Raw genomic sequence first — 72,089 nt, forward strand, 5'->3', positions numbered from 1 at the left:
GGAAGTTGGCATTTCAGAATGTGTTTTTTTTTTTTTTTCTGCTATGGCTGAATCAGGAGATCCTCTCTTAAAGGAGCCATGGAGTTAAGCCGTGCTTAGCTCTTTTTTTTTATGCCTAGACTTTCTTTCCAAACTCTCTTAAGTTTTAAGTGGATTTTAGCTGGCCATGTTGGTACCAATTTATAATTGGAGGCCACTTGTTTGTTCCAGGCTGCTCAGACCTGAAATAACCACACAAAACTGCATTAATTAAATCATTGCTTGGCCCATTAGCTCTAGCTTCTTATTGACTAACTCTTACATGTTACTTTAATCTGTGTATTGCCATGAGACTGTGGCTTACCCGGTAAAGTTTCAGTGTCTGTCTCCAGCAGGGCTTACATAGCTTCTCTCTGACTCTGCCTTCTTTCTCCTAACATTCAAGTTAATTTCCCTGCCTAGCTCTCCTCTGCCCTATCAACAGGCCAAGGCAGTTTCTTTATTCATTAACCAATAAAAGCAACACATAGACAGAAGGACCTCCCATACCATTTCCCCTTGTCTGTTTACTGAGAAGGCCTAAGACAATTTCATTAACCAGTGATATTCACAGCATACAGAGGGGAATCCCACATCAGATGATATCCATTTTTATTGAAGTGAAATAGATCTCAAATCATTTAATTTACAAATCTCTGATGGGTAAGGATTTGTGCACTTTTAAAATATTTATTATCCATTGAGTTTTGTTTCTATTTTCATTCCTTCTCTCTTTTCCTCTCTCCCTCCCTCTTTCTTCTTTCTTTCTTTCTTTCTTTCTTCTTTCTTTCTTTCTTTCTTTTTTTCTTTCTTTCTTCCTTTCTATGTACTTCTTCTATGAGAACTCTCTGTTCATTTTCATAGCCTATTATATCATTTGCTTTCTGGATATTTTCAGGTTTTCCTATATTCTGGCTATTATTCCCTGTCAAGGGTGTAGCCGGTAAGGATTTCTCCCACACATGTATCCAAAGGACTCTGTCTCCTATTACAGAGATACTTGCCCATCTGTGTTCATTGCTGTCCTAGCCATAGTAGAGCAAATGGAAATAGCCCCATGTCAGTGTTAGATGGTGTTGGTGATGAATGTAATGACAATAACTCACTATAATAAATCCATTTCAGGAAGATAGAGGCCAGCACACGAATATAGACAAATAAGCTTATAAAAGTTCTTTAGTTTTGGCTGTTGACCAAGAGTGGGCTCATGCCTCAAAGTCTCCTGGTGCAGAAGGTCAGAGGAACAGCATTTTAAAGGCAAAAAATACAATTTCATTGAAGCTGAATGAGGAACAGTTTAACCATGTATTATTTGTTTTGACAGAACATATTTATTTCAGAAACAACATGGCAACTAATTTTGACTTACACCTAATTCAGTTATTTTAGTTAAGTTCATATATTGATAATTATTTTGGTTAATACATTTGGACTGCTGAAGTCATAAGAATTTGACCTGTGTTTTCAGAGCAGACATCACCGTTGAGTGTGGTGTAGAGGGCTGAGAAGTGTCTGAGCTGACTGAAAGAAACCGTTGCCTTTGTTACTTTAGAACATGTATATGATAGAATTTTATTCAGTTGTAAAGAAAATGAAATTTGTTGGAAAATGGATGGAAGTGGAAGACATTAAGTTGAGTGAGGTAACCCAGACCCGAGAAAACAAATTTCACTCATAAATGTTGGTCCTACCTTGAAATTTTTAGATTCTGCGCTTAACTTGGATTCCTGTAGAGGCCAGAAAGTGTGAAAAGGGCCACTGCTAGGGCGGGTACTAAAATGTGTGTTATATGCAAAGAGAGAGTGAACTCTGGGCTAAGAAGGATGATGGGATAAGGGAGGAGAAAGGAGGTGAGAGGTGGATAGAAGTGCATATGAAACTAGATAGGTGTGAAAAAGCCATTTGGAAACCTACAATTTTGTAAACAAAATCACCAAAATAATGTAAAAAATGAGTTTGAAGGGCAGTTCTCTGTGGGAGTGGATAACGCTGCTCCCAGAGTCTGGGTTCTTCAATAAAATTCTGACATGGATGTGGGACACCTCCTTGTGAGTTGTTGGTCGAAGTCCTGTGGTTCTGCCTTTCCTCTGTGTCTCACTGCATCTCTCTCCTTCCCCTTCTTTCCCCCACCTCTGTCCTTTCCCATTCTTCCCCTCTCTTCTCTTTACTTTCTGCTCTTTTTTTTCAAGGTAGAGAGCAGAGACAGTTTCACTTTGTAGCTCAGGCTATCCAGCAACCTTGGGCCTCAGACTGAGTCCTGAGATTATAGGTGTGTGCTCCTATTCCTCTTTCTGCAGTACTGTAAATGTTCAGAAAAAATGAGTTTCACGAATACAAATGTGTCACATTGTAAATATACATCAAACTGCCTGGTCAGATTTTCTATAATTTTGCATGTATGTACATGTATGGCTGTACATGGGTGTGCATACCTGTGGCGGTCAACACTAGTGTTATCCGCACTCTCACACTGAACCTGAGGAATGAACCAGGACCTTCTGATTATCTAGAATAGCTGGTCCACAAGCCCCAGGGATCCCCTGCCTCCCCCTCCCACTATCAGCTTTTTACCTGGTGCTGGATCTGAACTCAAGTCCTCATGCTTACAGACACAGGCCACTGCTCAGCATGCACTTTCTCTGTATAAAAGTAAAAGTCATCAAACACTTGTGTAATTATTATTTTTTGAGAATTTCATACATATGATGTATTTTAATCATATTGAGCCTCATTCACCCTACACTGCTACTTTACAACAGAATTCCCCCCCAATGCCTCCTACCAACAACTTCTTCCCCATCCTCCCTTCCCCTCCCTCCTTTCTTCCCTCCCCCCTCCCCTTTTAAAATAACCCACTGAGTCCAGTCAGTGCTGCCCATGAAGACATATGATTAGACCATTTCTCTGGATAGTAGACATACCAAGGACGTACTCCTGAAGAGAACCGAATTTCCCTCTCTTGCATCAGCCATCACCTGTCTGCAGCTCCTCAGCTGAAGGGAGAGGGCTCGTGTGACCCTCCTCATTCAGTCTAGAATGTTGAAAAAGAGTATTAGTGTATGAAATTAATATTTTTCAACATTAACTTTCTGGTCTGTGCAGTGTAGGACACTGCACACTGCACCATCTGATGCAGGCTAACAGTCCGCACTTAGTGCCCCTCCCTGCCCCTTCTTGTTCTTTAATGACAGAGTTCAATATTTAGCCCAGGTGCCCAAACCCTAAATCATCCTACCTCAGCCTCTTGGTCACAGGGATTAGAATCGTGAATGGTGAATTATTTCTCAATTGGTTTTTCAGATATAAAGTGAAGCTATAAATCAATTTATATTGACAACCTGGGTATTTAACAAGCCACACCCTTGGCTGTCCTGACCCCCTTGTGTGTCCCTTTCTGTGTTAAGCATATTCCCTCCTGTTTATGACCTAATGCCAATCTATTAAAAAAAGAAAGAAAACAGACAGACAGACAGACATCTTTGCTTTGCTTTCCTCTTTTCTCTTCTTGAGGACTGGCTCTCCAAAATTCAGCTGTTGTGTGTCTGAGCTAGGGCTCAGTGCAGACTGACCAGATCTCTTTTTGTTGCCTGACCAGGACAACCTAGTACAAGAGAATACGGATGGACCACAAGGTGGCGCTAGCGCCACTCCTCTCTTCTGGGTCCGCCCAGGCTCACCTTCCTTCCCTGAAGTTCATGATTCATGCAGAGGCTGAGGACAAGCTGAGCAGCAGCCTGGGTTTCTCTTCTTCTCCTGCATCTGACAGCAGTGAGTATGGGCAACAGGAATGACTTTCTTATAGTATAATTAGCATCACACACCTCACGAACTTACAGAGCACAGATGTGTGGCTATGGGAATATTCAGAGGTGTGCAAACATATCTCCATAATGTACTCTGCTTATTTAATCCGGAGATGCCTTCCCACAAGTTCTCTAGGTATTTTCAGTGTGTGTGTGTGTGTGTGTGTGTGTGTGTGTGTGTGTGTAGGGGCTGCAGGGTGGGGCTAGGGCACTGTTCAATGTGTGTGGAGATTACAGGATAACTTTTGAGAGTCAGTTCTTTTCTTCCAGCTTGTTGAGGAGATCTCTCCTGTACTTTGTTCCATGCTGGGAACTCCAGGGTAGCTGGCCCTTCAGCTTCCAGGAGACCTCCTTTGTTGGGATTACAAAGGCATGCCCCTGTAGTCCCCTTTCCATGGCATTCTTGGATTGAACTCAGATGGCTAATCTTATGCAGCTGGTACATTTACCTGCAGACACCTCTTGCTGGACCCTGGGTGGTTTTCAGAACCCTTTTCTTGGTATGAGTTCAGAGGATCAAATCCAGAGCCTTTCACATGCTAGGCAAGTGTTCTGCCAGCCTGGTGCGATTTTACATATAAAAGCATTTCATCCACAAAGGAGGCAATTTGACTTCTTCCTTTCCTGATTGTATCACTCTTTCTCTTCTCTCATCTTATTTTTCTGAGGATCCAAGCTCTTCACTAAACAATAGTTGAGGGATGGTTGCTCCTGGCTCTATCCTGTATTTAGAGGAACTGATTTAAGTTATTCGCTATTCAGTATGTTGTTCTTAATTCCTGCGGGTTAGACGAGGGTTATGCTAGAAAAGACACAGACACGAGGCGATACCACGTGGTACACTTTTTAATGGGAGGGGAAAACACACTAGGAAAAGTGAAAGGAAGGGACAACGGGAAGGGACAAGAAGGGGCGAACTTGTGGCTTGTCCTTGCTTTTAACAGAGGGTGCAAAGGCTTCTGGGAAATGTGTCCCGCGCTTGCATGCCCTGGAGTCCAGTGGGATGCTGGCAGTTGTAGTGTTGCAAGGGAACAACATTTCACCCTTTTGGTTTGATTAAAAAAAATTGGGGGACCTTAAAGGGTAGGGAATGGGGGCGTAGTCCAGTCTCTCATGGCTGCTTCCTGCTGACTTTGGGCATTGAGGGGTCCAGGGAATGTCCGATTATCTTGGCAATGTCCCATTGGCGTTTGCGGTCACTGGTGTAGTTGGTCACTGATGTCCATGTCCAGGGTTGCTGGCTGGTGTAGTCGGTCACTGGTGTTTGAAGTCCTGGCTGTCGTCTGAGGCGGCTGATTGAAGAAATCTGTGTGGCTTTTCCTGAGTAGCTGGGTCATCATTAAGATGCTGGAAGGCAAATTCCTGTGGGTTAGACAACGGTTACGCTAGAAAAGACACAGACACGCGGCGGTACCACATGGTACACTTTTAATGGGAGGGGAAAACACACTAGGAAAAGTGAAAGGAAGGGACAAGAAGGGAAGGGAAGGGGCGAACTCGTGGCTTGTCCTTGCTTTTAACAGAGGATGCAAAGGCTTCTGGGAAATGTGTCCCGCGCTTGCGTGCGCTGGAGTCCAGAGGGATGCTGGGAGTTGTAGTGTTGCAAGGGAACAACATTTCACCCTTTTGGTTTGATTAAAAAAAACTGGGGGAACCTTAAAGGGTAGGGAATGGGGGCGTAGTCCAGTCTCTCATGGCTGCTTCCTGCTGGCTTTGGGCATTGAGGGGTCCAGGGAATGTCCGATTATTTTGGCAATGTCCCATTGGCGTTTGTGGTCGCTGGTGTAGTTGGTCACTGATGTCCAGGGTTGCTGGCTGGTGTAGTTGGTCACTGATGTCCAGGGTTGCTGGCTGGTGTAGTTGGTCACTGATGTCCAGGGTTGCTGGCTGGTGTAGTTGGTCAATGATGTCCAGGGTTGCTGGCTGGTGTAGTTGGTCACTGATGTTTGAAGTCCTGGCTGTCGTCTGAGGCGGCTGATTGAAGAAATCTGTGTGGCTTTTCCTGAGTAGCTGGGTCATCATTAAGATGCTGGAAGGCAAAAGTTGCATTAGTAAAAGAAAAAAAATTAAAAGAAGGGGGGAATTTTTGGAGAGCTGGGGTGAAGAGGGGGGGGGAGAGGGTCTTAGGATGTCCGGGGTTAAGAAATGATAAAAAAAATTAAGTGATACTTATTCCTTTGTGTTTGATCCGTTGGGCTGGCATCCCGGAGCTTAAGGAAACTGTCTTAAAAGAAATAGATTCTAACCATACATCTCTTAACATTTCAGGGGCCACTGCTGCAGTCAGCGGCTGTCCTGTTACGTAAAAGAGCTTTGTAGAGGAGAATCTGCTTACCACTTGCCTTCGTATTTGATGGGGGTACCTGTAACGACAGCTAGACGGTTATTTATGAATTTAAAGAAGGGAGGGTGTGTTAACACAGCGACAGATCGGGACCATTGTTGTGCTTAGACTGTAGTAGGGGGAACTGAATCCGGCGTCCTTTGGAACCTAAGAGAACAGGGTCCGGTTTGGGTCACCGTGTATGAAGGATTATCTTGAGCTGTGGAGACAAACGGTTAAGTGAATATCTGGTCCTGGGATCTGACTTTTGGCAGATCTGACAGGAGGCTGCTGTAGCTTTTAGGAGCCTGATATCCTTAGGTGTAACAAAGGGAGAGTGGTGGTTAGTGACAGCGGGAGCCTAGAGGGGCCTTGGAAGATCGAGGGGGAGGCATAGGACAGGGAGGAGACGCTCCAAGCTGCCTGTGTGGCCTGTGGCGGAGAGGAGACAGGGAAGAATCGGAAGACACGCACGACCTGTTGCGGGAGAAGTGGGGCGAGGCTGGCCCGGAGAAGGAACGGTAATGGGTGAGCTGTCGCTGTCGCTCAACTGGGCGGAGCGAGAGCGAGTGGCCCCCCCGAGGCGCGGTGGGGGGGTGTGGAGGCAGGGGGGTTGAGGTTTGTCCGCGGGATCCATAGCGGCAGCGGGAGCAGAGGGTCCCCGGAGGGATGGCATTGCACCAGCCTTCCAGATGTGGGGGTTGGTTACAGAGCCCACGACTGAAATGAAGTCTGTCCGCAAAAGGTACCTGGCCCGAACCCGGCTACCATACGGGGGGAGGAAAAGCCCCGGCCCAGGCTGGGAGGAGACAATTACCGCGAACACGGCAAGCCAAGAGCGCTGGTGTTCCGGACGTTCTTGGGGCGTGCTAACTCTTTAGGGCCTGCTTATGGCCCGAAGGGGACAGGAAAAAGTTAGAAAAAAAGGAAGAAAAAAGAGAAAAAGCCCGGAGCACCGAACTCCGGGTGCGCGGACTGAGCGTTTCGGCCGAGGGCAAAAAACCGGGGAAGGCGGGTTAGCAACCTAGCCCTAGCCCAAGGTGTGCAAAGAAAGCCGGCCGGACAGTCTTTGAATGCCCCAGGGGGAAGGAAGTGAACCCGGGGTAACTCACGGATCAGGATGAAGTGGTGGAAATGGCCGTGGGAACAGGTGGTGGTGAGCGAAGGCAGGCTGTTGGTTCTCTAGACCTTGTCGGTGAAACCCAGAGGCAAAGCCTCGGGCACCGGACGGAGAGGTCTCCGGGTCGATGCGGCACCAAATGTTGTTCTTAATTCCTGCGGGTTAGTCGAGGGTTACACTAGAAAAGACACAGACACGCGGCGGTACCACGTGGTACACTTTTTAATGGGAGGGGAAAACACACTAGGAAAAGTGAAAGGAAGGGACAAAGGGAAGGGACAAGAAGGGGCGAACTTGTGGCTTGTCCTTGCTTTTAACAGAGGATGCAAAGGCTTCTGGGAAATGTGTCCCGCGCTTGCATGCGCTGGAGTCCAGAGGGATGCTGGGAGTTGTAGTGTTGCAAGGGAACAACACAGTATATTTGTTTAATAGGATTATCACAGTGTTCTTTATTGTGTGCAGGAATGAGTTTTACAAAGACTTCCTTTGTCTATTGAGATTATGATATCATACTTATCCATGATCAAGTTATGTGTTGAAGTTCTTTTACTAATTTGCATATGCTGGACCATGCTTGCAAAAACACAGTGTTCTTTCACCATGTGTTTCTGTGCTTTCTATTACTGTTGACTTTTTCTACAATTCCATTATGATTTGATAGGATATAAGAAATTACCTTTTGGATTTGTTAAAAGTTTGTGATGGCCAGACGAACAGAGGCGGAGCGGCGGCGGCCAGATGCACAGAGGCGGAGCGGCGGCGGCCAGACGCACAGAGGCGGAGCGGCGGCAGCCAGACGCACAGAGGCGGAGCGGCGGCGGCCAGACGCACAGAGGCGGAGCGGAGGCGGCCAGATGAACAGAGGCGGAGCGGCGGCCAGACGCACAGAGGCGGAGCGGAGGCGGCCAGACGCGGCGGAGCAACACCGCATACAGGAAGAGGCTTTCGGGGACCGGCGCAGAGGCAGACCCAAGCGGTGGGAACAGCCGTGCAATAAGGAGAGCAGATCGCCCTACTACAATCGAATCAAAGAGGTAGGCCTTTGGTTGGCCAGGTCACTGGCACAAGGGGAGCCTGGTCCTGTCCTGAAGATCCTTCAGAGGGGTGAGAGGGTTCTTGGCCTGCAGCAGGAACCACGAAAGAGAGTGAGGGCATTTTGTAAGCGGAGCCCTTGGCCAGCAGGGAAACCTGATCCGGTTTTTAAAGGACCCATTGGATAGGATCAATAGGAGGAGATGGGCAGGCGCCAAGGCAAGAATTCTCCCAATAATCCGAAAAACAACATGAAAACATCAGAACCCAATGATCTTACAACAGAAGTATTTGAACAACCTAACACAGAAGAAATGGAAAAAATCGACTTTATGAAGATAATAGAGTCCCTTAAACAACATGTAAAAAATGCCCTTATAGAAATGGATGAGAAGTATAACAAAAAGTTTGAAGAAATGAGTAAATACGTACATGATACCCTGGGAAACCAAGAAAAAACCATCAAACAGGTAATGGAAACAGTTCAAGAATTGAAAACTGAAATGAAGGCAAAGAAGAAAATACAAACTGAGGACCAGCTGGATATGGAAAATCTAGGCCAACGAGCAGAGTCTACAGAAACAAGCATAATCAATAGAATACAAGAGCTAGAAGAAAGACTCTCAGATGCTGAGGACACCATAGAGAAAATAAACGAACAGATCAAAGAAAACAGCAAAGCCAACAAATTCTCAACACAAAACATTCAGGAACTATGGGACACAATAAAAAAACCAAACCTAAGAATAATAGGAATAGAAGAAGGAGAAGAGTCACAGCTCAAAGGCCCAGAAAATATTTTCAACAAAATTATGGAAGAAAACTTTCCCAACTTAAAGAAAGATATTCACTTAAATATTCAAGAAGCATACAGAACACCAAACAGACTGGATCAAAGAAAAACATCTCCTCGCCATATAATAATCAAAACACAAAATATACAGGTTAAAGAAAAAATATTAAGAGCTGCAAAAGAAAAAGGGCAAGTAACTTATAAAGGTAAACCGATCAGACTTACACCTGACTTCTCGATGGAAACTATGAAAGCCAGAAGGTCCTGGATAGAGGTTCTGCAGAAGCTAAGAGACCATGGATGCAAACCCAAACTACTATACCCAGCCAAGCTATCATTCATTATCAATGGAGAAAACAAAACATTCCAGGATAAGAACAAATTTAAACAATACGTAGCCACAAATCCAGCCCTACAGAAAGTAATAGAAGGAAAATCGCAACCCAAGGAATCCAACACTGCCAACACTGCCTACAATAACCCAGGCATCTAATGACCCTTCACGAGCACATCTCAAAGAAGGGAGACAATCTCTACTACCAAAAGCAATAAGAATAACCGGAGTAAACAACCACTGGTCATTAATATCACTTAATATTAATGGGCTCAATTCACCTATAAAAAGGCACAGGCTAAAAGATTGGATACGAAAACAGGATCCAACATTCTGCTGTTTGCAAGAAACACATCTCAACCACAAAGACAGGCACCTACTCAGAGTAAAGGGTTGGGAAAAGGTGTTTCAAGCAAATGGTCCTAAGAAAAAAGCAGGTGTGGCCATACTAATTTCTAACAAAACTGACTTCAAACTAAAATCAATCAGAAGAGACCGAGACGGTCACTTTATACTCATAACAGGAACAATTCATCAGGAGGAGGTCTCAATCCTGAATATATACGCCCCCAATATAAAAGCACCTACTTATGTAAAAGAAATATTACTAGAACTCAAGGCAGACATCAAACCACACACACTAGTAGTAGGAGACTTCAACACACCTCTCTCTCCAAGGGACAGGTCAATCAGACAGAAACCTAATAGAGAATTAAGAGAATTATTGGAGGTAATGAAGCAAATGGACTTAACAGACATCTATAGAACATTCCACCCAAATAGGAAAGAATATACCTTCTTCTCTGCAGCTCATGGAACCTTCTCAAAAATTGACCACATACTCGGAAACAAAGGAAACCTCCACAGATACAAAAAAATATCAGTGTCCACCTGTGTCTTATCAGATCATCACGGATTAAAATTAGAAGGCAACAACCACGCTGCCCCCAAAAAACCGACAAACTCATGGAAACTGAACAGTCAACTACTGAACCACACCTGGGTCAAGGAAGAAATCAAGAAAGAAATTAAAGTCTTCCTTGAATTTAATGAAAATAAAGGGACAACATACTCAAACCTATGGGACACAATGAAAGCAGTGCTAAGAGGAAAGTTCATAGCACTAAGTGCCCACTTAAAGAAAACGGAGAATGCATACATTGGGGACTTAACAACACACCTGAAAGCTCTAGAAAAAAAAGAAGCAGACGCGCCCAGGAGAAGTAGAAGACTGGAAATAATAAAACTGAGGGCTGAAATCAACAAAATAGAAACACAGAAAACAGTCCAAAGAATCAATGAAACAAAAAGCTGGTTCTTGGAGAAAATCAACAAGATCGACAAACCCCTATCCAAACTAATTAAACGACAGAGAGAGAACACGCAAATAAATAAGATCAGAAATGAAAAGGGGGACATAACCACAGACACAGAGGAAATTCAGAGAATCATTAGATCTTACTACAAAAGCCTGTATGCCACAAAACTGGAAAATACAAAAGAAATGGACATTTTTTTAAATAAGTACCACATACCAAAGCTAAACCAAGACCAGGTGAATGATCTAAATAGACCGGTTTCTCGCGAAGAATTAGAAATGGTTATCAAAAATCTCCCTTCGAAAAAAAGCCCAGGACCAGATGGTTTCAATGCAGAATTCTACCAGAACTTCCAAGAAGAACTAATACCTATACTCCTTAATGTATTTCACAATATAGAATCAGAAGAGTCATTGCCAAATTCCTTTTATGAAGCTACAGTTACCCTGATACCAAAACCACAAAAAGACCCAACCAAGAAAGAGAATTACAGACCGATCTCACTCATGAACATCGACGCAAAAATTTTCAATAAAATACTGGCAAACCGAATCCAAGAACACATAAGAAAAATTATCCATTATGATCAAGTAGGCTTCATCCCAGAGATGCAGGGCTGGTTCAACATACGCAAATCTATCAATGTAATCCACCATATAAATAAACTGAAAGAAAAAAACCATATGATCATTTCACTAGATGCTGAAAAAGCATTCGACAAAATTCAACACCCCTTTATGATAAAGGTCTTGGAGAGAATAGGGATACAAGGGTCCTACCTAAATATAATAAAAGCTATTTACAGCAAGCCAACAGCTAACATTAAATTAAACGGAGAAAAACTCAAAGCCATCCCACTTAAATCAGGAACACGACAAGGATGTCCACTCTCTCCATACCTCTTCAATATAGTGCTTGAAATTCTAGCAATAGCAATAAGACAACATAAGGAGATCAAGGGGATTCGTATTGGAAAGGAAGAAGTTAAGCTTTCGTTATTTGCAGATGATATGATAGTGTACATAAGCGACCCCAAAAATTCTACCAAAGAACTCCTACAGCTGATAAACAGCTTTAGTAATGTGGCAGGATACAAGATCAACTCCAAAAAATCAGTTGCCTTCCTATACACTAAGGATAAGGAAGCAGAGAGGGAAATCAGAGAAGCATCACCTTTCACGATAGCCACAAATAGCATAAAATACCTTGGGGTAACCCTGACCAAGGAAGTGAAAGATCTACTTGACAAGAACTATAAGTCTTTGAAGAAAGAAATTGAAGAAGACACCAGAAAATGGAAAGACCTCCCTTGCTCTTGGATTGGGAGGATCAACATAGTAAAAATGGCAATTCTACCAAAAGCAATCTATAGATTCAATGCAATCCCCATCAAAATCCCATCAAAATTCTTCTCAGATCTGGAGAAGACAATAATCAACTTTATATGGAAAAACAAAAAACCCAGGATAGCCAAAACAATCTTATACAATAAAGGATTGTCTGGAGGCATTACCATCCCTGACTTCAAACTCTATTACAGAGCTACAGTATTGAAAACAGCTTGGTATTGGCATAAAAACAGAGAAGTCGACCAATGGAATCGAATAGAAGACCCTGACATTAACCCACAAACCTATGAACACCTGATCTTCGATAAAGGAGCTAAAAGTATACAATGGAAAAAAGAGAGCATCTTCAACAAATGGTGCTGGCAAAACTGGATGTCAATCTGCAGAAGAATGAAAATAGATCCATATCTATCACCATGCACAAAACTCAAATCCAAATGGATTAAAGACCTCAATATCAGTCCGAACACACTGAACCTGATAGAAGAGAAAGTGGGAAGTACTCTACAGCACATGGGCACAGGAGACCACTTCCTATGTATAACCCCAGCAGCACAGACACTAAGGGCATCATTGAATAAATGGGACTCCCTGAGGCTGAGAAGCTTCTGTAAAGCAAAGGACACTGTCACTAAGACAAAAAGACAACCCACTGACTGGGAGAAGATCTTCACCAACCCTGCTACTGACAAAGGTTTGATCTCCAAAATATATAAAGAACTCAAGAAACTAGACCGTAAAAGGCTAATCAACCCAATTATAAAGTGGGGCACTGATCTGAACAGAGAATTCTCAACAGAAGAACTTCAAATGGCCAAAAGACACTTAAGGTCATGCTCAACTTCCTTAGCGATCAGGGAAATGCAAATCAAGACAACTTTAAGATACCACCTTACACCTGTCAGAATGGCGAAAATAAAAAACACCAATGATAGCCTTTGCTGGAGAGGTTGTGGAGAAAGGGGTACACTCACCCATTGCTGGTGGGAATGCAAACTTGTGCAACCACTCTGGAAAGCAGTGTTTCAGTTTCTCAGGAAATTCGGGATCAACCTACCCCTGGATCCAGCAATACCACTCTTGGGAATATACCCAAGAGAGGCCCTATCATACAACAAAAGTATATGCTCAACTATGTTCATGGCAGCATTGTTTGTAATAGCCAGAACCTGGAAACAACCTAGATGCCCTTCAACGGAAGAATGGATGAAGAAAGTATGGAATATATACATATTAGAGTATTACTCAGCAGTAAAAAACAAGGACTTCTTGAATTTTGCATACAAATGGATGGAAATAGAAAACACTATCCTGAGTGAGGTAAGCCAGACCCAAAAAGAGGAACATGGGATGTACTCACTCATATTTGGTTTCTAGCCATAAATAAAGGACATTGAGCTTATAATTCATGTTCCTAGAGAAGCTAAATAAGAAGGTGAATCCAAAGACAAACACATAGGCATCCTCAGGAATATTAACCTTCATCAGGCGATGAAAGGAGACAGAGACAGAGACCCACACGGGAGCACCGGATAGAAATCTCAAGGTCCAAATCAGGAGCAGAAGGAGACGGAGCACGAGCAAGGAACTCAGGACCACGAGGGGTGCACCCACACACTAAGACAATGGGGATGTTCTATTGGGATCTCACCAAGGCCAGCTGGCCTAGGTCTGAAAAAACATGGGATAAATCCGGACTAGCTGAACATAGCGGACAATGAGGAATACTGAGAATTCAAGAACAATTGCAGTGGGTTTTTGATCCTACTGCACGTACTGGCTTTGTGGGAGCCTAGGCAGTTTGGATGCTCACCTTACGAGACCTGGATAGAGGTGGGCAGTCCTTGGGCTTCCCACAGGTCAGGGAACCCTGATTGCTCTTCGAGCAGATGAGGGAGGGGGAATTGATCGGGGGAGGGGGAGGGAAATGGGAAGCGGTTGTGGGGACGAGGCAGAAATCCTTAATAAATAAATAAATTTAAAAAAAAAAAAAAAGTTTGTGATGGAGTGTTCCAATTGTTATTATGTACTTATCTTTATTCTTCCTAATATTGGCTGAATATCTGTTTTTTCAGGTAGAAATACAGTTTGTGGAGTCTGCTTGCTTAAAATGCCATTCTATCCTTTCCCTGTCAGTCTTCATATGCGTTGCGAGCTGGCTGAGTTTCCCGCTGCAATAAACAAGTGGTTATTGTTTTCTGTTTTTCAATTCAGCCTGCCAGTTGCATCTTTTGCTCCAGAATTGAGACCATTTATTTGTAGGTTAATGTTAACATGTTTGTACTGGCTGGTCTTTGGTGGTGCACAACTTTAATCCCAGCACTTGGGAGGCAGAGACAGGAGGATCACTGTGAGTTTGAGACCAGCGTGGTCTACAGAGTGAGTTCCAGGACAGGTTCCATAGCTACAGAGAAAAAACTTTTGTACTGAATGAAATCCTGTAATTTGGTGGGCTTCTCTTCACCTGATTTTCTGAATTGGTTTCAATTGCTATGTGATATTTCCTTTCTCTCATCTTAGTTGTTTACTGCTTTCGATTGTTGTGATAAAACATCATGATCAAAAGAAACTGGGGGAAGAAAATGTATATTGGGTTACCCTTCCACATCACAACCAACCACTGAAAGAAGCCAAGGCAGGAACTTAGGCAAGCACTGAATCCGTGACCATGGACAAACATGGCTCACTAGTTGCTGCTCATGGCTTGCTCAGCCTGCTTTCTTAAGTATCCTAGGACCAAAAAGTGGACTGGGCCCTCCCACATCAATCATCAATCAAGAAAATGCCCCACAGACTTGCCAATCTGCTGCAGGCTATTACTCAACTGAGGATTCTTCTTCACAGATGACTCCAGCATATGTCAAGCTGACAAAAGCTAACCAGCACACTTCCTGAGTTACTGCTGTTGATTCCTTAGAACTACAGGAGTTATTTTCTGTAGTGATCATAGCTTTCTGTCTTCTTCCTTTGTGTTTTTATTTTCCCGTGAGTGTTTTCTTCACTGCTGCTTTGGTGGTCATGCATTGCTTTAGCTGTGTTCATCTTCAAGGTCTTTATAAAGGACGAACTTGTTTGTAGTAACATTGGTTGTCCATTCTTTTCTTTGAGGACTCAAAATACATAGCTCCACACTCTTGCCTTTAGCCTCTGACAAGGAACGTGCTGTTTTTCTGATTGGTTTTTCCAACCAGGTCCATGTGAGTAACTTGGCTCATCTTTTAAATCATTTCTAGCACTCTGTTCTTGTTCAGTAATCTCTGAATTTCACCAACAGTGTGATATGACAAGATTATTTTCTGGTCTGATGTATGTGGTAGTCTAAATTACCTCTGTATCCGGATGTCCTTGTCGCTCAATAGATACAGGGAATTTTAGGATATTACTTGAATAAATAGGTTTTATATGCTTTTAGTCTGTTTTTCAGCATTCTATTAAAATAAAAAATATGTCTGCATGGTCTGCCTGTCATGTTCTGGGATCATCATAAATTTTTCTTTATTCCTCTCAAATAAAAAGGAATGCAATAACTTATTAATCCTTGTATTTGAAGTCCTAGTAATTTTATCTTTCAGTTAGTTTAGTCTGTTGGAGGTGGTTTTCCCTAAAGTTTTAAAAGTTTATCTGAACAATTTTCCAACATTTACATTTTTAAAAATTCTCTGTTTATTGTACATATTCTATATTGTTTTGCTTATTTCCCTCAGCTGTCTATCTTTTTGCAGTTGCAATCCTTTGTAAGTAAACCTCCTGTATAATTTCTTCAGCACTCTATCCAATTAAATACCTTTGGATTCAGTTGCTGACAAGTTATGATCCTTTGAGAAAGTTTTGTTTCCTACATTCTTGTGTTTTGTTGTTGTGGTTTGTGCACCTGTGGGAGAGAATGTGGTTCGCACACTGATATGAGGATTTGTACAGTAAGCTTCTTTCTACAGAGGGCACTGGTCAGAGTACAGAATAAACCACAGTAACAACACCTGAGCCAACTTGCCACAGGAGGTGGTGGCGTACACCTTTAGTTCCAGCATTTGGGGGGGGGGGCATAGGCGGATGGATCTCTGAGTTTGAGGTCAGCCTGGTCTGTGGAGTGAGTTCAAGGACACCCAGTGCTACAGAGAGAAACCCTGTCTCAAATAAACCATAACAGTGACAACTAAAATGTATAGGAAGTAAGGTTAAGAAAAAGAAAAGGAGAATAAGAGAAAAGAGTAATACCTTAAAATCAATGTAGAAACAAAATACTTTTCACACTAAAGACCTCCTGTCTATCTTTGTATAGTCTTCTCCATGGCTAGCACCATGGATCTTTGTGGGCTGTGGTCCAGGTAGGCACTTCTGTTTGTGGGTTTGTCTAAATGAAGCAGTGTCTCCTGGATGCTTTGGAGAAGTGGGAATGGCAAACAGAGCATGGAATTCTGCAATGGAGAGAAGTTCTTGGAGCTGAGCTCTTTGCCTAAGCATTTTCAGATCCTTTCCAGCACCAAAGCACCATGCAATAGGGAAGAAGCTGTGGAAATCGAGTAATCCTTTTACTCAGGTTCAAAGTTCTCAGCCCCTGTCTGCTGCACACAAATTGCACCATGAGTCAGTTTCAGAAACCAAAGAATCTGCCAGGCACCTGCTCAGAACTCTCATGCTCAGCAGTCATCCAGAGGAGCCATGTCATTCTGGTTACAGGAGGCAGGGCTGCCTGTCCTCATGCCTGCACAGCCTGAGCTAGGAGTGTGTCTCAGTCACTCCCTCCTGCACTACTGTTCCTCATGGCTGCCTACCCACCAGGGCATCCAGGGCACCATGATATGTGCTAGATGATTTTAGATTCCACCAAAGCTCAAACTCAGAGAATAAAAGCTCTGAGATCTAGCACTGTGTGAGAGAGAGTGTGGAGAGCTCGGGCTGTGCACCTCTGTGTTCCTTTCTGTTACATAGAACAGGGGTTTTCAGAGTGGGCCTTATCCTGAGTAACTCCATATATACAGCAGTGGTTTGCTTCATTTTGAAAGCAAATGCTGAGGAAAAATGACTCTGTACCTTATGTGTGCAAGTATCCAGCACAGACATAAGTCATAGATTGATAAACAACTCATTAATACAAATAATACAAACAAAATTATTCCTACCTGGTTGTGTGACACTGTTCTTGTACACTGTATAGATTTGTTGCTTATATTGTCCAGTAGCTTGGGAAGAAGCATAGGCGGGGTGACCAGAATAGAATTCTTGGAATAGGAAAATGAGTGAGTAGTCACCAGCCAAAGAAAGAGGAAGCAAGATGGGAATGCCTCACTGAGAAAAGGTACCAAGCTATGTGTTTAAACATAGATAAAATTTATGGGTTAATTTAGGTTGTAAGAGCTAGTTAATAATAAGCCTGAGCTAATAGGCCAAATATTTTATAACTAATATAAGCCTATATATGTTTCTTTGGGACTGAATGACTCTAGGACTTGGTGGGACAGAAACTTCTGTTTACACTACCTATAAACCTAACAGGCCAGGAACACCTAAACCCATGCATGTTTGAAGATCTTGTCTGAGAAATGAAGTTTGTGTGCTTGTCCAAAACACCAGAGTCATGAGTGCTGCAATGCCCTCACTTTGATGATAGCCACTGAGTCTTCATCAGGCCATTTGATGTGTGCATCACCAGACACATGGCAAGAAGCACTCAACTCTGTCCCAGGATGTCTGCTCACATGATCAGCCCAAATTGAAATATTCGACTTGAGCTCCCACTTGTTCAGACCTCTTATGCCTAGAGTCAGCTCCGTGCTTTAAAACAATATGCCACAAGAACCCTCTCTCTGTCTTGAACTGACACCATTCCTTGAACCAACTGAGTATTTATTGACCTCTCTGTTCCAGGACAGCTCTCTCTGTTACATGAGTATCAGCTCTGATTTCCCTTCCATAGCTCTGCTTTAACCCTTGCACCACTGTAAGTCTTTATGGATGACTATTTGTTTCATTGTGTTAAATGCAGTCTTTATCTGAGATACAATATTGATTTGTAGGATCAGAAGGAACCAATTTACACTTGCCAAAAGCTACAACCTCAGAAGAAACAAAAGTGCCTGGGAAATGAAAGGCAAGAAAGTTGATACATTTTATGAATGCCTTGTTCCTCAATAACCTGACATGTGGATGACATAAGTGTATCCATCCATGCATTTTTTTATGTGGCATCCCCATGACAGTGATTGATTCAGTGAGTTTATCCCCAGTACCACTCTGCCATGCAGGAGCAGTGTCAGGTCAAATATCTGCAGTGGAACAATCCATTTCTAGTCTCTGAATATGTGTTACTCTCATTGGTTAATAAAAACCTTACAGGCCAGTAGTTGGGAAGGAACTTATACCAGAAAGTCAAACTGAGAATGATGGGAAGAAGGATCCAAGAAACAAAGAGAAGCCACCCAGCTGATAAACCAGAAGGATGTGTAAATAAAGAGGTAACAAGTTATGAGCCACATGGCAAAGCATAAATACAAATATGGGTTAATTTATGTGAAAGAGGTAGCTAATAACAAGTCTGAGTGATCAACTGAGCATTTATAATTCACATTCACCTGTGAGGAGGCCACTTCTTTGTCCTGGTTGCCCATATCTGAAATAACCTCACAGATGCTGTATTAATTAAATCACTGTTTGGCCCATTAGCTCTAGCTTCTTATTGGTTAACTCTTACATATCAATTTAACCCATTTTTATTAATCTGTGCATCACCACAAGGTTGCGGTCTACCAGCAAAGTTTCAGAACATCTGTCTCTGGTGGCTCTATGGCTTCTCTCTCACTCCACCCTTCTTTCAGCATTTAGTCTAACTTTCCCTGCCTAGTTCTGTTCTGTGTAGGCCTAAGGCAGTTCTTTATTCATTAACTAGTAAGAGCAACACATAGACAGGGGACCTACCACACTATTCACCTCTGAGTCCGTTATTTGGGACCAGGGTTTTAGGATAGGAAACGTCCATGTACAAATACCAGTGCTGGATTTAAGGTTCAAAAGAGCGATTGGTTCCTCCTGACAGCCTGTTGTCACCAGGGCAGCCTGTTTCACCTTAGAGCTGTGTAGGGATAAGTCCTGCCCCTTAGGGGGCGTGTTCGCCTCGGGCTAATATCTGCCTATAAATTTGGCGAGCATGCTCCGAGCTGTCTCTTCTGCTTTCCTGGTCTCCGCGGGAATGGTGGTTCTGTAAGTCTATTTCTACATTAAAACTATATATATTTTTACAATCTGTCTGCATTCGTTTACGCCGCTACATTTTGGCATCCAACGTCGGGCTATTTTGCCCCCGACTCAAGCAGGTAGCCCGCTAGCTAACACAGCACCCTCCCGGGTGCTGTTTTTCAGTTCATGACTCTGGCCCCAGTGCCGAGTCCGAGACACACTTGGCGACACAGGCCCATTCTGCCTGCCTTGGCTAAGTTTTGCAGCGGAACCCCACTGCCTGAATTAGCAGAAGCTCAAGTACTTGCGGTTTTGCAACAAAAGCTGCCACAGCATCAGATTTGGTCTGTTACAAAGTGACTTGGCTGGTTGTGGTGGTGCACGCTGGTAGGATTTGCTGAAGGAGGCAGAGGTAGGAGCCTGGCGGTGGTGGAGCACACCTTTAATCCCAGCACTTGGGAAGCAGATTAGGTGGATCTCTGTGAGTTTGAGGCCTGCCAGGCCGTGGTAGTGCACGCCTTTAATCCCAGCACTTGGGAGGCAGAGACAGGCGGATCTCTGTGAGTTGAGGCCAGCCTGGTCTACAAGAGCTAGTTCTAGGACAGGCTCCAAAAACACAGAGACCACCACTGGCAGGAACCGATCATTGCAGGTAAAAAAATTTTTCTTTTTAAATAAAATGTCTGAACACATTACTGTTCAAGAATTTAACAATTTTTTTTAATTGTACCATGTGGGAGATTTTACAAGAGGTGTCTATCACCCCACATCTATGGATCCTTCTGGGATTCGTAGTTTTCATTGGCACCAAATTGTTTGATAATAGAAATATGATAAAGTCTTTACGAGATGAATCCAGGATTCTTAAGGTAGAGATTGAACGCTTAAAAACAATTGAGAATGACAACAATCTTCTCAAGAATCAGTTTAAAGTTCTCCAGGCTGATAACAATCTTCTCAAGAATCAGTTTGAAGTTCTCCAGGCTGATAACAATCTTCTCAAGAATCAGGTTGAAGTTCTTCAGGCTGATGTTAAGGAGATATTCATTACTATGGAAGAGGGAACAGCTGATCTGGACCATAAGATTCAGTCCCTTTCTGTAGGAAATGAAACATTAACTGAGAGAATCAAAACTGCTGAATGTGACAGTCGGATTTTGTCTAAAGCTTATGACAGATTGACAGAAAGATTGTCAATACAAGAAGGCACGGTTTATGCCATAAAAATTATGTCCAAAGATGAGATGTTATCTCTAACGGACAAACTTCATACTTTAGAATCCTCAATGAAGGCTTTGGAACATAATTCTGGACAGGAGATTCAGACATTGCAGAAGGCAATGGTGAATAGAATTGAAAAGATTGAGGAATTTCTAAATTCTGATGAAGAAGAGCAAAGGGTAGAAAGGCAAATTTTAACTACATCTGTGGGTAAGTCTCTCCGGGACAATTTCCACAAAGCTCTACCTACAGCTCTACCTGCCTTTCCAGTAATAACAACAGAGAAGGTGATTGGTTCCAAAAACCCTAGGGTCATCAAGGAGGATACATGGGAGCCTGTGCGTATGAATGATCTCAAGGAAATAAAACAGGCTGTCATGACTTTTGGGATGCAAGCCTCTTTTGTTAAAGAGATGCTAAGATCTTGGGCAACGACAAGCAGAGCAACCCCCTCTGACTGGCTCCAGCTGAGCTCTGTGGTACTCGAGAGTGGACCGCAATTGAAATGGAAATGGAAATGCTTATTCAGGCAAGAGGCTAGACTCTTAGAACAGCAGGAAAAAGCGAAGGGAATTGACATTTCCCTAGATCAAATTCTAGGTGAAGGGCTCTTTTCCGACCCTCAGGAACAAGCTAATTTGGATGAAAACACACTCTCCATGTGTACTACAGCAGCCTTAAGGGCTTGGGACAGGGTACAAGACCCAGGACAGAGAATGGAATCATTTGTCAGAGTTAAACAGGGTCAGAGAGAACCCTTTAGTGACTTTTTACAAAGATTAACTAAGGCTGTACAAATAGGGATATCTGACCCAGAAGCAAGACATATAATGATTGAGTCTTTGGCTTATGAAAATGCAAATGTGGAATGCAAAAGGATTTTGGGGCCTTTAAAGCTCAGATCAGTGCCCTTGGAAGAATGGGTCTTGCAAACACTCAATGTTGATACATTTGATTATGGCACTGAAGCATGGGTAGAAGAAGCAATGTCCAATGGTAAAAGGAGACACCAGAATACCAAATGTTTTAATTGTGTCAAAATGGGTCATATGAAAAGGAATTGTAGACAACGGATTTTCAGAAATAATAATAATAATAACAATGCATCTTTCAGAAATAATAATAATAATGCATCTTCTAGAAATAACAGAAATAGGAGGACTCAGCCTTCAGGTTTATGTAGAAGATGTGGAAAGGGCAGACATTGGACGAATGAACGCAGGTTTACAAGAGATAGACAAGGCAACCTGATACAGCCGGGAAACGTGAGAGGGGGGGCCTCACAGGCCCCCATGGCAAACATGGTTCAGTCATATCCAGTTTCTGCAGAGAACGTGCCTCATCAGGACAATTAGGAAGCCCCATGCCTACTGTTACAAGCAATAATGATCAAAAAGATAAGTTACGTGTGTTTTTGCAAACTTCTATAAATGATCAAAGACCTAAACTGAGAGTATGTGTAAATGGCATTTTTATTACTGGCCTGCTGGACACAGGTGCTGATGTAAGTATCATTACCCCAGAATCTTGGCATCCGCATTGGCCTCTTCAGAATGTAAATGTTCAGCTCCTGGGAATTGGAACCCTATCTCGAGTAAGGCAGAGCACGAGATGGGTTGAATGTATAGGGCCAGAGGGACAAATAGCAATATTAAAGCCATATGTAGCCAATATCGCAATGAATTTATGGGGTCGTGACCTATTACAACAATGGAATACCGAAATTAACATTCCTGCTAAATCTAGAGCCTATATTTCTGAGAATAATATTAAAAGATATTACAAACGGAGAAAACCGGCCATTCGGGCTGTACAAGAACAAGCAATTGATGTCCCTTCAGAGATACCAACAGCCTTGCCTCTAAAATGGTTGACTGAGAAACCAATATGGACAAAGCAATGGCCTTTAGCTGAGGAAAAGTTACAGGCTTTAGAACAGCTGGTACAAGAACAATTAGATGCTGGACATATAGAAGAATCTACCAGCCCTTGGAATTCTCCTGTATTTGTGGTTAAGAAAAAATCAGGTAAATGGAGAATGGTGACAGATCTCAGGGCCATCAACAAGGTTATTCAACCTATGGGCCCTCTGCAATCTGGAATTCCTTTGCCCTCTTTATTACCACAAGGATGGCCTCTCATAGTTATTGATTTAAAGGATTGTTTTTTCACTATACCTTTGCAAAAAGAAGATAGAGAAAAATTTGCCTTCACAGTGCCTACTTATAACAATTCTCAACCTTCAAGGAAGTACCACTGGACCATCCTCCCCCAGGGTATGTTAAATAGCCCCTCCCTGTGCCAATATTTTGTGAACCAACCATTGCAAATAATACGCAAGAAATTTCCCAAATCTATAGTATACCATTACATGGACGACATCTTGTTATCCGATTCAAACATGGATACCTTGAACAGACTGTTTGAAGAAATAAAGATACTTTTACCTAAATGGGGATTGCAAATCGCTCCTGAAAAGATTCAGAAGGGAGATTCTGTTAATTATTTAGGTTATAAAATAGGTTTGCAAAAAATTAAGACACAAAAAGCACAAATTAGGAGAGATCGCCTACGGACTCTTAATGACTTTCAAAGACTGTTAGGAGACATTTCCAGTCTACGACCAGCTATTGGAATAACACCTGATCTAATAATTCATTTGAACAAAACCTTGGATGGTGATAAAGATTTAAACAGTCCCAGAGAATTAACAGCTGAAGCAGAAAAAGAACTGACAATGATTGAGGAAAAATTACAACAGGCACATGTGGACAGGGTGAATCCAGAGCTCGATTGTATTCTCGTCATACTACCATCAAAAATTTCACCTACAGGAATTTTAATGCAGAGAGATGATATTATTTTGGAATGGATCTTTTTACCACATAAACCAAGTAAGAAACTGAAAACTTATGTGGAAAAAGTCTCTGAGTTAATTATAAAAGGCAAGCTGAGACTTCGTCGACTAGCAAGCATAGACCCAGCAGAAATTATAGTGCCTTTCACTGCTGATGAATTAAAGAAATTATGGGAAGATAATGAACCATGGCAAAGAGCTTGTGCTAATTTTTTGGGAGACATTAATAACAACTATCCAAAAAGCAAGCGGCTTAACTTCATAAAGAGAACTTCTTGGATTCTTCCTCGAATCGTCCGTGATGCTCCAATAACTGGAGCCCGTACATTCTATACTGATGCCAATAAATCAGGGAAGGCAGGTTACAAATCAGAAGACTTGGATAAGGTGGAACAAAGTCCATATAATTCTGTCCAGAAGGTGGAATTATATGCCATTCTTATGGTGCTAAGGGATTTTAAAGAACCTATTTATATAGTCACTGATTCACAATACGCAGAAAGAGTTATTTTACATATTGAAACTGCTGAATTTATACCTGATGATACTGAACTAACCTCATTGTTTCTCCAGGTTGAAGATTTGCCCTATGTACATAACACACATCCGATCCCATACGGGTCTGCCAGGTCCTCTAGCACAAAGTAATGCAGAAATTGATCAATTATTGATTGGTAGTGTGCTACAAGCCTCTGAATTTCATAAAAAACATCATGTTAATAGCAAAGGTTTGAAGAAAGAATTTTCAATTACATGGCAACAGCTAAGGAGATTGTAAAGAAATGCCCTACTTGCTCTTTCTATAACCAAACGCCACTGCCTGCAGGGGCTAATCCAAAGGGCACCCAAAGGAATGAAATCTGGCAGATGGATGTGTTCCACTTTGCAGAATTTGGCAAATTAAAATATGTTCATCACACCATTGACACTTATTCAGGCTTTCAGTGGGCAACTGCTTTAAGTTCAGAAAAAGTTGATTCAGTAATCACTCATTTATTAGAAGTCATGGCTATCATGGGTATACCTACAAAAATAAAGACGGATAATGGTCCTGCTTATGTTTCTAGGAAAATGAAACGGTTTTTTGATTATTACAATATCAAGCATGTTACAGGTATACCACACAATCCTACAGGTCAGGCAGTCATAGAAAGATCAAATCGAACTATAAAGGATATGTTGAACAAACAGAAAGGGGTGGAAAACACCCCCAGAAATAGGTTACATAATGCTTTGTTAACCTTGAATTTTCTCAACGCTAATGAGAAGGGAACAACAGCTGCAGAAAGACATTGGATAATGGAAAAGTCTACTGAACTAAATCAACCAGTTTATTTCAAGGATGTGCTGACCTCACAATGGAAGCCAGGAAATGTGCTACGTTGGGGAAGGGGTTTTGCTCTTATCTCCACAGGTGAGGAAAAATTGTGGATACCATCAAAATTAATAAAGGTTCGGTTTGAAGAAGAGAAGCCACTTGGAAAAGATAAATAACAATTCTTTCATAAGGATGGCGAACATACTGATGGTAAGAAATACAGATAGGTTGGAGGCAGGGTTCTTTTCTTATCTCCACAGGAAAATACTCATCTTCAAAGAAATTGAGGGACCCTGAATATTTAATTACTGATGGATGGACACATTTTGTAAGTATTAATTTTTATTTATATGTCTTATTAAACATTTCTTTATAAATATATAGAGCTGGTTTTGAAGTTGGACTCTGGCTCAGTCCCTCTCCAATTCCAAGCCTGTTAGTAAGAGAAAAACCCAGAGTTTCTGGAGTTTCTGTCTCATGTCAAGAGCCATGATATGGGACAGAAAGAAATATGAGTTTAGAAAACATCTTTGCTTTTCTTCATATCTATCATACTTTTCATTGAATATATCTATCATGCCTTTCTTCAAATATATATGTATGTCTATATATGTCTATATGATTAATGTTTAAGTTTTTCATAATGAACAATGAGTTTTTCCTGAAGTGACATTTGAAGTTTCCAGGAAGAAGATGGGGCCCCACAACAACAACTCTACTTGGTTGATATGACGTCATGATACTGATAGCGCTACTACAAGACCTGTTTTGGATACCAGTTGCACAAGACGATCCCAACTTGGATAGCTGAAATGGTGCACATCTTGTACAACATTCTGGCCAGACCTCCACAAAATACTCAGAGACTATTTGCAATTTTAAAAGACATTGATCTTGAAATTTAACCATCATTTTACTTTCACAGGATCCCCCAGAAAGAACTGCGCCCCCATGACAGCTGGAAGTAATTCTAGAGGACGACGTCCCCTCTCCCAGTAAAGTTTACCCCTGGGTTTAGTGACATCATTTAGGGGTTGGGAGGTTGGGGGAGGAATTTTATAAGCTCAGGGATCATTTTGAAAAAAAAAAGAGGGAATGATGGGATAATAGATTTATAATTGTGAGTTACTGCTTTTAGACAAATATATTGGTATCAATTCTTGTATATTGAAACAAAGTTAAATTATATTGACTATTATATGCATGCATGTTTCTATCTCTGTTTAAAACATTTTTATGTATTGACATATATTGTATTGATAGATATATATATATTGTATATATTTACCATATTGCAATGTACATTTCTACCTCCGATTAAGATACTTATATAATGTTTGTCTATTGATATATATTTGCCATATTGCAATGTATATTTGTACAGTGTTTATATTTGCAGGTCATTATCTTCATTTGTTACACAGTTGTTTATTGTCTTAGTCTTTAAGTTAGATAGATATTGAGAATTATATAGATAAATAGTCATCTAAGTTTGTCATTTATAATTAGACTAATCAGGTTCTTTAGATATATAGAGATTATACTCAATATAGATAGATAATCTTCAACCTCTTCAAAGAGCTGTAGAAAATGGCCTTTAATCTAACTCAGAGTTTCGTGATAGTGAGACACAATTGCTCCTGGCAATACCGCTCTATTCCCGAGAGAAAGTTGAGCCTTTCTATTTGGCAGAACTGGCCTTTGGGCAAAGAAATGCCCATACCTCAACCACTGACACAGATACGGAGCGTGCATCAATGGGTAAAACAGGACTGTCATATCCTGCCAAGACAGGGTAAGATAGTTTTGAAAAGTTCCTTGCCTTTAATAATGGTATGTCAGTTATGTTAGGCCTTAGCCAAAATTGGTTAACTCAACATTGCAAACGAGACTTTGGGTGATTGCCCAGGTAGTCAGTTGTCTCTGTCAATTGTTGCACATTTTGGATATATCTTGTTTGTTGAGTAGTGTTTATTCCCTTCTCAGATCTTTGACTGAGTTGAAGATTATATAATTGTAGTTACTCTTTACATTATTTGGACTCCTTGAGATAGAATGTTTAGCAAAGCTTTTGTTCTCAATGTTGTTTGTTATATTTATTATTTGTTGTTATTGTATGTAGTTGTATTTGGTTTAGTTCTGTCTTATTTAGACAAAAAGGGGAGATGTAGGGATAAGTCCCGCCCCTTAGGGGGCGTGTTCGCCTCGGGCTAATGTCTGCCTATAAATTTGGTGAGCGTGCTCCGAGCTGTCTCTTCTGCTTTCCTGGTCTCCACGGGAACGGTGGTTCTGTAAGTCTATTTCTACATTAAAACTATATATATATTTTTACAATCTGTCTGCATTCGTTTACGCCGCTACATTAAATAAATGCTGATTGGCCAGTAGCCAGGCAGGAAGTATAGGTGGTGGCACACGCCTTTAATCCCAGTACTCGGGCGGCAGAGGCAGGTGGATCTCTGTGAGCTTGAGGCCAGCCTGATCTACTAGAGCTAGTTCCAAGACAGGCTCCAAAGCTACAGAGAGACCCTGTGTCAAAAACAAGAGAGAGAGAGAGACAGAGAGAAGAGAGAGAAGAGAGAGAGAGAGAGAGAGAGAGAGAGAGACAGAGAGAGAGACAGAGAGAGAGACAGAGAGAGAGAGAGAGAGAGAGAGAGAGAGAGAGAGAGAGAAGGCTAAACATGAAGGGAGAAGTCACAGTGTCCTTATGTGTAGATAACAGAAAACCACACATAACAGATTCTAAAGACTCCACCAGAAAATTCCTCGAGCTAACAAAAACCTTCAGAACAGTGCTAGGATACAAAACTGACAAACAAAAATCAGTAGATTTCATATAACCAATGACAAACGGACTGAGAAAGAAATCAAGGAAGCAATATTAACCACAACAGCCTCAGAAGCAGTAAAAACCTTGGAATAAACCTAACCGAGGAAATGAATGCTCATAAACCAAGGACATTGAGCCTATAATTAGTCATCCTAGAGAAGCTAAATAAGGAGAACCCAAAGAAAAACATATAGGCGTCCTTCTGAATATTAACTTTCAGCAGGCAATGAAGGGAGACAGAGACAGAGACCCACATTGGAGCACTGGACAGAAATCTCAAGGTCCAAATCAGGAGCAGAAGGAGAGAGAGCACGAGCAAGGAACCCAGGACCATGAGGGGTGCACCCACACTGAGACAATGGGGATGTTCTATCGGGAACTCACCAAGGCCAGCTGGCCTGGGTCTAAAGCCTGGGATAAAACCGGACTCTCTGAACATAGCTGACAATGAGGACTACTGAGAACTCAAGAACAATGGCAATGGGTTTCTGATCCTACTGCACACACTGGCTTTCTGGGAACCTAGGCAGTTTGGATGCTCAATTTACTAGACCTGGATGGAGGTGGGGGTTCCTAGGACTTCCCACAGGACAGGGAACCCTGATTGCTTTTCGGGCTGAAGAGGGGGGGACTTAATTGGGGGAGGGGGAGGGAAATGGGAAGCGGTGGCAGGGAAGAGACAGAAATCTTTAATAAATAAATAAATTAAAAAAAATATTACTCTACTGGTGGAACTGTAAACTGATACAGGTGCTGTTGAAATCAGCGTGGAATAAAAAGAATATAAATATTTTTATAAAATATACTTACAAAATATATTTTTTAAAAATAATAAATAATTTTTATTTTATATAAATAGAATTTTGTATTTTATATAAATAAATGGAGTTGAGGAAGATCTCAGAAAGTCAATCTTCCATACACGTAGATTGGAAAAATCACTGTTGTGAAAATTGCTGTTTCAAAGAAGTCTATAGGTTCAATACAATCTCCACTATAATTCCACTATTCTTCACAGAAATAGAAAAATATCTTAAAATTATATTGAACCATAAAAGAACCTGGGACCCCCAAACCAACCCTGAGCAATAACTACAGTGCTACATATACAACAGAGCATGGTATTAAAAACATACAGCACTGGCACAGATATAGAGATGTAAATCAATGGAGTAGAACTTGGGGCCAGGATATGCTAACCTATATGATAGTTTCGATTTTATGTGTGTTTCTTCTGTTGAGAGCGCTCTGTTTATTTTCATAGCCTATTGTGTCATTTACTTTCTTGATTTTTCAGGTTTTTTGTTATTCTGGCTGTTATTCCAGTTAAGGGTGTAACCGGTGAGGGTTTTTTCTTACCATATATATCCGAAGAACTCTGTCTCCTATTACAGATATACTTGTCCATTTGTGTTAATTGCTGCTCTAGTTATAATAGAGGAAATGTTAATAGTCTGGATGTCAGTGTTAGATGGAGCTGGTGATGAGTATAAAGGAAATGTGGCACCATGGTAAATTCACGCCAGGGAGATACAGACCACCACACTAATGTAGACAATTAACCTTACAAAGTCCTTTCGTTTCGACCACTGAAAAGAGTGAGCTCATGCCTCAAGTGTCCTGTTGCTGATGGTCAGAGGTACAGCATTTTAAAGTCAAAACCTACAATTATGTTGATGTTGGATGAGAAGCAAAGTAACCTTACATCATCTGTTTTGACAGAACATAGCTATTCAGACACAACATGACAATTCATTTCGACTTACACTTTCTTCAGTTTAGTTTAAATTTGATTAGCACTAATTGTTTTGGTTAATAAATCTGGACCATGGTCATGGGAATCCCAACTCTGTTTCCAAGGGAGACATCACTGTTGTGGGGTAGAGAGCTGAGACTTGTCTGAGCTAACCAAAATCGTCTCAGGACCACATGGCTTTGCCCTTTTCACTTCAGTACATGTATATGATAATACTTTAATCAGTAGTAAAGAAAATTAAATTTGTAAAAAAATGAATTGAACTGGAAAAATATGCCAAGTGAGGTAATCCAGGCCTGGGAAGATAAATATATTTGTCCTCCCTTAGAATTTTTAGATTTGTGTGTTTAAGCTGATTATACAAAAATAGTTAAAAAATGAATTTGAAGGGTGGTTCTCTGTGTGAGTGGATAACACTGCTCCCAGAGTCATGGGATCTTAAACAAAAATCCTGCACAGATGTGGGAAGCCTCCTTATGAGTTCTTGGTCCAGGGGCTCCAGGCACCATAGAAGTGTAAGGCAGGGTTGCAGATCCACTTGGGTTCAGAGTAAGCTCAGGTTTAGAGTTAGGGGGTGAAGAGAATCAACTTCAAAATTCATTATATAGCTATCAAATCTTGGATTTGGGGATATAATTCAGTGTCATACTTGGGGCACCAGCTCTACTTCATAATAGAAGTAAAAACTAAATAGAAGTGGATAACAAATGACAGACGTAAGAATGTGGTGGCCTTTGGATTTGACGGCCATGGTGGGGCTTAAGGAAAGCCCTGTGGTTCTGTTTTTCCTCTGTGTCTCATTGCTGCTCTCTCCCCTTCCCCTTTTCTCCCCCAGCTGTGTTCTTTCCCAGTATAAAACTGACTTACTTTTCAATAGTTAACTTTCTGGTCTGTCTAGTGGTTCTATACTGCATACACTATGTCATCTAACTGCAGGTTAACAGTCTACACTTTATTCTACCTCTCCACTTGTTCATAAGTGATAGAGCTCGATGTTTAGCCCAGGCACCCAAGCCCCCAAACCTCCTGCCTCAGCCTCTCAATTATGGGGATTACGATTGTGAACAGTGAATTATTTATAAATTGGTCTCTTCAGAAGTAAAGTGAAACAGCAAATCAATTTATATTAACAACCTGAGGCTTTGACAAGTCATATTCTCAGCTGTCCTGAACCCCATGTTTGTTACACCCTCATTTCTTAACTACCTAGTCCCCAGAAACATTACTTTTGTTTTCTCTCTTCTGGGGTTCTAGATACTGACTTCTCATCCTCCAGCACAGATATTGGCCTTACATAGGGTACAGTGCAGACTGATCAGCTCTCTGGAAGCTTGCCCTTAGCTGGAGTACCCCAATCTCATGGTTCCAGAGTGCCCCAAACCACAGTGTGCTCACCCCACCCTCCCTCCTCCACCCCATGGCATCCTGACCAGCTCCTTCCTTTCCTATCTTTACAAGGCACATATCTTTGCACCCTTGAAGGAGAGCAACAGAAGTGACCTGGATACAGAGGCTCTAGGACACTGTGGGGCAGAAAACAGAGCCTCAGGCCAGAGCTGCAACTCTTCTCCCATCCTGTGCACAGGAACACTGGCCCTCTGCATCTGACCCTGGTGAGTGTGGGCAGACAGGCCTGGGAACTCCTTTTCAGCTCATTTCCAAGTGTGAGATGCAAAGTCTTGGTCATGTCACCTGTTTGTAGAAAGTGTTCAGGGTGGGTTGAAGACGTATAACCTCTGGTCTCTCCAGATGTGTGAAGGTGAATAACTTGATGATGTCGGGTGGTTAAAAATTTTATCAAATAGTGAAGTTCCCACAAGTGCAAAAGAAATTTGTTAACACTGGCATTTTAAGGGACCCAAACAATTTCTTTCTTTTCTTTATTTTATGATTTAAAATTTGTTCAAAAATCTCTAGTTCGCTATACAGATATTCATTAAATTCTTACAACTCTTAGTCAGATAGTGCATAACAACTATGAACAGACAGAAAAAATTAAAAGCCTAAACAGCTAGAGTATAAACCTGCGACTGAATTATGTATCTAAAATGCTATCTTCTTTTATTTTCCTGTGTAATACTTGTAAGAAATGTAACCACTGGTCCAGTTTAGGAAAACAGAAAGTTTTATAGTAACACCTATTTATTCAGCACATGTGTACAGGCCTGGACATTTGCACAGAAGAGTCCTTCTTATGATACTAACACATGCCTCTCTCCATCAGTGCATCATCTTCAGTCAATGTGTCCTAAAACGCACACTCATGCAGAGCCTATTTCTGTACTAAACTGTGGCTAAGCATCTGTGAAGCAATTGACAGGCGGATAAATATGATAAGTGAAAAATGTTAGCATCAGAAAGATGAAAAAATACCAACATTTTGGGGTTTGATTGATTATCCAACAAAGGCTCCTTTTAAACAGGGTTAGGGGAATTCCGTGGAGGAGAGATTAGTTTGGGGACCTACTACTTACTGGGTTTATAAAAAAAAGTTTATAAGATTTGTAGGTAGATCTAGTGATCAGTAACTTTCCAGGTGCAGGGTAGGGAAGCTATCTTTACCTAGCATAAGGTTGTGGGCACCTGACTAGCAGCAGAAGGCTGTGGGGTGCCTGCTGATTAGTTAGACCCTGAGCTGTGGTTTTCCTTGATAACTACTTGCTCAGATCCAGCCAGCTCCAGCAAACTGAAACTAAGGCCTGGTCTCTTGAGAGGCTACTAAAAATATTTATCAGACCCCTTCTCTAGCTCCCTGACCCTCTCACAAAATAAAATACAGGCTAGAATGGAGAATTTTTGTTAGAAAGAACATCATAAATACATTTAGGGGCCCTCAAAGCTAAACAGGGTTACATTTTAAGTGATTTATTCAGTTTTATTTAAGGTGCATGAGTGTTTTACTTGCATATATATAAGTGTACTACTTGAATACCTGGTACCCATTAAGGCCAGAGAGGTCACTGGATCCCTGGAACTGGAGTTGCAGACAGTTGGAAGTCCCCTATGTGAAGCTGGAAATGGAATCTAGGTTCTCTTAGGAGCAGTGTGTGCTCTTAATCACTGAGCCATCTCTCCAGGCATTTAAGTTGCATTCCTGAGCTCATAGCAAGAAGGGGCCAATCAGTCTCCCAGCTCAGGATCAAGAAGGGGAAACATAATGACTCTTCAGAGAAGCTTCTTTTGACCTTTGCTTTTGGGGAAACATCTCGTGTGTGTGTTAAATTGGGATGTTGAGGAGACTCAAAGAAAGGCTATGCCTAGAACCATCCCATAATGCCAGAGCAGTGCCTCTGCTAAGGTAAACTGTAGTTGTAATTTTCCTTACCTTGTTATAGACAATTTGATGAACTGGTCTTACTTAAAGATAAACTGAGGTTTTCCACGGGTTATGTGAATTTTGCATTCTTTAAGTATTTGAAAATACTTACCTTCGAATCACATTGCATACATTTTGAATTTGAAAAATGTGTAAGATCAGTTTAGGGTATCTTTCCTGACATCCAGGACATTCTGTTGACTATTTCTGATTTAAGTTTGGTTATATTTGAAAACCATATGAAGTAGGAAATCTCAGAACCAGCTGCTTGAGGAAAGTAATTAGAATTAAGATGGATTATGGAAATGAAAGAACTGGAAAGCCTACCTTATACACACACACACACACACACACACACACACACACTACATTGGTGCATAGAAAATTAAATTTCTTTTCTATACAAAGATTACTGTTCAGCTCACTTTAGGATGAGTAACAAAAATTAATAGTCTTGCCGACTTTGGTTTTACATTTTTTCTCATCAGGAAAGGCTTTATTGTAGTGTAATTAATATCACACACCTCAGTGACTTATAGTGCACAATTGTGTGACTATGGGAATATTCAGAGGTGTGCAAACATATCTCCATAATGTACTTTGCTTATTTAATCCAGATATGTTTTCGCACAAGTTCTCTTAGTATTTTCTGTGTGTGTGTGTGTCTGTGTGTGTGTGTGTGTTAGTTATACTGTTTGTGATAATCACAGGATAAAGCTTGAAAGTCAATTCTTTTCTTCCAAATTCTTGAGGAGGTCTCTCCTGTACTTTGTTCCATACTGAGTACTCTAGGGTAGCTGGTCCTTCAGCTTCCAGGTGATTCCCCTGTGCTGGAATTACAAAGGCATACCACTGTAGTCCTTTTTCATGGTATTCTTGGATTGAACTCAGATCCCCAATCTTGTATAGCCCATGTTTATCTGCAGAGATATCTTTCTGGACGCTCGATGGTATTCAGAGCCCTTTTCTTGTATGTGGTTCATAAGATCAAATCCAGAGGCTTCTATATGTTACACAAGTGCTCTGCCAGCCCAGTGGGATTTTAAACATGGTGGTGTTTCATCCACTCATCAGGCAATTTGACTTTTTCCTTTCCTGATTATAACTCTTTTTTTTCTCTTGTCTAATTTCTCTGTAAATAAAAATTCTGTATTAAATAATAGTTGAGGAATGGTTACCCTAGGCTCTATCCAGCATTGAGAGGAACTAATGTGAGTTATTTTCTATTAAGTATAATGTGGTTGGTAGGATTATTACAGCCCTTTATTGTGTTCAGATATGACTGTCTTCCTGGTTTGTTCAGGACTGTAATCAAGAATGAATTTAGATTTTCAAAGACTTCTCCTTCTATTGCTATTATGATCTTTTAGGATTCAAGAAACTATCTTTTTATTGTTAAAACTTGCTTTACAGCTAAAGATATGGTATTTCTTGACAAAGCATCCACAACAGCTAAGGAGGATGTGACTTGAGCGATTGTATCAAATATTCTGTGGAAGTCCTGTGAGTCCATTTAATCTATGGACTTCAGCGACTGTGTGGAATATTTTGTAGAAGTCTTAGGAGCTCTTTGATTTATAGCACAGTGTAGGCATCTGGAGAATCTATTGATCATAGTGGGGCATTAAAGACAGCTCCCGTTCTTGCTTTGGCAGCACCTATACTAAAATCTTGACTGATACAGAGATGATTAACATGGCCCCTGTGCAAGGGTAACATACAAATTGGAAAAGGATTCCATATTTTTAGGGAAAACTTGATTTGATAGGAAAATGGGGGATCTCCTTAGGAAAGGGGAGAAGCATGTAGAATAATAAAAATATGAATGGATGGCAAAGCAAGATAGAGGACCTGAGGTTTCTGAATCTAGACATGGAAGAGACTGAGCAATTCAGACATAGAGGATGGAAGAGAGGTAAAGAAAACCACATGCAAAATGTAGATCAATAGAAACATAATAACTTATCAGAACTAATTGGAAATAATCTTAAGGTAAATTATCAAAGTTTATATAATTCATAATAAGTCTCCATGTCATTACATTCCAACAAAAAAGACCAACTATAATCGATGTCCAATGCTCCGGAGCCCAGGTCCAGTATCTCCTTAACATAGGGTCCGAGAAAATGGAAAATGAATGTACACAGAGCTCATTGCTTGCAGTCTGTAGAAGTGCAGCTCTTTTAAGAGACTCTGCTGTGTAACTTTACACTTAAGCAGCTGGTATGCTAGGTATAAACTCCTGCCATGCCATAGGTGTACTCTGTTGGGGTCCAGCCCCAACATAAATTGTCTCTCAGACCAGAGTGGAGGAGTGGGAATAATTGAGACACAATTCACAGAGCAATATCAAGAGGGAGTCCCAGGGATCCTTCAAATCCTGCAGATCACCTGCATTTATTATCCAAACAGCTTTTATATCAAAAAGTAAACTGAGGGGGATGTTCCTTAGCATTCTGTTTCTGGGATAGCAGGACTAAAGTCTGGGCCACATCTATGGCTGCTTTGTCAGGTAGCCTGGATTAACACCTCATCCTGGCAATCTCCATAATTACAAAGAAAGAAGTAGAACAATATTAGCATATCCTGATCTTTTGTTTAGTATGGCAACATCCTGTCTGTTGGCTATGTGACCACCTCCTGTGTGGTCAGGTACAAGTTGGCCTGAAAGTCTGGCCATCATACAATGTAGGGCCTGTATAATATTGCCCCACAATTTATTCTTTCTTAATAATTTTACAAAATGTGTGCTTGTGAAATAGGACAGGATGTCACCTGTTATGTAAGTGCTCAGGATTCTGCACATTCCCCTTCCTCAGCATACTATCCTCCGGCTCATCTGTGTGGCAGTGTGCAGTAGATTTTTTCCTTTCTCTGGCTGAATAACATTCTATCGTGTGGGTTATCACACCCTGTGAATCTACACATCTGTGGATGATCTGTTGATGAGAGATTGGGTTACATCCACATTTTGGGTACTGTGCCGATGGCTGCCATGATCACAGATGTTCAAATGTGTCCAAATCCTTGTCTATATATTGAATGTAATCAAAGCAGAGTTCTTGGATCAAACATTACTATTCCTTTCATAAAAAGCCGATACTGTGTTCTTCGTGAGGTAGCATCATTCTCTGGTCTTAGCTGCAGTGCAGAATAAATTCTGGTTCACATTTATTTGTTTTTGTTTTGTGTGGTAGCTGTCCTGGTGGGCACAAAGTGACATCTTCTTGTTTTGAGTGGCAGTTCCTCAATGTTTCCAAAAGCCTTGTTATAATGCAGACTGGGTTTGAAAAGTTGTTGAGCAAATAAACCAAGTAGGTCTTATGATAGTCTCATTCTTGCTTAAACAGAGAGCACAAGCAAAACCAACAAGTGATTTCAAGCAAATATGTACATTAGCCAGAAGCAAGAAAGTATACTATACTATACTCAGTAAAGTCTAAGAAACCAAGTCACACAAGATCACGTGACTATAGATTTTCACACCAGTCTCCAGATCCACAAGACAGAAATCGAGTAGCTAACGTTTCTTAATTTTGCTCCCACATTTTCCCAATAAAGCAGACGTACATGTTGCTGTGGGAATATAGACACTTTATCTTTCATTCCTGTACTTCCCAGTTTGTACACTGCATCTTTTCAAATAAATTCTTTAAAATTTTAGAGTTGTCTTGTGCAGAGTGATTAGCAATGCTGAATGTTTTCTCATGTGCTCATGGCCATTCATAACCTGCTTTGGAGAAACGAGAGTCCAGTGTTCTGCCCATTTTAAAACTGAGTTGTAACTGTAGAACTTTAAGATATTAATCTTTTCTCGCATATTTAATGTACAATTCTCACCCTTGGGTGCACAAAAGTTCCTAATTTTGCAACGTTTATTTTATCTATATTCATCCCCTTGATATTTTGATATCACAGTCAAGAAATAATCTGTTCTTAAAATCCAAGTTAGGAAAAACAGAGAACAGGTTAGCCCAGGCTAGCCTATTGCAATTAAGGGCTACATTGTTTTCTGTAGACAGAATCTGTCAGGTGTGCATGCGGGGGGGGGGGGGGAGTGAAAAGTCTAGTAAATACACATGTATTTCACACTATTAATTAGGACATCACAGTGTGTGTGTTATTCATGGGTATGTTTCAAAGCTTCTGTACATTTTCAGTCATATTAAATTCTCTTCACAGAGGGAGGAAGGTCTTAGAACCCATTGCTGTGTCATTTTGCTGGGTCTTTAAGGCTTTGCAAACTCACTTGTTACATTGGTTGTGTGCAATAATCTGTCACATGTAGGCATATACAGATTGTGGGCGGACACACACTAAAGGCATACATTACAAGGCTTAGCATATTGTAGGATGTTATGAAGATTGCCATTGTTTGGGTTTTATTTCATTAAAGACAATCTTTCTTCATGCTGGCAGCCCATGTCTTACATAAATCTTCTTTAGAACTGTGGAAGAATGATAGAGAATGTCCTCTGTATCTACTTGCTGCCTTAGGAAATGTACAAATGTCATCAGTCCTAACTCACCTTGGGCTTGAGTAACACTGAGGTAAAGAATGACTTTCTATTCTTCTTGCAGATTCTTCTAGCTTGGCAAGTTGCTATGGCCAGACCACAAATGATGGCTCCCATTTGTCTGGTGGAGAACCACAAGGACCAGCTGTCTGTGAACCAAACAGCCATCGAAATTCTGGACAACATTTCCCAGCCAGTGGTAGTTGTGGCTATTGTTGGATTGTACCGTACAGGGAAGTCCTACCTGATGAACCGTCTGGCAGGACAGAATCACGGTGAGTAGCATGCTGGGTACTATCCAAAGGTTTGACTATGTTTGTGCCATTATATTAATTCTGATTCCCAATTAGAACAAAAAAAGGCCAAAATCCTTTCAACACATCTACCCTCTAGTGCTAATTTGCATGAGTAATTACTGCTCCCCAATAATCGGTTCTTGCATTCTTTCCTTCCATTCCATCAGGGAAACTCTCTCCCAGGAGTGCTCAAGACAGGGCCTTTTCTGATGCCTTAAGTAATGGGATCCTATGTGTCGGTCTCTGGTCTCATACAGCAGGTTTTCTTTCTCAATAAAATATTTCCACTGGGGGAAATTTCTTTGAATACCTAAGGCTTTAAAAATTTGTGTAGGGCTGGAGAGATGATCTAGGCTGCTCTTGAAGAGTACAGGATTTGGTGCCAGTACCCATGTGGTGACTCAGCATTCTCTGTAACTCCAGCTCTCGAGGATTTGCTGCCCTTATTTGGCCTTTATGCATTTGGGGCATGTGCATGGTAAACTCACATATGTGCAGGCAAAATCTGGTAGTCATAAAATGACATCAATAAATCTTAATAACTGTTCATTTATAAATCAATCTTTAAAAACATTTTAAAGGACTTTATATTCTTTTATAGTTGCACATTCCTGTTTGTTTTCCTGCCTTTCTCTAATAACTTTGAATATAAAACTATTATAACAATTTCTTTTTTCTACTCTCCTATTTTTCTCTTCTTGAGTGTCTCTGACATAGAACCCACACCATTTCCCACAACTTGTAAAACACACCTCTATTTTTGACTGTGTTGTTTATGGCCTGGCTCTACCTATCTAGTATTAATTGCTGTCAAACTACTGACAATTCCTCTGCCTCTGTCTCCTGCCTTCAGGGTTGGCAGGTGTGTACAACCATGGCTGGCTCAAAACCCTCTCTGCAGCCACCAGAGGGCGCCATGTTTTCCGTATCGTGGACACCTCTGTTTTTATTTGGAGTCCTCTGAGGCATCATTCTCTTGTTAAAGGCCCACTAGAGCTTGAAATAGATGACTTATAAACTAACATATTTTTGAGGAAAGATGAAGCACCATTTTGACTCTTGAGATTCACAACACTGCCAAATTTACTGTTTCCATCTGATTTTCGTGCGCATTGTTCTCTTTTTTGCTTTTCACGGCTGGGTCTGAAAGACCAGTGAGAACAACTTAATGGGGAGTTACTTATCTCGAAACAGTTTTGGAAATTCCACTTCCCAGTGGTTGGGTTTGTTAAGCCTGTGGCTCCAGTGACATCACCGTGGCAGCTGCATGGAAGACTGGTAGCAGAGATTGAGGAAGGGATTGAGATCAGTTAAGACTTCCTTATTCTCGATCTAGTCTCAACTTCCAATACCTTCAGAATCGCTCAAGATGTTGCTGGTTTCCATAAACTAAAGTTTTAGTACAGGAGGCTTCTGGGCACTGAAGTTTTAGTACACAAGGCTTCCAGGCACTGATAATTTAAGCATACAAGGCTGCCTGTGCATAACCCGAAACTTACCCCTCACCTCTCCCCGCAGGCTTCCCTCTGGGCTCCACTGTGCAGTCAGAAACCAAGGGCATCTGGATGTGGTGTGTGCCACACCCCACAAAGCCAAAGCACACCCTGGTTCTCCTGGACACTGAGGGCCTGGGTGACGTGGAAAAGGTAGGATGAGGTTCATGCTGACCGTTATGAGCCCCTGTTATCTAACTGGTTGACCTATTCATGAATAGATCTAATAGTTCTACAGACTTAACTACTGTAGGTGAGATAAAGACTGATTTATTTAGATTTTATATTTATACAAGATCAAATTGTTGTTGTTGCTTTTGTTTTTGAGACAGGGTTTCTCTGTGCATCTTTGAAGCCTATTTTAAAACTTGCTCTGTAGACCAGGCTGGTCACAAACTCACGGAGATTCTCCTGTTTATGGCTCCCAAGTGCTGTATTAAAGACCTGTACCACTATTACCCAGTGATAAGATGTATTATATTAGGAGAAACATGCTTTTATTTCTTGCCATTTGAGTGAATGATTTGATTCACTCCAATAAAAATTTGGTTTGTTAGTAAATTCCTGGGTTATAGGTACAGTAGTTAGATATTGGAAAATAAAATGAATTTTTTTTCTGCGAACCTTCATAGTTTCATTGAGTACCCTACCTGAGTGCTTCTCATATAGTCCAGTACCAAGAAAGAAGCAGGAAGCAGAGGGGAAGAGCAGTCACGGGGCAGCCCTCTGACCTCCAGAAGGAGAACTAGGGCAGGGACTTTAGAGCCAGCCTGTGTTGGTTAAAGGGTGAGAGTATTCATCTCTAGTGCCTGCTGGTCACTGAAAGTCTTCCCTGGAGGCCTTGTCATTCTAAGTGCTGGCATATGAGAGCTGTTACCCATCAGCTCACACAGAGCAAGGTGAACAAGATCTTCCCTTCTGAAAGGTGGACCAGGTGGCACAGAGATACTTCTACTAGGAGCAGTGAGTTAGATTGACAGATGCTCCCATGGGAATAGATGATATCACAGCAGGAGTAGTCAGGAGGACAGATGCTCCCATAGGAAGGTAGATGACATCATCCCATCTCACTTGATGAAGAATCCTGACTCGTCTTCTGAGATACCAAGGATACATTTTGGAAATGGAGTTAAGGAGTTAGCTTTACATTTTTGAGAGCTATATTTTGTGTGTCATGTGTGTTTGTCTGCTTGTGGTATGTGTGTGTGAGTACAGGCATCCTAGGTATCCAGAGGATTTGGATTTCCTGGAGCTGGAGTTACAGAAAGTTAGAAGCAATCTGATGTGCATGTTGGGAACCAAACTGTGGTCCTTTTACCAAGATCAGTGAGTGTTCTTACCATTGAGACATCTGTCCAACCCCTTGGGTTCACATTTTTTATGGTGAAACTTGTCAGCTGTCCTTGGGGCAATCTGAGGAGAACTGATTCTGCAGGTTCAGTGAAGGCCTGTTTGTCGCACAATAGCTAAATAGGATAAATTTGGCTGTTTAAATAAGGGAACTGAGTGGTTTGCAAAGATTATTGCTGCATGTGAGATGTTACGTGGTACATGTAGATGATTGGTGTGTGTGTGTGTGTGTGTGTGTGTGTGTGCAGGCACAGGTCACAACCCCTTCCCGCTTCATGGGTTCCAGAGATTGAAATAAGCTGTTGCGGTTGCCCAGTTAGAGCCTTTCCACCCTGTGTCATCTTGCTTGCTGATTCATCCTTTTATTCTCCTCTTAGTTCTAGACATAGAACCGGACACTCCACTCTCCTAGATGCTTGCCATGTTCATTTGCATGTCTATATCACAGGGTTTCTTTCGTGTGTGTCTGCATCTGAGTCCGGTGCAAATGTGTAGCATGTTTTCTCTGTCCACTCATCACTCCAGGTCGAGTCCCTGCCTTGGCTGAGAAAACTGCAGCCGTTCCTTCCCTGTGCTGCTATGCTTGCCTCACACACACACTGTGACTGCCCTATCCAGGGACACATCCTAGCACTTACCTGTATCTATTTCCGATGGCTCTTGTGTGTACTGTGCATGGGATCTAAATCTGCTTTTCTGCATGTGGATGCACTGTTTCCCCAGCACTATCTGTGGAAGGCACCGTCTTCCTGTTTTGTGAGTTCTTGACAGCCTTGGCAAAGATCAGCAGATAGTTTATTCATCGATTTATTTATGAGACTCTTCCTATGTCCCATTGGTGTATGTCCTTTTCTTGTTACTATCATAGTTCAAGGATAAGCCTCAACACATGTTAATTGTACAAATAATGGGATTCAGCATGGTATTCTGAGACAGACACCAACCATTGTCTCCTCCTTTGTTTTTCTTGTGGTATCTGTTAACAGGCTTTTGGAACATGTTTTTGAAGAAATCATGCTATTCTGATTACTATAGTCAGGAATTTGCTTCAAATAAGGATTGTGCTGCTGTTCTTGGTCAATATTAATCACTTTAGAGAGTGTATTTTGTGATTTCTCGTGAATTTTAGAAATTTTAATTATAATGAATGTCATTGGCATATTTGTAAGTACTTGAAAACCATATGTGAAGCAACAATCATAGATTTCAAATTTAAGTTCGTTTGGGACTTTGTGTCTACTTCCCTTCTAAGTCCTTTGAAACCATGCAGACTGCATGTGATGTCATTCTCTCTGTGACATCATACACGTATCAGTACATAAAAACATGTGCTATCATTTGTTTTATTGCTCTTGGCAATTCTATGAAAGATGAAATTTCAAAGCACTTTGAATTTGCAGCTCCCTGGTGGCTAAGTGAGTGGAACCTGTGTCATGTGTTTCTTAGTCTTTGGTGTTGCATTGTTTAAGAGACTTCTTTTAAGTTCTATATACATATTTTAAGTAGAGATTTCTTTTATGTTCAGTTCCTTGTTTTGTTTTTTCTTCCTTATATATTTTGAATACTAACCATTTATCCGATTATAATTGTTATAGACTTTTTCCTGTTTGTGAGATCTTGTTTATTAATTGTCCTTAGAGTCTATGAGATCTTGATTCTGTTCAGAATTTTTTTTTCCTGAGCAAATGTGTTCCAGCCTGTTCTCCTCTCTCTCTCTCTCTCTCTCTCTCTCTCTCTCTCTCTCTCTCTCCCTCTCTCTCTCGATTCAGGGTGTCTGATCTGAGGTCCTTGCTCCACTTGGAGCTGTGTTCTGTGAGGAACAATATACATTTCACTAAGTTTCTCAGACAGAGTTTGGATTTTTTTCTCCAGCTAGAAAAAGCACTCTTGCTCCCCCTGCTTGGCCTCCAGAGTTCCTGGAATAACAAGGCCACAGGGCAGCCCAAATGGTCTCCTGAGGACTGTTCTCCTCCTCCGCCCTCTGCTGTAATATCACTTCATTTGTCTTTTAATAGATAAAGCTTGGATGAGGTCAGAGAGTAAAACAGCACCCTCAGTCATCCTTCCAGACTAGGTAGTGGTAGCACACACTTTAAACCCAGCAGCCACACTAGTTTTCTATAGAAACCAGGTGGTGTGTGCCCTTAATCTCAGCGGTGCACAACGTTAATCCCAGCACTACAGAAGATTGTAAAATGAGAGGAGACAGTTCTCAGACACAGTCTCATTCTGAGATTTCTGCAGTCAGGATCACCATTTTTGAACTGGAGCCAAGGTAAGAGCCAGTGGCTGGCTCTTTGCTTTTCAGAACTTCAGGTTGAACCCCAGTTTCTCTCTTTGAGTTTTTATTAGTCATGTTTCATTTCATGCCCAGTGTGGGCATGAACTTATGAAAAAGCCATTCTCCTGTGCCTTTTTTTGCCACTGGCACAGGTGAGAACCCAAACCTAGCCACCCAGGTACAGGAGAAATACTATGGCTCCCAGCTCCCAGCTTCCCTGGCTTAGCTTCCATATAAGATAGAACTCACAGATGTATGGATACTGTATGCTACTGTGTTGTCTTTGAATTATATGCCTGCTGAGGAAGGCACAGCTGTAAAAGACATTTGATTATAAATGCTGCTGGATTAATCCAACATATATTTTTAAAATGTCTTGACTTTAAAATTTAAGTCAAAAGGTATGCTACTTTGGAGAAGTCGTTTTGCTTTTGTTTCCACAGGAAATGACAGCCCGTGGATTCATGTTAGGTTAAAAAAATAAGGTTTGATTAAGAACCATCCCCTGAAATATCTTCAATAGGAGCGGTTGTTCCAGATGAGCCAACATTGTAGAGCACCTCTGTTGCGGTTTCCTCCGAGTTCTACATCAAGAACAGTTGCATGGCTGCTGGTTGAGATGATCCAGCCTCACAAAATACTCTAAGTCAGGATTTGATTATATTCTTAATTTTATTTTGGTCACCATGAGATTATCAGTCCCCTTATTCTGCAGGAAGTAGCCCAGAAAACTATTTCCATATTCCCAAAAATGGATTATGAATATTTGTCATCGTTTAATGTGTTGGTTACAAGTTGTTTTGGATAATGGTCAGGAAAAATGCTAAACAAAGGAAATTAGATTCAAGACTATTGTATTGAAAAGAAAAAAAAAGAAAAGGTATACATATGATCATGCTTTGTAATGAAAAAAAAAAGCCAGGTGGTTTGGTGCGTGCCTTTAATCCCAGCCCTTGGGAGGGGAGACAGAGTCAGCAGATCTCTGAGTTTGAGATCAGCCTGGTTTACAGAGCAAGTTCCAGGACTGATTTCATAGCTATTGAGAAACCCCGTCTCAAAAATCCAAAAATAAATAAAAAATTAAAAAAAGAAAAAAAGAGAAGGAAAAGTATAGGGATATAGATAGGATTGAATAAAAGGGAACGTTATTGAAGAAATAGGGAGGATATAGATATGATAAAATGAAAAGGTAGATTATTGAATCTACTTGAAAAAGCAGCTGCTAGCTTTAAACATTTTACATTCTACTGAACTTTTGTATATTGTATAGAAATGTTGTATATTGATACAAATTTAAAATTAATTTTGTTAAAGCATACTGTACATACATTTCAAATCTTGTTCAAGGTATTATACCTATGTAACTCATTTAACAATGTAAGGCATATTTCTAGTCCTTGAAAATTATTATTACCAGCTATTTAGAATAATAATAAAGTGTAGGTTAATAGTTAATCACCTAGTATCATCAAACTTGTAGTCACATTAGGTATGTTTTCAAGGTCAAACAGATATATTTTAGATAGACATATTATCATCAAAGACTTCGGAGATCTACAGAAGTGTAGTATTTAAGATATTTTAATAACTTGCATTCTTTTTTTATGACAATGAGACTTGTCTCCTCCTGGCAGCACCAATCTACTTCAGAGAAGATCATGGGCATCCAAGAAATTCCACATGACCTTTTCTTTCTTTGCAGCAAAAGTAAGCCAGTGGGCAAGAAGATTCCCTTGCCTCAACTGCTGACAGTATTCTTTCCCAATTAGACAAGCAGGACAAATTATCCTGCTTCACAGAAAAGTCTGTCAGATATGCTAGGCCTGTAGGTCAAAGATGGATGATATAACATTGCAGAGGAAGTTTGGGTGACTGTCTAGGCAGCCAGCTGTTTCTGTCATTACCCACAGTTTTGGAATTCACTTGCTTGCAATTCCTGTTTACTCAGTTAATAATATTTCCTTCTTGAGTCTCTGAGGGAGTTGAAGATTAGATAACTATATTTATAATTTACTAGATGCAGAAAGCATATTAGGATAGAAAGTAAATTAGGTATAAGACTTTGGACTCCCCAAGGTAGGAGAGATATAAAATATTTTCTCTGATTTTGTCAAATGCAAACAAACTAGACATAGTTGATGTATTTATTGTTTGTATATATTTTAGTTATTATATATAATTTTTCTTATATTAGTTATATACTTCTGTTTTATTGTAGACAAAAAAGGGGAAATGTAGTGGCACTTTGTTTGTATTTTCATATATAAAGATAACTTGAAGATCTGAGAGTCAAACAGCCACACTGGTCAGCCTTACACACTGGGTAGTAGTAACACATACTACTGTAATCCTTTAATATCTTTAATCCCAGTAGCCTAACTAGTTTGCCATGGAATCTGGGCAGTGCATGCCTTTAATTCCAGTGGTGCACACCTTTAATCTCAGCCCTTGAGAGGCTTATAAAATGGGAGGAGGCAGCTCTCTGGCACAGTCTCATTCTGAGACCCCTGGAAGCAGGATCACCAGTTTTAGACTGAGGTCAAAGTAAGAGCCAGTGGCTGTCTGTTTTGCTTTTCAGGTCTTCAGGTTGAACCCCAACTTCTCTCTCTGAATTTTTATTAATGGTTCCTCACTCTGCCTTCATGTGTCTTCCAGGGAGACCCTAAGAATGACTCATGGATTTTTGCCCTGGCTGTGCTTCTGAGCAGCACCTTTGTCTACAACAGCATGGGCACCATCAACCAACAGGCCATGGAGCAGCTGCAGTATCCTTGGAGGACCTGAATGACCATGTTTCATTGAGTGTTCTGGAACAAATATGGAGGCACAGACCTGCCCTGTAACTGTGTGGCTTTTGATAGGCAGAGGAGACCCAGGGCAGCAAAAACTCTTTATTGTGACTTATTTTTAATAAGTGAATCATAAGAACGTGCATGTGAATTCACTTTTCTTTAACCCAGTGCCAGTTATGTCACAGAACTCACTGAGCTGATCAGGGCAAAGTCTTTTCCAAATCCTGATGGAATATATAATTCCACAGAGTTTGTGAGTTTCTTCCCAGACTTCATCTGGGCTGTTCGGGATTTCATGCTGGAGCTGCAGATCGATGGAGAGAGCGTCACGGAGGACGAGTACCTGGAGAATGCACTGAAGCTGATCCCAGGTAGAGGGAGGGCTGGGGTGGGGGTCTGGGAAGGGCTGGGATCTGTTGAGTTGCTCCCATCCTCAGTGGGGTCTTCTGTATTTGCAGTGGAATGGAGATCTGCAGAAATCCTGATAGGTCATTGGCTGGTAATGCCTGGGAACTGGAATTTGATTTCTTTTAAAAAAAATTAGAATACTAAGAATATTAAGAATACAAGAACACTAAGCTAATTTCTTTACAGTTTGTATTTAGCATCTAGAGTCTAAAGTATCTAACCTTCATCAAGTCCAGACATCTATCTTGTCTGTTTTGTGTCTATCTTCCTTTAAGAAGTAGCTGGCTACATAATTCTAATTCATGAATTTGTAATACATAGCCAATCTTAAAATACATTTCACAGAGTTATACATTGTTCTCCTCTTACAGGAACAGAGGTTTTCAATGTTGAATTGGTTATGTTGTCCACAAAACAGCTATATTCTAAGTATAGCGATGGATGTACATTTTTAGTGTATGCCATCATAATTCATCACAACATGCTACAGTGTCAGGATCAGTTATATTGTGGTCTAAAATCTATTTGCATGGGGTTATGGGCATAAATAACGTGACTTTACAAAGTGTGAAGCCCATGAAGCCTTGTGAAGTAAACCAATACCGATGTGTTCAATGGTTTTATTTTTCTGTCTTTGCTTTCTCAGAACTTTACAAACATAGCAAGTAGGAAAGCACTCTGTGAAAACAGCAGTCACAGTCATAAAATTGGATATGAAAAAAAAAAGTATCCAGCCCAGGACTCTTCAAGACCAAACTCTTACACAAAGAAAAGACAAAGGGCAGGGAATGAGACAAACACAGGAGATAGTGGATGAGTGAGAATGGGAGGAAAGGGAGATGGGCACAGATATTTGTTTCAGAGGACTAAGGACTGCCTCTGGATAGAGTGGAGACAATTATGGCACCTAGACAAAGGGCAGTTTACAAAATAAAAGAGGACATTTCATGTAACGATGAGTTCTTTAATTTTAATTGGGCATGTTAATTAGGTGAGCCAAGGTGCGTTTGGGTTGTTAGACTTTGATACTTCCAAAGCTGGATCTTGGTATTTGGTTTCAGGAGGATGAAATGGCATACTAAAGAAATAGACTATGGTAGTTAGCTTTGAAAATGTAATCTAAAGCCTTTAGCAAGGCAGAGGGAATAAGGGAAAGGCAAAGCCAGCCAGTACCATGCTCACCACACTCGAGCTGATCAGAGTCCCTTTAATATAATCTTTTATTATTGTTTATTTTTAAACCAGGAATCAAATGTAGCCTTTAGCTGTCCTGGTGTTCACTATGTAGCCCAAATCACGCTGGCCTGGAACTCTTGTCTTTTCCTCTCATTTACTTCAATTAAATGTGTATTCCACCTGATTTCCTTTCCTTTCTGTTTCATTCTTTTTTCTTTCATTCACACACATAACCCAGACACAGGCAAACATGGATACACACACCACAAATGTCCACATGATCAAAAGAGAGAGAATCCTCAGTTCAGCAGTTAATTAAAATACTGTCTTGAAGTTCCTCTTCAAATCTCTAGACTTAAATATCCTACATATATTCGTAGACCCGCCATCCTTCCCTAGTTGTGAAGAGCACATATTTTCTATGAGTGTATACTTAGCATTGACAACAAGTGAAGTCTTTTAGAATCAAGGTAGTTTTCCTTTGCTAACCATGGCATCATTCTGAGAATTGCTAATGCTGCTATTTTTACTACTTTTTTAAAAACATCCCTTCTTGCTCTTCTTTTGAGCCCCATAGCTCCTTCTCTACAAAGGAGTGATTGGATCAGAAATCATACTTAGTCTTTTGTTGCTCAGTCAACAGGATGCACAACTAAAATGTGCTTGATGGCATGTTCAGGTCTGTGGATATCACCCGTTTGATGCTCCAGTGGAGTCAAATGTCTCCTGAATATTTCACCAGACGTCTGCCAAGTACAAACTTGGTATACTTTTGACCAGTAAAGAGTGTTGCATGTTTATGGCAGAGACCCGTGAGCACAGAACACTTCACAGAGACAAGGGCCTCCATCATTTCCTCTCTGCTCTAAGTCTATTCTCATTGCTTTGTGTTTCCCTCAACACCAGGTGACAGTCCCAGAATCCAAGCATCCAATCTGTCCAGGGAGTGCATCAGACATTTCTTTCCTAAACGAAAGTGTTTTGTGTTTGACCAACCAACGCATAACAAAGCACTGTTACGCAAGCTTGATACTATCTCAGAAGACCAGCTGGATCCTATGTTCCAGGAACAAACACGGGCTTTTGTTTCTTACATCTTCACTGCTGCAAAGGTCAAGACGCTTAAAGAGGGAATTAAGGTCACTGGGAATCGTGAGTGGGTTTTTTGGAACATACTTCTGCATAGAGTAGTATATGTTGAAATTAGTATGTGGATTTTTAAAAATTATCTATACAGTGATAATATGCTTGTGTCTCTACTCTGAAAAATCCTGTATGTTTTATAATTTACTATGGATTACAAATCCTTCTTTAACAATGCAGACTTCATCACTAGTATCTATAGCTCCAGTACACCTATATGAAATTCTCAACTGATTATAAAATCACAAATGAAAATGTACTTGTTTAAACTGCTAAAGTTGATGTATTCTATTTTCAGAGGGGGTGATTTGTATACTAATTATTTTTGGAATGACAATGTAAAATATAATTTGGAAATGAAATAGTTCTAACATAAGTACTAGTGTTTAAACCATGTAAATCCATTCTTTTAAGATTTAATGATACATTTTTCCTTGTTGATGTTAGTTTATCTATTTTAATGAATTTCAAGATTTAAAGACAAAATTAAATTTTTTATAGATAATTGAATTTATTGTGTGAAGATTGATATTAATTTTGACTAGGACGAGAAAATGACAAAAACAAGAGGACAATAAAAAAAGATGATGTCTTGTTTTAGGAGATTGTTTGTTTGTGTTTATGAGTGTGCATATATTGCTGTGAAAGATTAGAAATCTAGTCTTAAATCTGGATCCCTGTCACTTATAACTTCATACTTATCCCCTAAACCTCCTGGTTTGTGAAGGACTGGGGACTCTGGTCTCGACCTACGTGGATGCCATCAGCAGTGGAGCTGTGCCCTGTGTGGACAATGCAGTGACAACTCTGGCCCAGCGTGAGAACTCAGCAGCTGTGCAGAAGGCAGCTGAGCACTACAGTGAGCAGATGGGCCAGCGACTGAGGCTCCCCACAGACACGCTCCAGGAGCTACTGGGTGTGCACACAGCCTGTGAGAAGGAAGCCATTGCTGTCTTCATGGAGCACTCCTTCAAGGACGAAAACCAGCAATTCCAGAAGAAGCTGCTGGTAATGTTGGCATCATTATCTTTCATGACGCTGATTCAAGGCTGTGGTGCTGCTGTGCCTTCATGACCCCGGGTGTGTGATTCATTCAAAGATGAGCACTCTGTGTGGTCATAGGGAACACAGTGGTGAAAGACTCATGCTCCTTTCTCAAACTTCAGGTGCTTTTTATCCAGAAATCTCGAATGACTGGAATAATGAGAATATAGTGTCTTAAATCCTTCATGCAGTTAATGTCTGTGGATTCCAATCCTGCCCAGAACACCTGTATCTCATCCCTGAACAAGCTATATTCTTCTGTTACTACAAAACACTTTTTTTCTCATAAGAGTCCCACTGGAGGCCACTGTTCTTCTATTGCTCCTTGTCATATCTTTGTGTCATTGAAGATAGAATTACAGGATGGGACCCCAATAGAAATCGGAGATTGTAGCATGCAGAACTATCATTTTACAGAAGGTCCTGAGGACTAGGAACTTCAAGAACATTTACTGTGCTCTTGTACAGATTTCTTAGAATCCTAATTCAGGCTTACATTCTCTTGTGGTCTTATTACACAATACTTTCTTGTGGGTAATAGGCTGACGCTTATCCAAACTTTCTTGGAACTTTATCCCTTCTATTCCTTACCGTGCCAGATCTCTGTCCATTTCCCTTGTAGGAATTAATAGATGAGAAGAAAAGGATGTTCATGTTAAAAAATGAAAAAACATCAGATCAATACTGCCAGGAAGCACTCAATCGACTTACAAAGGCTTTTATGGAAAATATTTCACCATTTTCTGTTCCTGGAGGACACAGGCTCTACATGGAAATGAGGGGGAAGATTGAGCATGACTATTGGCAGGTGCCCCGAAAAGGGGTGAAGGTGAGGAACGGGGAGCATGGGGAGGAGATGATGAGTAGGGAGCATGGGGAAGGGATGAAGATGAGGAGTAGGGACCATGTGAAAGGGGTGAGGAGCAGGGAACATGGGGAAGAGGTGGGGAGTAGGGAGTGTGGGGAAGATGTTAGGTGTAGCGGGCATGGATGCTCATAGCAGAGGAAGGATGGTGTCATAAAACAAAGGCACACAGCACTTTCTAAGTGGAATAAGAAAACACATGGATAGCATGGCATCTCTAGCTTCTTGTTGGTGACCAAAATAAGGCATTGTGGTTAAGCAAGTGCTTTACCCTCAAGCCCCATCACCAGAACTGTGCTTGACTGAAATGGCTGCTACTTACTGTTAATTCTGAGAAATAGTTACATAAAAATTCTTAGTAACAATGTTTCAAGTTTGTCAAGATGGTCTACCTATGGGCTATTAATTAATGTAACAACACAGCTAACATATTACTCAGTTGCTGTCATTGACACCATGGAGGGTTCTTTCCTCAGTCCTTTCTTTAGTTATGTAAAATGCTTTGGGTGATGCCCACCACTACTGTGAGAGTTTGCACATTTGTACCTGAAGTTCAGGCAGATGGAGGGACTTGACCATGAATACAGTCAACAAGAGCAGAAAAAGTGAAGCCCACACAGTTATGCAGCATTTTACTTGGGGATACAATATTTGAAAACATCATAAGTTACAGTGCCCAAATCTGCACATGATGTGGACAGGAATGATCTGGGAACAGGTGGTGGCAGGTGGCCCTAGTGGGGATGAAAGGGGAGCCATTGACCCAGAAGTATCTAGTGTCAGTGAAGAGCAGGGCAGTCTGCAGGCCTCACCATAGCATTTGACAGTGAGGCACAGTGGAGACTGTGTTAACTCACACAGGTTCTCTCCCAGGATGCATCAAGTTCTTTGCTGCTTCTTGGTCTTGCAGGCAAGTGAAGTCTTCCAGAGCTTTCTGCAGTCACAAGCCATCATTGAGCGTTCCATCCTGCAGGCAGATACAGCCCTCACTGCTGGGGAGAAGGCCATTGCAGGTACAGGAGCTTGTCTCTTGGCTTTCATGAGGGGCTATGTTCCCACAAGGCTTCCTGACAGAGGCCACAGTAACCCAACCCCATGTTATCAGCTCTCTACCTTTCTGTGGAAGCTCACTCTGAGAGCAACAGGAAGTCAGTCTGTGTTTCAGCCAGATGGGCAGGGTCTCCTCATCCCCTTTAGAAACACTCTCTCCATTGTGTGGACCAATGTGGAGTCTGTGGTTTCCTTTCAGAACAGAATTGCTCTCTGGGTTTTGGAATATAGACTTTTTACTTAACCCATCATTTCTGTCCCCCACCATCCATCCTCATTCTCCCATCACTTTCTTCCCTCCATGAATCTTCCTGGGGCAGAGGAGCGGGCCCAGAAGGAGGCAGCTGAGAAGGAACAGGAGTTGCTAAAACAGAAGCAGGAGGAGCTTCAGCAAGAGATAGAGGCTCAAGAAAGAAGTCATGAGGAGAACATTGAGCAACTGAAAATGAAGCTGATGCAGGAGCGTGAACAGCTCATCAAGGAACATAAAATAATGCTGGAGACGGAGTTGCAGGTAGGACTCCTCCTTCCCTGGTGCCTGTCATACCCTAGGGAGTAGGAGAAATTATGTAGCCTGTTCCTGAGTGGAAGCACCTCCAAAGGTATTGTTGCTAAGGAAATTTCCCTTAGGCTTTCAGTTGCTCCTTTAGGGTTTGAATGACTGTAATAGTCTGATACATCAATTCAGGATATTTAAAAACAACCTTGTTGGTACTCACTGAAGAAACTCCCAGCTAGGCAGCTTAATAAGGACAGCAATGGGCCTGGGTTATCAAGGCCTACATTATCAGGTACCTGACACCCACCCTCCCAATCTGAGAATGATCAATGCTGACATAAAACTGAAAGAAATACCGTACTGCAAAGAACAGATAATTGACAGCTTCTGTAGGTCCTGTAGCTGTCTCCAGAGTGGACAGCTGCTTGAGACAGCACATGGCAGGAGAGTGATTCTCTCATTGCCCAACATCAAGCAAAATGGTAACAGATTTTTAAAACAACTTATTGGTTACCACTGTTTGTATGATGTGGTTGCCACACTGTCTCAGTGGATTGAGCTCCACACAATCTGACCAATTGCAAGTCAGTGGGCAGGAGTGTAGGAATGTCTTCACAACTCTGCCAGCATTACAACCAAACAGAAATGATGGAACAACTCCAGTGAAGTTTCCACTATTCTTCCTCACAGTGTGTAGGATTAACTCAGAGAACCTTCTTCATATAAAAGCAAGTAATTTAGAGCTACACTTAGGATTGCTTTCCAAACGTTTGAAACTATAACTAACTTGTACAATGTTGGGATTTTACAATATTATCTTCTCTCTCATGTACACTGTTTTTAGCATCAAAAGGCTTTGCTTGAAGGAGGATTTAGGAAGAAATCAAAGGAAATGAAAGGAGATATACAGCGACTGAAATCTACTATCAATGACATGGAAGAAAACAGTGGTACCTTTGTAGGTCATATTCTAAATGAATTTGCTACAGGGATTGCTGCCCCTTTTTTACTGCCTGTGATGGCTATAAAAAAATTAGTTCAGTATTTAAATAGGATTCACTCTTATTTTGATGAAGTGATAGACCATGAATATATACTCTGCCTTTTTATGTAACTTAATGTTTTCATTTTCATTCAGCAAAATCAGCATTAAACGTGCTTATTAAAGAACATGTATGCCTGCCGCACTTTAGATAGAACATGTACATGTCTGCACAGACAATGCTTTCTTCAGGGCACAGATGTTTAAACCATTCCTATTGGAAGCTATGTAATTACTCATTGTACACGTCACAGTGACTGTTGGTCAAACTTGGTTGGATATGGAATCACCAAGGACACATCTCTTCTGCACCCTGTGAGGACCATCTTGACTAGGTTAGCTTGTGGGGAATCATCTCAGGTCACTATGGTAGGAAGCCCATCCCAAATGCGGGCATCACCATCCCTGTGGCCTGGGAACTTATCTAATAGGTGAAACCTTGCTGGGCCCTAACATGTACCACTTGTTACTTCCTGCCTGGATGTCATGTGATCAGCCAGTCACTGCTTCTTACTACATGCCTTCTCTGCCATGGTAGTGTATCATCTGGAACCATGAACCGGAACAAACCCTGTCTTTCTTAAGTTGCCTTTGTTGAACCATTTTGTTACAGCAAGAAGAAAAGGCATTGATATCATTGGTGATAAATCTGGAACCTACTTAAGCATCATTGAGAAAGATTGGTAACAAATTGTACTATGTCCTGATGCTGGACTACTGTTTAGTCTAGAAACAAGTGTTAGTCAAGCTTCCTGTATACAAATGTAAGTTGATCATAAAGATTTCTTATTAAATAAAGTGAAAACTCCACTTAACAGTGTGATTAATTTTAAAAATAGTTCTATTCTGTTCACATGCACAGGAGCATGGATCAAGTCTTCTAGAAAATTAATGTAACCTGTGATCCTTTGGCTTCCACTAGGGAGAACAAGTTGGAATCAAAAATTGAAGGGACACATGCATTTCCTTATGGTCTGTTTCATAGGTTTCTTGAAAAATGCTGGGAAAACATGACAAATTTACATTTTAAAATAGGGATAATAATTTAAAATTCTCTATTACATGGTGAAATTTCAGTATCCTGAAATAGGAGAAGCTTTCCGAAGGAATCTAAGGTGAGAACCTCAGTGCCAGGAAGCATAACATTTGCATCTTAATGCTGTTTTTTTTTCTTTGTTACTTTTAAATAGTAATTTAAAAAATACATCTTATGTAACTCAATATATAAACATATTATGTCCACAGGCAATCATTTCAGTTTATGTCTGTCATTTTATTATATTTATTTATTTATTTGCAAAGTAAGAGAGGAATTGCATTTAAAGAGTCATTACAGTGTAGAATATAAAAGGTGGGTAGCTCAGAGATGCCTCAGTGCTCAAGAATAATTCACATTGATCTTACAGAGAAGCTCAGTTCTCAGCATCCCCCTGGGATGACTCACAAATCCTGTGACTCCTGCTCCAGGGGATCTGACTTCCTTTTCTGGCCCGAAAGGTCACCAGTACTCCCATTACATATCTGTGACTCCCACATACACACAGTTTAAACAATTTCTAAAGATTGACAATGGGCCATGAGAGTGATGATTCTCAAGGACCCTTACTATTGCATATATGAACAAAATATATTTAGAATATATCTATTCCGTCTCCAACTTCTCTGACACACTCAAATCCCGCTCCTAATTTCACATCTTCTTTTTCCTCTTCATCCTCTTCTTCCTCCTCATTTTTATTTCTGAATGAAATTAGTGTTGGCCTCATGTTCATGGCCATAAAATACCATCTACTGGAGCCCAGGCAACTGATCATGAGACACACATCTGTAGAAAACACACTCTATCTCTCCTAGTGGCCAGCTATCAACCACTAAGTTTTCCTCAGCTAGAACTGGGTCCCTTAAGCTCATTGCTGCTCCCTGCTGGAGTGACGACCGGCTTGACAGTGTGCATATCTTTTATAGCAACTATAGCTACTGTCATAGCTGCATCATGTCCAAAAGATATTTTGAAACAATAAGGTCTTGTTTTAAAATCCTTATATTTATTTCACAGTTCTGTTGTAAATATCCCCATGACTACTGGAATTTTTTTTCTTTTTGTTGTCAGGAGTGGGATTCGAACCCACGCCTCCAAGGGAGACTGCGAGCTGAATGTCACTTCTGGAATTTTAGAGAAGCTTTCTTCCTCTTTCTTAATTCCTCATAAGATGTCAAGAATGAATTGTGTGGAAGAAGGATCTTGATGCTGTTTAAGGTGGCTAGCAATGAACGTTTTCAGAACTACTTCCCTACATGGGAATGTGTTGCAGACACAGGATAATTCAGAAAAAATTGTCTGACCAAATACATTGTCAGTTGTGGAACATCAATAACATAAATATGTATAACAACAAATATCAAACATTGTGCATTTTTGGGATTTCAGTTTGGTGCCTGAAATTGTTTAGGAAGAGTGGAACTACAAGAGCTGAGAGGGCTGTGTGCAGGGTTGGTCAATCACGTGGGTGTTGAAGTCACTGTAAATGACAGTAATAGCTATGGGAAGACAGGGGAAACAAGTCTAAAGTCAACCACCAAGGAGAGAAATGAAGGAATAGTGGCCTTGTTGAGGTCAATGTGATGAAGGAGAATGGATATGTATGGTGGTTGAAACAAATACTTCAAGGAGGAGAGAGCTGGTAAGTGACAAAGCAGAGCAGAGGGACTCCTACCTCAAGTTTAGTTCCTAAGATGGAAGGAAGGTAGGACTTCCAGAGTCTGTTTTAGCTAATTTTTACAAAGCAAAAGCATCATGAACCAAGAAGATTCTGCAGTCCCAAATCTACAAGAGGGGAGTGTGCCGGTGATAAATGTTTCCCAAAGGCAGCGTGCTGGTGATGGATGTTTCCCAAAGGCAGCGTGCTGGTGATGGATGTTTCCCAAAGGCAGCGTGCTGGTGATGGATGTTTCCCAAAGGCAGCGTGCCGGTGATGGATGTTTCCCAAAGGCATAGAGAAAGCATATGTGAAAGGTCAATCTGACTTCAAATATGGCAGCCTTTGAATTTGTAGGAAATGAACACAGTTTGAACTCTCGTACGTCCACAGAGATGTCCCCAGTTCTCAAACATTTAACTACATATCAGTCACACACACACACACACACACACACACACACACACACACACACACACACATCTTTTCAGAGAATCTTTTCTCACTATGGTGTGGTAAGCTAAAACCATCTCTGGTGTAGGAGGTCCTTCTGTTTATGTTTTGCTGTCATTGGTTGAATATAGAAATTGCCTTGTCCTACTGGATAGGACAGGCCTTAGGTAGGTGGAGTAAACAGAACTGAATGCTGAGAAAAGCGCAGAGTGTCAGATGCCATGGATCGCCTGCCTGAGAAGATAAATCCAAAATTTGTAACAGATGGGAGCACGCTACAGTGAGAAATTTACAGCAAGTAACGTCACTTTATTCACAAGGCAATAATTCCAATACATCTTGTAACTTTGCCTAATTCTCCATATAAAGTCCTTGGCTTTGTGCTGACCTTGTGAAATGAGGGTAATTAATTACTGAATAATGCTGTAGCTTGTAGCAATAAAAGGGTTTCTAGTCACTCCATACTGGAGCCAAAATCAGAATCATAGTTCATGCCTCTCATTGGATGCCATGGTAGAGAAATATATTCTCTGTCTGCAGCATGGCAGATTCCTGAGGTCTTTCATTGCTGCTGTATATAGAGGCTCCTCCCAGCCACTGCCTGTGGGCTTGAGAGCACAGCTGCAGATTGCATGGTGAGTTTCTGCAGACTCCTACAAGGGTCTCTGTAGAAAGACCTCTATGTGCTTTCTATGGGAAGGAAGCATGAGATACCTGTTGCTACCTCCACCATGTTGGAAAGCCTAACTAGGTGGAGCCAGTAGTCAAAGCTGCCACATTGGTCCTAGCCATGCCTGATTGGCAGTTTAAATCAGTGGTCAGAAAAGAATTACAGATACACAATGAAGACAGATTCAGACATAAAGAAATCTGTAATCAGGTTACAGTATGTTTAAATATGTATGTAGACTTGAGCGAGAAAAGAAACAGGAGACAGTCATAGATGAAAGAATAATCAAGATAGTAAATGAAGTTTTTGAAAAAGGAATGAATAATAAATATTATAATAAGCCACGTGAAAATGAAAAATACATGGAGAGTCTGGATTATGTATATCATTGCATTTTCTTTGAATGTTTGTAATGAGCTAAGTGCTGAGAGACATTTGATTATGTGGGCTACTAAGTCAAACAAACATGTATGATTTCAAGGTATCTTGACTTCAAACTTTATATCTAAGTATATGTTGCTTTGGAAAAGAAGTTTGGTTTTTGTTTCCACAGAAGATGAGAAGCTATGGATTCTTTCCAGGTTAATATGGTTTCAATGAGCAAGAACCTCTGTAAGAACTCCAACGGGAACAATGGCCCAGGTGATACAATATTTAAAATAGCTACAGGGCTACTGGTTGAGATGGATAAACCATACAAAAAACCCCATTCAGAACTTGACCTTAATTCTAAATATTCTCAGGATCCCCATAAGATTACCAGCACACCTAATCAGGAGGAAGTAGTATAGAAAATTATACCAAAATTCTCAAAATATTATTTATGACTGTTTATTTTCATTTAAAGAGGGTTTGTTATAAATAGTTTATGGAAATAGTCAATCTCTTTCTTAAGAGAAAAGGAGGATATTAACGGGAATGTTAAAAGTCCAGCTTCTAAGGATCCCTCTCAGTGTTCAAAGGAAATAAAATCTGAGGGTTAAAAATCTACTCACAATATATTCTTTCTATCCATATCTCTGAATTTTTCTCTCTTCCTTGTATTCTATTCTATTTTTTCTGTGCTTCCTGTCTATAATTTCTTATCTATAATTCTCTGTCTTAATCTTAATTTAAATTCCAATTCTCTGCTATATTCTTTTTCTTCTTCCTTTTCATTTCCTCTCTCTGCTAACATCTGGGACACTTTTCTCTAATTTATGCTCCAAGCTTCTGTTAGTCCGTGCTCCTGTCTTTTGCTGCTTTTTCCTTTCTCTTTGTTTTAACTCAGCTATATAGAGCCACAGAATCTTGTAGGTATAGGTAACCAGGCAACCTATGTAAAACAGAGAAGGGAAAGGTATTAGCGTTTTTGTCACATGTGAGTTTCAGTGTTAGCAAGCTCTTAAGCTTGATGCTTGTCAGAGGAGCCATTGAAGTTTTGCCTTCATGTGGGTTGTGGGTAGATGGTTAATTCTTTGTCCTGAGAGTAAGGCACAAGCAGGAAATCTACTGAACTAAAATCTTCAGTACATTGAGGTGAAGCTGAGGTGAGGATTTAGGAATGTTTTAATGCAAAGTTAGTTTGAGGCTATTTCTTTCTTTATCTGTATTTGAGGTAAAAAGTAAGGCATGGTTATTTTTTCTATCTATGTGAGCTGCTATGAATTAACGCCTTTGTTTGAGTAGTAATTCTAAGTATTAGATATTTGTGAATGTCTTAAACGGAACACTTTTGCCTTGACCCTAAATGCTGACCAAATGCCTGTCATTAAAGATTACGGGATCCAGAATCTGGAAACAACCTAAATGTCCTTCGACCAAAGAATGAATAAGGAAAATGTGGTACATTTATACAATGGAGTACTACACAACAGAAAAAATAACAACATCTTGAATTTTGCAGGCAAATGGATAGCGCTAGAAAAAATCATTTTGAGTGAGGTAGCCCAGACCCAGAATGTCAGTTATCACATGCACTCACTCAGAAGTGATTTTTAAACACAAAACAAAGAAAACAAGCCCACAAATTACAATCCCAGAGAACCTAGACAATAATGAGGATCCTAAGAGAGACATACAGAGATCTAATCTGCATGGGAAGTAGAAAAAAGATAAGATCTCCTGAGTAAATTGGGAGCACGGCGACCTTGGGGGATGGTGAAGTAGAGGGGAAAGGCAGGGAGGGGAGCAGAGAAAAATGTTTGGCCTTTAGGGAAGAAACCCTGGGAGTCAGTCTCTATGTCTCAGGAAAGGGTTGACAGCCAACCCCTGGACTACACAGGTGTAGGTACCCACCAGATTGTCAACCGATTGACTAACAAAACACACTGTGACTGGGGCAGTCCAAATCAACAATAGAGGATGATATCATAATTATTTATCCTTATTCTGATGTCTGCTGGTTCCTATCGCAGGTTAATTCATCTGTGTAACAGAAATATCACCAAGTCACTGAAACTACTTGATTAGCAGTAACAATGTTCTGAATAAATGTGTTTTTTTCTGATGCTTTCCAAACTAAGTACACAGGTTAATTAGAACTAGAGGTATTACAGCAATTACTACATTGCCTCACAAAATAAGAGAGGTTAAGGTTTCTCATGAGATAAGGGAAGATATGTATTGATCTTGGAGAAAAGTGTTGTTTCTATTGATCAGTAATTTTAAAATAATCTTGCCATGGTTGGAATAATATATGGTACCAGTCTCTGTTCTCTTATTTCCCTGACTATCGACTCTACTATCCACACTGGATGGGCCTTCAGTTCTCATTCTGATTGAATTAAGAGCCAGGTCCTACATCTTAAACTAAAACAGGATGAGTCTATAATTTGACTCATTCACTAAAACCAAGGGGGAACAGGTCCACAGACCTTAGCACAGCTGACTCCACGATGGAAGTACTATTCAGAATGTAGAACTCAGCACACAAACAGCACCACCTAAAAACTGAAACAAAGGCCTAATAAATCAAAGTCCATATTGTCTGGGAAAGACTTAAAATGTACTAGCCTTGCTTTTTAGTTTCTATAGTTCTGCTTCTGGTGAACTGTTCTTGTTAACTGAAGTATGTCAAACAAGGACATGCTTTTTGTGCATAAAAGCTCACTTTGAGAAAGTCTCAGTAGTACACTGGGATCCTGAACACCCAGTTAATAAAGTCTTTCTCTTGACTTAAACACATTTGTGAATAGTCTTCTGTGGTGAATAACCTACAACAATAAGGGCATATCTTACAAACTTATATTCTTCTAAGTGGGAAAACCTCAAAAGATAATATTGGTTTTCTACACATTTATGACCTAGCAAAGTTAAGTATAGATGGGATAAAGAATATAAATGGGAGAGAAGTGTAACAACTCCAAAAGTCAAGGATCAGATACAATTCTACCAGGCCTTCAAAGTAAAGCAGTAAGCTCTCTCAAGTGATTCCCTAAAGCAGAAAAGGAAGTAATTCTTCCCAAGTCATTTAATGAAGCTAGTGTGATCCTTATACAAAAACCAGACCAAGACACAGGAATATTAAAAAAAAAATATTGTGGAACATAGACACAGACATTCTCCACAAAATTCTTGCAAACTAATTTCAAAAAGAAATGAAAACAACTGTTCATCATAATTGATTTTGCATCATTCTAGAGACACAGAGAGGGATTAACATACACAAATCAATAAATGTAATACACCACATAAATAAACTCAAGTACAAAAATCTCATAATCTTTTCAATAGATGTGGGAAAGGACTTTGACAAAATCCAACACACTCTCAGGAAAACAACCTTTAAGAGAACATAAATGGAGGGGAATGGAGGAAACAAATCTCAGCATGATACAGACTGAATGATCTCTATTCAACATCATGATTCATGGAGAAGAACTCAAGGCATTTACACTAAGATAAGGAATAAACTCGGGAAACCTGCACTCTCCACTCCTGTCCAGTATTGTTCTAGATATATTAGCTAAAGCAGTAAGACAAGAGAAAGATAGTGACACACAGGAAGAGAGAAGTTTAGTTTTCTCTGCCTACTTATATTCTGCCCTGATCAGGCCTAAGAAAGATTCTTTATTAACCAATGGTATTCACAGCATTCAGAGGGGAATCCCACATCACCTCCCCTTTTCTGTTGAAATGGAAAGGAAGATTTTAACATTAACATAGTAAAATTATATATAACAAGACTCCAGAAGGATATAATATTACCTAAGTAAACAGGAAGTGCATTGTAAGCGACTTCCAAAACTCTAGAATTGACAGAGACATTATGCTGCCTGGACAGTCACCCAAAGTTCGTCTGTAACATTGGGGCATCCAATCTTTAGCTTACAGGCCCATAGTATCCAGCAGACTTTTCTATGAAGCAGGAAATTTCAAATATTGTTCCACTTATATTGGCAGTTTGTCAGTCACTTTCTTCTGCGTCCTGCAGAATTTCTGGCAGACGTTTTCATAAAGCAGAAACCCCGAAGGACTTTTTCACCCTTAGCCAAGTTTAACAGTCATTTCTCTGTGGGTCCTACATGTCCAGTTCATACAACATAACATTAAGCAGTCCAGACAAGAGCAGATTTTTGCCCAAATGGCTAGAAACTCTATAAGGAGTCTCTTTGGTACCCACCATCCTCTTGAAGTAGATTGGAGCTGCCAGGAGCATATGTGTCTCACTGTCATGAAATCTTAAGCTCTTAAACATTTTAAATGTCATATTTTGAAGGTCTCTGAAGGATTTAAATATAGCCTATCTGAGATATATCTCTATACATCTAGAAAATCTAACTAACATGACTACAAGCTTGACTATTATAGATGACTATCTATTGACCTCTATTTCTTAATTATGCATTACATTTTAAATGAGCTGCACAAACACAATACCTTAATCAAGAGCAGAAATATACATAACTAAATTGACCTTAAATTTATTGTATCAATAAACCAAGATACATATAAAGGCAAATCCTATATCATATCCAACATTAAATGTAAACAAACATTTATAAACAATTTTTGGGAATTTAGGCATAGTTCTTTCCAAACTGCTTCCTACTTTTTGTTGGGAAAAGTAATTTTTGGGTGTGTTCATGGTGACCTTTCTTGGGGTCTTGGTGCTTCAAATCACATTAGTTTGGAAAGATTCCACATGTACTCATCCTCTGCGGAAACAAAAGAAGAACCTCTTTTCTTAAACAACATAACCTTAGTCCCAAATTTTGAAGACAAGATACCTTTAAAGTATAAATGTTGATTACTTAGTTCCTTCACAGCCAAAAAATTCAAAGAAGACACATAATAATCCAGACTCTCTGTGTATATTCCATCTTTATGTGGCTTACTTTTCTTAATCTATTACTTTTTCTACAAGTTTATGAATTATTTTATTATCTTTACTCCTTTAGTCTATGGCTATCTTACTCTGTCTCATTAAAGACTTTGCTTGTTTTAATGATTTAAATTTTGTTATAAGTCTCTATACTCTTTCTTCTTTCTCCCAAGCCTATATACATTTATCTAACATGTGACCCATTTAGACTTGTTTCCACCTGAATTTGTGTTTATTGTGTATCTGTAATCCTTTTATGACCAGGATTGTTTCTTAAAATGCTAAATACTTCTTAGGTCAATAAAGACCCTGCCTACTTGTTCCCCCAGGCAAACATGGTGAGGTGGAGGTCTATTTAGTGTGATTCATGCTCACAGCCACATTTTTAGGCACACAGGGGGTCTATGTTGCCATTAAGCAAATTGTAGCACTCTGCTCACAAACTCCATTTAAATGCTCTGTCTCTTGAAAGAGCCAGCATTTGTGCTGGTTGCATGGACCAGGAAGTTGGCATTTCAGAATGTGTTTTTTTTTTTGTTTTTTTTTTTTTGTTTTTTTTTTTTTTTTGGCTGAATCAGGAGAACCTTTCTTAAAGGAGCCATGGAGTTAAGCCATGATTAGCTCTTTTTTTATGCCTAGACTTTCTTTCCAAACTCTCTTAGGTTTTAGTGGATTTTAGCTGGTCATGTTGGCACCAATTTATAATAGGAGGCCACTTGTTTGTTCCAGGCTGCTCAGACCTAAAATAACCACACAAAACTGCATTAATTAAATCATTGCTTGGCCCATTAGCTCTAGCTTCTTATTGACTAACTCTTACATGTTACTTTATTCTGTTTATTGCCATGAGGCTGTGGCTTGTCCAGTAAAGTTTCAGTGTCTGTCTCCAGCAGGGCTACATAGCTTCTCTCTGACTCTGCCTTCTTTCTCCCAGCATTTTCTCTGCCTAGCTCTCCTCTGCCCTATCAACAGGCCAAGGCAGTTTCTTTATTCATTAACCAATAAAAGCAACACATAGACAGAAGGACCTCCCATACCATTTCCCCTTGTCTGTTTACTGAGAAGGCCTAAGACAGTTTCATTAACCAGTGATATTCACAGCATACAGAGGGGAATCACACATCAGATGATATCCATTGTTATTGAAGTGAAATAGATCTCAAATCATTTAATTTACAAATCTCTGATGGGTAAGGATTTGTACACTTTTAAAAATATTTATTATCTATTGAGTTTTGTTTCTATTTTCATTCCTTCTCTCTTTCCCTCCCTCTTTCTTTCTTTCTTTCTTTCTATGTACTTCTACTATGAGAACTCTCTGTTCATTTCCATAGCCTATTATATCATTTGCTTTCTGGATATTTTCAGGTTTTTCTATATTCTGGCTATTATTCCCTGCCAAGGGTGTAGCAGGTAAGGATTTTCTCCCACACGTGTATCCAAAGGACTCTGTCTCCTATTACAGAGATACTTGCCCATCTGTGTTCATTGCTGTCCTAGCCATAGTAGAGCAAATGGAAATAGCCCCATGTCAGTGTTAGATGGTGTTGGTGATGAATGTAATGACAATAACTCACTATAATAAATCCATTTCAGGAAGATAGAGGCCAGCACACGAATATAGACAAATAAGCTTATAAAAGTTCTTTAGTTTTGGCTGTTGACCAAGAGTGGGCTCATGCCTCAAAGTCTCCTGGTGCAGAAGGTCAGAGGAACAGCATTTTAAAGGCAAAAAATACAATTTCATTGAAGCTGAATGAGGAACAGTTTAACCATGTATTATTTGTTTTGACAGAACATATTTATTTCAGAAACAACATGGCAACTAATTTTGACTTACACCTAATTCAGTTATTTTAGTTAAGTTCATATATTGATAATTATTTTGGTTAATACATTTGGACTGCTGAAGTCATAAGAATTTGACCTGTGTTTTCAGAGCAGACATCACCGTTGAGTGTGGTGTAGAGGGCTGAGAAGTGTCTGAGCTGACTGAAAGAAACCGTTGCCTTTGTTACTTTAGAACATGTATATGATAGAATTTTATTCAGTTGTAAAGAAAATGAAATTTGTTGGAAAATGGATGGAAGTGGAAGACATTAAGTTGAGTGAGGTAACCCAGACCCGAGAAAACAAATTTCACTCATAAATGTTGGTCCTACCTTGAAATTTTTAGATTCTGCGCTTAACTTGGATTCCTGTAGAGGCCAGAAAGTGTGAAAAGGGCCACTGCTAGGGCGGGTACTAAAATGTGTGTTATATGCAAAGAGAGAGTGAACTCTGGGCTAAGAAGGATGATGGGATAAGGGAGGAGAAAGGAGGTGAGAGGTGGATAGAAGTGCATATGAAACTAGATAGGTGTGAAAAAGCCATTTGGAAACCTACAATTTTGTAAACAAAATCACCAAAATAATGTAAAAAATGAGTTTGAAGGGCAGTTCTCTGTGGGAGTGGATAACGCTGCTCCCAGAGTCTGGGTTCTTCAATAAAATTCTGACATGGATGTGGGACACCTCCTTGTGAGTTGTTGGTCGAAGTCCTGTGGTTCTGCCTTTCCTCTGTGTCTCACTGCATCTCTCTCCTTCCCCTTCTTTCCCCCACCTCTGTCCTTTCCCATTCTTCCCCTCTCTTCTCTTTACTTTCTGCTCTTTTTTTTCAAGGTAGAGAGCAGAGACAGTTTCACTTTGTAGCTCAGGCTATCCAGCAACCTTGGGCCTCAGACTGAGTCCTGAGATTATAGGTGTGTGCTCCTATTCCTCTTTCTGCAGTACTGTAAATGTTCAGAAAAAATGAGTTTCACGAATACAAATGTGTCACATTGTAAATATACATCAAACTGCCTGGTCAGATTTTCTATAATTTTGCATGTATGTACATGTATGGCTGTACATGGGTGTGCATACCTGTGGCGGTCAACACTAGTGTTATCCGCACTCTCACACTGAACCTGAGGAATGAACCAGGACCTTCTGATTATCTAGAATAGCTGGTCCACAAGCCCCAGGGATCCCCTGCCTCCCCCTCCCACTATCAGCTTTTTACCTGGTGCTGGATCTGAACTCAAGTCCTCATGCTTACAGACACAGGCCACTGCTCAGCATGCACTTTCTCTGTATAAAAGTAAAAGTCATCAAACACTTGTGTAATTATTATTTTTTGAGAATTTCATACATATGATGTATTTTAATCATATTGAGCCTCATTCACCCTACACTGCTACTTTACAACAGAATTCCCCCCCAATGCCTCCTACCAACAACTTCTTCCCCATCCTCCCTTCCCCTCCCTCCTTTCTTCCCTCCCCCCTCCCCTTTTAAAATAACCCACTGAGTCCAGTCAGTGCTGCCCATGAAGACATATGATTAGACCATTTCTCTGGATAGTAGACATACCAAGGACGTACTCCTGAAGAGAACCGAATTTCCCTCTCTTGCATCAGCCATCACCTGTCTGCAGCTCCTCAGCTGAAGGGAGAGGGCTCGTGTGACCCTCCTCATTCAGTCTAGAATGTTGAAAAAGAGTATTAGTGTATGAAATTAATATTTTTCAACATTAACTTTCTGGTCTGTGCAGTGTAGGACACTGCACACTGCACCATCTGATGCAGGCTAACAGTCCGCACTTAGTGCCCCTCCCTGCCCCTTCTTGTTCTTTAATGACAGAGTTCAATATTTAGCCCAGGTGCCCAAACCCTAAATCATCCTACCTCAGCCTCTTGGTCACAGGGATTAGAATCGTGAATGGTGAATTATTTCTCAATTGGTTTTTCAGATATAAAGTGAAGCTATAAATCAATTTATATTGACAACCTGGGTATTTAACAAGCCACACCCTTGGCTGTCCTGACCCCCTTGTGTGTCCCTTTCTGTGTTAAGCATATTCCCTCCTGTTTATGACCTAATGCCAATCTATTAAAAAAAGAAAGAAAACAGACAGACAGACAGACATCTTTGCTTTGCTTTCCTCTTTTCTCTTCTTGAGGACTGGCTCTCCAAAATTCAGCTGTTGTGTGTCTGAGCTAGGGCTCAGTGCAGACTGACCAGATCTCTTTTTGTTGCCTGACCAGGACAACCTAGTACAAGAGAATACGGATGGACCACAAGGTGGCGCTAGCGCCACTCCTCTCTTCTGGGTCCGCCCAGGCTCACCTTCCTTCCCTGAAGTTCATGATTCATGCAGAGGCTGAGGACAAGCTGAGCAGCAGCCTGGGTTTCTCTTCTTCTCCTGCATCTGACAGCAGTGAGTATGGGCAACAGGAATGACTTTCTTATAGTATAATTAGCATCACACACCTCACGAACTTACAGAGCACAGATGTGTGGCTATGGGAATATTCAGAGGTGTGCAAACATATCTCCATAATGTACTCTGCTTATTTAATCCGGAGATGCCTTCCCACAAGTTCTCTAGGTATTTTCAGTGTGTGTGTGTGTGTGTGTGTGTGTGTGTGTAGGGGCTGCAGGGTGGGGCTAGGGCACTGTTCAATGTGTGTGGAGATTACAGGATAACTTTTGAGAGTCAGTTCTTTTCTTCCAGCTAGTTGAGGAGATCTCTCCTGTACTTTGTTCCATGCTGGGAACTCCAGGGTAGCTGGCCCTTCAGCTTCCAGGAGACCTCCTTTGTTGGGATTACAAAGGCATGCCCCTGTAGTCCCCTTTCCATGGCATTCTTGGATTGAACTCAGATGGCTAATCTTATGCAGCTGGTACATTTACCTGCAGACACCTCTTGCTGGACCCTGGGTGGTTTTCAGAACCCTTTTCTTGGTATGAGTTCAGAGGATCAAATCCAGAGCCTTTCACATGCTAGGCAAGTGTTCTGCCAGCCTGGTGCGATTTTACATATAAAAGCATTTCATCCACAAAGGAGGCAATTTGACTTCTTCCTTTCCTGATTGTATCACTCTTTCTCTTCTCTCATCTTATTTTTCTGAGGATCCAAGCTCTTCACTAAACAATAGTTGAGGGATGGTTGCTCCTGGCTCTATCCTGTATTTAGAGGAACTGATTTAAGTTATTCGCTATTCAGTATGTTGTTCTTAATTCCTGCGGGTTAGACGAGGGTTATGCTAGAAAAGACACAGACACGAGGCGATACCACGTGGTACACTTTTTAATGGGAGGGGAAAACACACTAGGAAAAGTGAAAGGAAGGGACAACGGGAAGGGACAAGAAGGGGCGAACTTGTGGCTTGTCCTTGCTTTTAACAGAGGGTGCAAAGGCTTCTGGGAAATGTGTCCCGCGCTTGCATGCGCTGGAGTCCAGCGGGATGCTGGCAGTTGTAGTGTTGCAAGGGAACAACATTTCACCCTTTTGGTTTGATTAAAAAAAAATTGGGGGACCTTAAAGGGTAGGGAATGGGGGCGTAGTCCAGTCTCTCATGGCTGCTTCCTGCTGACTTTGGGCATTGAGGGGTCCAGGGAATGTCCGATTATCTTGGCAATGTCCCATTGGCGTTTGCGGTCACTGGTGTAGTTGGTCACTGATGTCCATGTCCAGGGTTGCTGGCTGGTGTAGTCGGTCACTGGTGTTTGAAGTCCTGGCTGTCGTCTGAGGCGGCTGATTGAAGAAATCTGTGTGGCTTTTCCTGAGTAGCTGGGTCATCATTAAGATGCTGGAAGGCAAATTCCTGTGGGTTAGACAACGGTTACGCTAGAAAAGACACAGACACGCGGCGGTACCACATGGTACACTTTTAATGGGAGGGGAAAACACACTAGGAAAAGTGAAAGGAAGGGACAAGAAGGGAAGGGAAGGGGCGAACTCGTGGCTTGTCCTTGCTTTTAACAGAGGATGCAAAGGCTTCTGGGAAATGTGTCCCGCGCTTGCATGCGCTGGAGTCCAGAGGGATGCTGGGAGTTGTAGTGTTGCAAGGGAACAACATTTCACCCTTTTGGTTTGATTAAAAAAAACTGGGGGAACCTTAAAGGGTAGGGAATGGGGGCGTAGTCCAGTCTCTCATGGCTGCTTCCTGCTGGCTTTGGGCATTGAGGTGTCCAGGGAATGTCCGATTATTTTGGCAATGTCCCATTGGCGTTTGTGGTCGCTGGTGTAGTTGGTCACTGATGTCCAGGGTTGCTGGCTGGTGTAGTTGGTCACTGATGTCCAGGGTTGCTGGCTGGTGTAGTTGGTCACTGATGTCCAGGGTTGCTGGCTGGTGTAGTTGGTCAATGATGTCCAGGGTTGCTGGCTGGTGTAGTTGGTCACTGATGTTTGAAGTCCTGGCTGTCGTCTGAGGCGGCTGATTGAAGAAATCTGTGTGGCTTTTCCTGAGTAGCTGGGTCATCATTAAGATGCTGGAAGGCAAAAGTTGCATTAGTAAAAGAAAAAAAATTAAAAGAAGGGGGGAATTTTTGGAGAGCTGGGGTGAAGAGGGGGGGGAGAGGGTCTTAGGATGTCCGGGGTTAAGAAATGATAAAAAAAATTAAGTGATACTTATTCCTTTGTGTTTGATCCGTTGGGCTGGCATCCCGGAGCTTAAGGAAACTGTCTTAAAAGAAATAGATTCTAACCATACATCTCTTAACATTTCAGGGGCCACTGCTGCAGTCAGCGGCTGTCCTGTTATGTAAAAGAGCTTTGTAGAGGAGAATCTGCTTACCACTTGCCTTCGTATTTGATGGGGGTACCTGTAACGACAGCTAGATGGTTATTTATGAATTTAAAGAAGGGAGGGTGTGTTAACACAGCGACAGATCGGGACCATTGTTGTGCTTAGACTGTAGTAGGGGGAACTGAATCCGGCGTCCTTTGGAACCTAAGAGAACAGGGTCCGGTTTGGGTCACCGTGTATGAAGGATTATCTTGAGCTGTGGAGACAAACGGTTAAGTGAATATCTGGTCCTGGGATCTGACTTTTGGCAGATCTGACAGGAGGCTGCTGTAGCTTTTAGGAGCCTGATATCCTTAGGTGTAACAAAGGGAGAGTGGTGGTTAGTGACAGCGGGAGCCTAGAGGGGCCTTGGAAGATCGAGGGGGAGGCATAGGACAGGGAGGAGACGCTCCAAGCTGCCTGTGTGGCCTGTGGCGGAGAGGAGACAGGGAAGAATCGGAAGACACGCACGACCTGTTGCGGGAGAAGTGGGGCGAGGCTGGCCCGGAGAAGGAACGGTAATGGGTGAGCTGTCGCTGTCGCTCAACTGGGCGGAGCGAGAGCGAGTGGCCCCCCCGAGGCGCGGTGGGGGGGTGTGGAGGCAGGGGGGTTGAGGTTTGTCCGCGGGATCCATAGCGGCAGCGGGAGCAGAGGGTCCCCGGAGGGATGGCATTGCACCAGCCTTCCAGATGTGGGGGTTGGTTACAGAGCCCACGACTGAAACGAAGTCTGTCCGCAAAAGGTACCTGGCCCGAACCCGGCTACCATACGGGGGGAGGAAAAGCCCCGGCCCCGGCTGGGAGGAGACAATTACCGCGAACACGGCAAGCCAAGAGCGCTGGTGTTCCGGACGTTCTTGGGGCGTGCTAACTCTTTAGGGCCTGCTTATGGCCCGAAGGGGACAGGAAAAAGTTAGAAAAAAAGGAAGAAAAAAGAGAAAAAGCCCGGAGCACCGAACTCCGGGTGCGCGGACTGAGCGTTTCGGCCAAGGGCAAAAAACCGGGGAAGGCGGGTTAGCAACCTAGCCCTAGCCCAAGGTGTGCAAAGAAAGCCGGCCGGACAGTCTTTGAATGCCCCAGGGGGAAGGAAGTGAACCCGGGGTAACTCAGGGATCAGGATGAAGCGGTGGAAATGGCCATGGGAACAGGTGGTGGTGAGCGAAGGCAGGCTGTTGGTTCTCTAGACCTTGTCGGTGAAACCCAGAGGCAAAGCCTCGGGCACCGGACGGAGAGGTCTCCGGGTCGATGCGGCACCAAATGTTGTTCTTAATTCCTGCGGGTTAGTCGAGGGTTACACTAGAAAAGACACAGACACGCGGCGGTACCACGTGGTACACTTTTTAATGGGAGGGGAAAACACACTAGGAAAAGTGAAAGGAAGGGACAAAGGGAAGGGACAAGAAGGGGCGAACTTGTGGCTTGTCCTTGCTTTTAACAGAGGATGCAAAGGCTTCTGGGAAATGTGTCCCGCGCTTGCATGCGCTGGAGTCCAGAGGGATGCTGGGAGTTGTAGTGTTGCAAGGGAACAACACAGTATATTTGTTTAATAGGATTATCACAGTGTTCTTTATTGTGTGCAGGAATGAGTTTTACAAAGACTTCCTTTGTCTATTGAGATTATGATATCATACTTATCCATGATCAAGTTATGTGTTGAAGTTCTTTTACTAATTTGCATATGCTGGACCATGATTGCAAAAACACAGTGTTCTTTCACCATGTGTTTCTGTGCTTTCTATTACTGTTGACTTTTTCTACAATTCCATTATGATTTGATAGGATATAAGAAATTACCTTTTGGATTTGTTAAAAGTTTGTGATGGAGTGTTCCAATTGTTATTATGTACTTATCTTTATTCTTCCTAATATTGGCTGAATATCTGTTTTTTCAGGTAGAAATACAGTTTGTGGAGTCTGCTTGCTTAAAATGCCATTCTATCCTTTCCCTGTCAGTCTTCATATGCGTTGCGAGCTGGCTGAGTTTCCCGCTGCAATAAACAAGTGGTTATTGTTTTCTGTTTTTCAATTCAGCCTGCCAGTTGCATCTTTTGCTCCAGAATTGAGACCATTTATTTGTAGGTTAATGTTAACATGTTTGTACTGGCTGGTCTTTGGTGGTGCACAACTTTAATCCCAGCACTTGGGAGGCAGAGACAGGAGGATCACTGTGAGTTTGAGACCAGCGTGGTCTACAGAGTGAGTTCCAGGACAGGTTCCATAGCTACAGAGAAAAAACTTTTGTACTGAATGAAATCCTGTAATTTGGTGGGCTTCTCTTCACCTGATTTTCTGAATTGGTTTCAATTGCTATGTGATATTTCCTTTCTCTCATCTTAGTTGTTTACTGCTTTCGATTGTTGTGATAAAACATCATGATCAAAAGAAACTGGGGGAAGAAAATGTATATTGGGTTACCCTTCCACATCACAACCAACCACTGAAAGAAGCCAAGGCAGGAACTTAGGCAAGCACTGAATCCGTGACCATGGACAAACATGGCTCACTAGTTGCTTCTCATGGCTTGCTCAGCCTGCTTTCTTAAGTATCCTAGGACCAAAAAGTGGACTGGGCCCTCCCACATCAATCATCAATCAAGAAAATGCCCCACAGACTTGCCAATCTGCTGCAGGCCATTACTCAACTGAGGATTCTTCTTCACAGATGACTCCAGCATATGTCAAGCTGACAAAAGCTAACCAGCACACTTCCTGAGTTACTGCTGTTGATTCCTTAGAACTACAGGAGTTATTTTCTGTAGTGATCATAGCTTTCTGTCTTCTTCCTTTGTGTTTTTATTTTCCCGTGAGTGTTTTCTTCACTGCTGCTTTGGTGGTCATGCATTGCTTTAGCTGTGTTCATCTTCAAGGTCTTTATAAAGGACGAACTTGTTTGTAGTAACATTGGTTGTCCATTCTTTTCTTTGAGGACTCAAAATACATAGCTCCACACTCTTGCCTTTAGCCTCTGACAAGGAACGTGCTGTTTTTCTGATTGGTTTTTCCAACCAGGTCCATGTGAGTAACTTGGCTCATCTTTTAAATCATTTCTAGCACTCTGTTCTTGTTCAGTAATCTCTGAATTTCACCAACAGTGTGATATGACAAGATTATTTTCTGGTCTGATGTATGTGGTAGTCTAAATTACCTCTGTATCCGGATGTCCTTGTCGCTCAATAGATACAGGGAATTTTAGGATATTACTTGAATAAATAGGTTTTATATGCTTTTAGTCTGTTTTTCAGCATTCTATTAAAATAAAAAATATGTCTGCATGGTCTGCCTGTCATGTTCTGGGATCATCATAAATTTTTCTTTATTCCTCTCAAATAAAAAGGAATGCAATAACTTATTAATCCTTGTATTTGAAGTCCTAGTAATTTTATCTTTCAGTTAGTTTAGTCTGTTGGAGGTGGTTTTCCCTAAAGTTTTAAAAGTTTATCTGAACAATTTTCCAACATTTACATTTTTAAAAATTCTCTGTTTATTGTACATATTCTATATTGTTTTGCTTATTTCCCTCAGCTGTCTATCTTTTTGCAGTTGCAATCCTTTGTAAGTAAACCTCCTGTATAATTTCTTCAGCACTCTATCCAATTAAATACCTTTGGATTCAGTTGCTGACAAGTTATGATCCTTTGAAAAAGTTTTGTTTCCTACATTCTTGTGTTTTGTTGTTGTGGTTTGTGCACCTGTGGGAGAGAATGTGGTTCGCACACTGATATGAGGATTTGTACAGTAAGCTTCTTTCTACAGAGGGCACTGGTCAGAGTACAGAATAAACCACAGTAACAACACCTGAGCCAACTTGCCACAGGAGGTGGTGGCGTACACCTTTAGTTCCAGCATTTGGGGGGGGGGCA

At 41.1% G+C, this 72,089-nt stretch overlaps 1 protein-coding gene and 1 non-coding gene across 2 annotated transcripts; both read left to right on the top strand.

The window, feature by feature from the left end:
- The first annotated feature begins 3,734 nt into the window (after positions 1–3,734).
- On the top strand, positions 3,735–54,761 carry LOC121440938 (guanylate-binding protein 6-like). Its single transcript, XM_041641976.1, has 14 exons — positions 3,735–3,786; positions 30,702–30,856; positions 37,141–37,351; positions 38,891–39,018; positions 45,152–45,261; positions 45,463–45,659; positions 47,779–48,024; positions 48,743–49,023; positions 49,682–49,888; positions 50,835–50,937; positions 51,295–51,488; positions 52,318–52,548; positions 53,593–53,630; positions 54,626–54,761. The coding sequence occupies exons 3-14, from the start codon at positions 37,165–37,167 to the stop codon at positions 54,759–54,761; spliced, it is 2,058 nt and encodes a 685-aa protein (XP_041497910.1). The 5' UTR covers positions 3,735–3,786; positions 30,702–30,856; positions 37,141–37,164.
- Positions 34,203–34,306, top strand: LOC121441021. The gene has a single exon (XR_005973414.1). It is a non-coding gene; the product is annotated as a U6 spliceosomal RNA (small nuclear RNA).
- Positions 54,762–72,089: the final 17,328 nt, after the last annotated feature.

This window comes from Microtus oregoni, unplaced genomic scaffold (assembly GCF_018167655.1).
Source record: "Microtus oregoni isolate MIOR12 unplaced genomic scaffold, Mior012 000072F_ref0000427, whole genome shotgun sequence".
Taxonomy (NCBI): domain Eukaryota; kingdom Metazoa; phylum Chordata; class Mammalia; order Rodentia; family Cricetidae; genus Microtus; species Microtus oregoni.

Bases quoted from the DNA above. Each gene is read 5' to 3' on its own strand.
- LOC121440938 (XM_041641976.1), top strand. From the start codon at position 37,165: ATGGCCAGACCACAAATGATGGCTCCCATTTGTCTGGTGGAGAACCAC. The intron at 45,262-45,462 runs GTATCCTTGGAG...ACCCAGTGCCAG, and splicing joins CAGGCCATGGAGCAGCTGCA to TTATGTCACAGAACTCACTG. The intron at 49,889-50,834 runs GTGAGGAACGGG...TTGGTCTTGCAG, and splicing joins TGCCCCGAAAAGGGGTGAAG to GCAAGTGAAGTCTTCCAGAG.